Genomic DNA, 72,089 nt, shown 5'->3' with positions numbered 1-72,089 from the left:
GAGCGACTGCTAATGATGTAAAATACTCACCAAATCATTGATCGGTGACACGTCACCCATTTCCCAAATATCATTCCTTGTTCTTGACGCAGGTTGGTCGTCATTCCTGAGGCAGCACACATCACTACATGTGACACCCCAGGAACAACACCTTGCCTGCATCCTCCGGCAACGAGGTGGGCGTCACTTTCATGCGGCTGCTCTCCGCCCCTTTGCTTCAATTGGACGCCTGCCATGTGGTGTCGCTGTGACGCCACACGAACCGCCCCCTTAGAAAGGAGGCTGTTCGCTGGCCACAGTGACGTCATTAGGAAGGTAAGTATGTGTGACGGGTAGCAGCGAGTTTGTCCGCCACAGGCAACGATTTGCACATGACGCTCAAACGATGGGGCGGGTGCGAACGCTAGCGACATTGCTAGCGATGTCGCAGCGTGTAAAGACCCCTTTAGTTTTGGGTAAATCTTCCTTTATTTATTCAATAGATCAAATGAAGCAGCCAGAAAATGACTTGCAATGCATTGCATTTAATGTCCAATACCCTGAAATATAAAATTTTATAGGAGTAAAATATTTACTGCAATTACTTAAAGAATACAAGTAGCACAATCTGGTTGAACAGAGATGTACATCAGGATTCTGCAGAAGTGTGTGTCTCATTAATCTCCCAGAGCTCAGAAAGGCATTTAATGGGAAACAACTTTTTAAATCTGTCAATCCCATCAGTCATTGACTGGCAAACCACATTCTTGACAAGATAATGAAATGTGTCTGATGTCAATAACCAACAATCTGTCTATTCAATTGTACTATTCTGCACAATGGCTTTCATGAGGAGGAAGTCATGCAGCAAAACTGCTAAGTAGACAAACATAAGGGCAGAGGACTGCATTGATACAAGTCTACATTAATAATTACCATGTGAATTTAATGGGAAAATCATAACATTTTAAAAAGAAGGGTATTTTGTTATACAATCAGATAAATTATCTGTCCCAGCAGTTAATATGAAAGCAACTATTACGTGTTGCCTTTTTATATCTGGAGCTTTTGCTATTCTACCTAATTAGATACTTAAATTCTTTTCACTGTGTATTTGCATAGTAATTAAAGGATTTTATAGCTATGCTTTACATATGAACAGTCGACTTGCTTTATGTATATTGAACAATTATTTGTAAATTCTATCATACGCTGCACTTCTCATAAAGGTGTTAAAGAGAACTTGACCAGTAATTTATGCTGCCTGAACCATGGACAGCATAAATTAGATATGTATTATTATTATTATTATTTAATATTATAGCGCCATTTATTCCATGGCGCTTTACAAGTGAAAGAGGGTATACGTACAACAATCATTAACAGTACAAAACAGACTGGTATAGGAGGAGAGAAGACCCTGCCCGCGAGGGCTCACAGTCTACAGGGAATGGGTGATGGTACAATAGGGGAGGACAATGTATGACAAAAATTACAGATATCTATGTGTTACTCTGAAATGTTGTGGTATTATATAAAGTACATGATTTAGATAGGAACCTAGAATACTCCCCACCTTTCCCTCCAATTGTTCTTCTTTGTTGACAGGTCTCTACCTATGTACAGGTTCATCTCAATAAATTAGAATATCATATCAATCACAAAATATTATATAGAGTCATTACACAAAGAGTGATCTATTCCTATCTAATACATAAAGCTGAATGTGTGTGTGTTTGTGTGTGTGTGTGTGTATGTCCGGGATTGGCATCTGCACCGTTGCAGCTACAGCCACAAAATTTTGCACACTCACACGTCTGGACCCTGAGAGCGTCATAGGCTATGTTTTGAGGGGAAATTTTAACCCCACTCTTTACAGTTATTCACCAAAAAACCTGCCTCCATTAACCCCTTCAGCCCCCAGCCTGTTTTCACCTTAAAGACCGGGTCATTTTTTACATTTCTGACCAGTGTCACTTTGACAGGTTATAACTCTGGAACGCTTCAACGGATCCTGGCGATTCTGAGATTGTTTTTTCGTGACATATTGTACTTCATGTCAATGGTAAATTTAGGCCGATATTTTTTGCGTTTATGTGTGAAAAGTTTGGAAATTTGGCGAACATTTTGAAAATTTCGCAATTTTCAAAATTTGAAATTTTATGCCCATAAATCTGTGAGATATGTCACACAAAATAGTTACTATATAACATTTCCCACTTGTCTACTTTACACCAGCGCAATTTTCGAAACAAAATTTTTTTCCGTTAGGAAGTTAGAAGGGGTCAAAGTTCATCAGCAATTTTTCATTTTTCCAACAAAATTTACAAAAAAAATTTTTTAGGTACCACATCACATTTGGAGTGACTTTGAGAGGCCGAGGTGACAGAAAATACCCAAAAGTGACCCCATTCTAAAATCTGCACTCCTCACACTGCTCAAAACCACATCTAAGAAGTTTATTAACCCTTTAGGAGCTTTACAGCAACCAAAGCAATGTGGAAGGAAAAAATGAAAATTTTACTTTTTTACACAAAAATGTTACTTTAGCCATAAAATTTAGCATTTTCACAAGGGTATCAGGAAAAATGCACCATAAAATTAATTGTGCAATTTCTCCTGAGTACACCGATATCTCATATGTGGGGGAAATCAATTGTTTTGGCGCACGGCAAGGCTCGGAAGAGAAGGAGCATCATTTGAATTTTTGAAAGCAAAATTGTCTGGAATAATTAGCAGATGTGATGTTGCGTTTGGAGAGCCCCTGAGGTTCCTAAACAATGGAGCTCCCCCACAAGTGACCCCATTTTGGAAACTAGACCCCTCATGGAATTTATCTAGATGTTTATTGAGCACTTTGAACCTCTGGGGGCTTTACAAAAGTTAATAACTTTGAGCAATGAAAATAAAAAAAAAAAGAAATTACCACGAAATTGTTACTTCAACCAGGTAGCTTTTTTTTTCACAAGGGTATCAGTCAAAATTGCAACATAAAATGTATTGTGCATTTTCTCCTGAGTACACAGGTACCTCATATGTGGTGGAAATCAAATGTTTGGGCGCACAGCAGGGCTCGGAAGGCAAGGTGCGACAATTGACTTTTCAAACGCAAAATTGTCTGGAATCGTTAGTGGATGCCATGTTGTGTTTGGAGACCCCCTGAGGTGACTAAACAATGGAGCTCCCCCACAAGTGACCCCATTTTGGAAACTAGACCCCTCATTGAATTTATCTAGATGTTTACTGAACACTTTGAACCCCTGGAGGCTTCACAAAAGTTAAGAATGTTTAGCCGTGAAAATATATATATTTTTTTTTACCATGAAATTGTTATTTCAACCAGGTAGCTTTTTTTTCCACAAGGGTATCAGGAAAAAATGCACCATACAATGTATTGTGCAATTTCTCCTGAGTACACAGATACCTCATATGTGGTGGAAAGTAATTGTCTGGGCACACAGCGGGGCTCAGAAGAGAAGGAGCGCCATTTCACAGCAAAATTGGTTGGAATTATTAGCGTACGCCATGTTGCGTTTGGAGACCCCCTGAGGTGCCTAAACAATGGAGCTCCCCCACAAGTGACCTCATTTTGGAAACTAAACCCCCATAGCATAAATCTACATGGGTAATGAGCACTTTGAACCCTCACGTGCTTCATACATTGAGGCATAAAAACAAAAAAGTACTTTTTTTTTCCACAAAATGTTATTTTAGGCTCCATTTTTTAATTTGTACAGGTTTAACAGGATAAAGTGGACCGCAAAATTTGTTGGGCAATTTATTCTGAGTACGCTGATACCTCATATGTGGCAGAAAAACACAGTTTGGGCGCACGGCAGAGCTCCAGAGGGAAGGAGCGTCATTTGACTTTTTAAATGGAAAATTAGCTGGAATCGTTAGCCGCACCATGTCGCGTTTGGAGATCCCCCTGATATGCCCAAACAGTGGAGCTCCCCCACATGTGACCCCATGTTGGAAACTAGACCCCCCCCCAATACAAAGAAATATTAGTTTGGCATAATAAAAAATACAGACGTCAGTAAAAAAAAAAAAATATATGCACCTGCAACTGACACTAAGGCAAGTGCCACACGTGAGAGCAATGCACAAATCTCGCATCGCATCACCCGCCACAGCCGCACACTCCTGTCTGGAAGAGAGCGACCGTGCCGGATGATGCGGTGTGAGACTCGAGCATCGCTCTCATGTGTGGCACTGGGCTGACCCTTACAATATTCAGTAAAAAATACTGTAGTTGATGATTACTACAGTATAATTTTACTGGCCCTAAACTAAGTTTATTTGTATTTCTTTCTTAGTTTACAGATAAAAAAATTAGGACGAACGCACGGATGTACTGCAAAAAGGGGGGGGACTAGGTGGGATGGAAAAAAGATGGATGGAGGATAGAAGAGGGCGCAACGGATGCAGGAGCGGCGGAGGATGGGTGAGGGGCCACGGCGGAGGATGGGAGGGCGTGGCGGATGGAGGAGCGGTTGAGGATGGGTGAGGGCACAACGGATGCAGGAGTGGCGGAGGAAGGGGGGGCGAGGGTAAGGGTGGAAGGGGAGTGGGAGGTGAGATTGGGGATAGCTACCTTACAGAATGCATCTAGGCAGCAGGATTGCAGCAGATCCGGGAGGGGGGAAGGGGGCAGAGGATTAAGGGGATGAGAGAGAGCAGGCAGCAGATAAGGGAGGGGGCAGAGGCTGATGGGGGAGTGAGGTGGCAGATGCAGGGGCGCAGAGGCTGATTGGGGAGTGAGGTAGCAGATGCAGGGGCGCAGAGGCTGATGGGGGAGTGAGGTGGCAGATGCAGGGGCACAGAGGCTGATGGGGAAGTGAGGTGGCTGATGCAGGGGCGCAGCAGCAGATGGGGAGAGAACTGTGGCTGATTGGAAGAGTGCGGCGGCAGATGCAGGGGCAGTGGAGCGGCTGATGGGGAGAGTGTGGCGGCTGATGCAGGGGCGGTGGAGCGGCTGATGGGGAGAGTGGAGCGGCAGATGTTGGGGAGAGTGGAGCGGCAGATGCTGTGGAGTGCAGCGGCAGATGCTGGGGAGTGCGCAGCGGCAGATGCTGGGGAGTGCAGCGGCAGATGCTGGGGAGTGCAGCGGCAGATGCTGGGGAGTGCAGCGGCAGATGCTGGGGAGTGCAGCGGCAGATGCAGGGGAAAGTGGAGCGGCAGATGCAGGGGAGAGTGGAGCGGCAGATGCAGGGGAGAGTGGAGCGGCAGATGCAGGGGAGAGTGGAGCGGCAGATGCAGGGGAGAGTGGAGCGGCAGATGCAGGGGAGAGTGGAGCGGCAGATGCAGGGGAGTGCGCAGCGGCAGATGCTGGGGAGATGCTGGGGAGTGCAGCGGCAGATGCTGGGGCGGTGGAGCGGCAGATGCAGGGGCGGTGGAGCGGCAGATGGGGAGAGAGCAGTGGCTGATGGGGAGAGGGGAGCGGCAGATGCTGGGGCGGTGGAGCGGCAGATGCTGGGGCGGTGGAGTGGCAGATGGGGAGAGAGCAGTGACTAATGGGGAAAGGGGAGCGGCAGATGCTGGGGCGGTGGAGCGGCAGATGGGGAGAGAGCAGTGACTGATGGGGAGAGGGGAGCGGCAGATGCTGGGTGGTGGAGCAGCAGATGGGGCGAGAGCAGTGACTGATGGGGAGAGGGGAGCGGCAGATGCTGGGGCGGTGGAGCAGCAGATGGGGCGAGAGCAGTGACTGATGGGGAGAGGGGAGCGGCAGATGCTGGGCGGTGGAGCAGCAGATGGGGCGAGAGCAGTGACTGATGGGGAGAGGGGAGCGGCAGATGCTGGGGTGGTGGAGCAGCAGATGGGGCGAGAGCAGTGACTGATGGGGAGAGGGGAGCGGCAGATGCTGGGCGGTGGAGCAGCAGATGGGGCGAGAGCAGTGACTGATGGGGAGAGGGGAGCGGCAGATGCTGGGGTGGTGGAGCAGCAGATGGGGCGAGAGCAGTGACTGATGGGGAGAGGGGAGCGGCAGATGCTGGGCGGTGGAGCAGCAGATGGGGCGAGAGCAGTGACTGATGGGGAGAGGGGAGCGGCAGATGCTGGGGCGGTGGAGCAGCAGATGGGGTGACAGCAGTGACTGATGGGGAGAGGGGAGCGGCAGATGCTGGGGCGGTGGAGCAGCAGATGGGGGGCGACAGCAGTGACTGATGGGGAGAGGGGACGGCAGATGCTGGGCGGTGGAGCAGCAGATGGGGCGACAGCAGTGACTGATGGGGAGAGGGGACGGCAGATGCTGGGCGGTGGAGCAGCAGATGGGGCGACAGCAGTGACTGATGGGGAGAGGGGAGCGGCAGATGCTGGGCGGTGGAGCAGCAGATGGGGCGACAGCAGTGACTGATGGGGAGAGGGGACGGCAGATGCTGAGCGGTGGAGCAGCAGATGGGGCGACAGCAGTGACTGATGGGGAGAGGGGACGGCAGATGCTGGGCGGTGGAGCAGCAGATGGGGCGACAGCAGTGACTGATGGGGAGAGGGGACGGCAGATGCTGGGGCGGTGGAGCGGCTGATGGGGAGAGTGCAGCGGCCGCCGTGACGCTCTCCTCCCGCTGCGCCACCCCCTGCATCTGACGCCGCTTGCTCTTACTGCTGAGTAGCGGCGTCACATGCAGGGGCGCAGTGGGAGAGCAGGGGCGAAGCACATGGAGCAGGGCAGCGGTGGATCGGGGGCTGTGACTCACAGATGGGCGCCTGCAGGGATCGCTCTCCTCAGATTCCACGGAGGGAGAAGCTAAGGAGAGCGATCTCCTACAGCGAGCTCACCCGGTTCCAGAGGCACGGTGCTGCTTGGAGAAATCGGTCACAAGGCCGATCTCTCCAATCAGAGCTGGGGGCGGGTGCAGTAAAGCTCACTGAGCTCCAGCCAATGGCCAGTGCTGCAGCTGCACTGACATGGCTGGATTTCAATGCTTCAGCCATTTTCAATGGCTGAAACATAACACTGGCTGTGATTGGCTGACGAACGCCGTTCAGCCAATCACAGCCTCCGTAGGTCCGGGAAGGAGACACCACCCCTCCTGAGGTCAGGTACAAGTCCTCTCCTTCCCGAATCTACAGTTTTTTAAAACCGATCGCGGTGCCCGGTGCTCTGGTGCCGCGATTCCGCCATGACGGATCTAGCCGTCATGGGTCTTTAAGTACCAGGGCACCATGACGGCTAGATCCGTCAAAGGTCGTGAAGGGGTTAAAGCGAATGGAGCTGGGAGCCACAGTGCAACCAGAACTTCAGAAGAATGCGCAGCCACACCCTTAAATGGAATGTTGGCGTGTCACAATGGAGCCAGGGAAAGAGACAGACACAGACAGGGAAAGAGGCAGACACAGACAGGGTAAGAAACAGACATAGACAGGGTAAGAGACAGACACAAAGAGACAGACTGACAGGGAAAGAGACAGACAGGAAAAGAGAGGGAAAGAGAGAGGCAGGTTAAGAGACAGACACAGACAGGTAAAGAGACAGACAAAGAGACAGACACAGGGAAACAGACAGACAGGGAAAGAGAGGGAAAGAGACAGACAGGATAAGAGACAGACAAAGACAGGTAAAGAGACAGACAAAGAGACAGACACAGAGAAAGAGACAGAGGGAAAGAAACAGACAGTGAAAGAGACAGACAGGAAAAGAGAGGGAAAGAGAGGGAAAGAGAGGATAAGAGACAGACAGGGAAAGTGACAGAGATAGATAGACATACAGGGAAAGAGATAGATAGGCAGACAGGGAAAGAGATTGAGACAGACGGAGAAAGAGACACAGACAGTCAGAGACAGACAGGGAAAGAGACAGACAGACAAAGATATATATAGAGAGAGACAGAGAGATATATACAGAGGGAGAGACAGACATTATTATTATATTTATATCTATTTGTTTTGTGTTTTTTGTGTGCAGAATACATTTTTCTTAATACATTCTATTTTGTTAACAGCAGTTATAACCCGGGCAAAGCCGGGTAGTACAGCTAGTATATTATATAGAGGTATTACACACAGATGAATCTATTCCTAAATATTATATAGAGTCATTACACACAGAGGGATCTATTCCTATATATTATATAGAGCCATTACACACAGAGGGATCTATTTATACATATTATATAGAGTCATTGCACACAGAGTGATCTATTCCTATATATTATATAGAGTCATTACACACAGAGTGAATTATTTAAAGTGTTTATTTCTGTTAATGTGGATTGTTATGGCTTTGGTCTTGATAAAACACAGTGAACCTACACCAGCAGATGACATGGCTCCCCAAACCATCACTGATTGTGGAGGCTTCGCACTAGACCTCAGCAGCTTGGATTGTGGCCTCTCCACTCTTCCTCTTGACTCTGGGACCTTGATTTCCAAATTAAATGCAAAATTTACTTTCATATGAAAACAACACCTTGGACCACTGAGCAACAGTCCAGTCCTGTGTCTCCTTGGCCCAGGTAAGACGCTTCTGGCATTGTCTATTGGTCATGAGTAGCTTGAAACAAGGAATGCAATATTTGTAGCCCATGTCCTGCATATGTCTGTGTGTGGTGGCTCTTGAAGCACTGACTCCAGTAGCAGTCTTCTCCTTGTGAATCTCACCCAAATTTTTGAATGGCCCTTTCTTAACAATCCTATCAAGGGTGGAGTTATCCCGGTTGCTTGTGCAGCTTTTTTTGCCACACTTTTTCCTTCCACTCTACTTTCCATTAATATGCTTGGGTACAGCACTCTGTGAACAGCCAGTTTCTTCAGCAATGGCCTTTTGTGGCTTGCCCTCCTTGAGGAGTTTGTCAATGACTACCCTTTTGATACCTGTCAAGTCAGCAGTCTTCCCCATGATTTTGTAGCATACTGAACAAGACTAAGGGACCATTTTAAACACTTAGGAACCCTTTGCAGGCATTTTGTTGTAATTATTCTAATTTTCTGAGATAATAACTTTTGGGTTTTCATTGGCTGTAAGGCATAGACATCAACATTAACAGAAATAAACACTTGAAATTGATCACTCTGCTTGTATTGACTCTATATAATATATGCGTTTCTCTTTATGTATTGAATTACTGAAATAAATTTACTGTTTGATGGTGTACTAATTTATTGAGATGCACCTATATAGAGAGAAGCCTGTCAATTTAGTGGGACATGCTAAAAAAAATTGCCTCAAATTTTTCATTTTAACAAAGGTAACTGGAAAAAATGGACTACACATTTTGTTGTAAAATTTCTCCTGAGCTCACCAATACCACATACATGGTGTGAAACTATTGCTTGGGTGCGTGGCAGGGGTCAGAAGGGAAGGATCACCATTTGAGTTTTGGAGTGCAAATTTGGCTGAAGGATATAGCAGATGCCATGTCACATTTGCAAAGCCCTTGATGTGCATAAACAGTGGAAACCCCCACAACTGAACCCCTTTTCGAAACTACACAGTTCAAGGAAATTATTTAGAGGTACAATAAGCACCTTACAGGTTCTTCACAGAAGCTTATAACATTGAACCAAGAAAATTAAAAAACAAATAATTTTTCCCACAATAATGTACCTTTAGCCCACATTATTCATTCTTACAAGAGCAACTGGAGAGAATGGACCATATATTTGTTTGTAGAATTTTTCTGAGTATGACAATACTGCATATGTTGTTGAAAACTACTTTTGAGGCACAGTGCAAGGCTAATGAGGGAAGGAGAGCCACATTGAAGTTCAGAAATTGTTGGAATGGTTTGGGGTGCCATGTCACAATGGCAAAGCCCCTAAGTTGCAGGAACAACAGAGCCCCACCCATAAGTCATGCCATTTTACTAACTACACCCCTAAATTAATGAATCTAGGGGTGCACTGAGTAAATTAACACTACACTTGCTTCACATAATTTTGTACCATTGGGTGGTGAAGAAAAGAAAATACATTATTTTCACTAAAATGTTGTTTTAGCACCAAATTTTCATTTTTAAAAGACCTAATAGGAATAAATGGACCATTCAGTTTATTTTGCAATAACTCCTGAGCACACCATTATCTCATATGTGATCAGAAACTAAATTTCCGACAAGGTGCAAAGCTCAGAAGGGAAGAAGCATCATATTATAGCGCAGATTTTGCTGTTGTGGTTTGCAGGTGCCATGTAATATTAGCAGAGCCTCTGAGGTGAAAAAAACGCAGGATCCCCCCACAAGTGACCTGATTTTACAAACGACACCTCTCAGTGAATTAATTTAGGGCTTCAGTGATCATATTGACACCACAGGTTTGTTAAATAATTTTGTACCATTGGGTGGTGAAAAAAAACCTGATTACATTCTTACTACCAAAATTTTGATTTTGCCCAAGATTCTACATTATTACATAGGAAAATGTGTAAAAGTGACACCAAAATTCATCACATAATTTCAGCTAAATGTGGCAATACCCCACTTGTGCTGTACACTAATGCTTATCCACACTGTGAGACTCAAGAGAAAAGTAGCACCATTTGACTCATGGAACAAAGATTTTTCTAGAATAGTTTTCAGGCTCCATATACAGAGCCCCTACCTGCTAGAACAGCAAAATCCCCCCTCAAGTGACCCCATTTTGGAAACTACACCTCTCTGGGAAATTATGTACAGGTTTTATGACAACTTTGCCTATATGTGTATTTTCCAGGATGAAACAGTGGAAGTTACAGAGGGAAAATTTCAAATTTACTGTATTTTTCGGACTTTTTTCCCCCCAAATGTTGGGGGAAAGTGGGGGGTGCGTCTTATGGTCTGACTATAGGGCTGCGGCCGGGAATGAGGGTGCTGCCGTGGAACGGGCCATCGGGGGCACGAGCAGGCTGCAGCAGCGCCTGCCGTGATCACGTGGGCCCGCACATTACACTTGCACACCCATCCTCCCGCCCATCATCTCTCAGCGAAACCGACGCTGACAGGTGGGCGGGGTGATGGGCGGTGGGTGCGCGCATAATTAACAGCCGGCCATGATCACCCCTGGCAACTATAGCCTGGAGTGATTATGTGCGGCTGTATTCACTGCCCCCCATGCATCATTATCAGCGCAGGGAGCAGTGAATCAGTACACTCACCCATCACCGTGTGTGGAGCCGTCCCCCTGCAGCATCGCGCGATGTCTTCCTGTCTGTGCCGGTCAGCTGATCTGGCACTAGCGGCGTCAACAGCGATGACGTCATCGCTGAGCGCCGCTAGTGTCCACCAGATCAGCTGACCGGGCTCAGACAGGAAGACATCGATTCGCGATGCTGCAGACAATGGTGACGGCTCCACACAGCGGCGCTGCAGCTGAGACAGAGATCGGTGCTTCAGGTAGTGAGGAAAGGTGAGTATAAATGTTTGTTTATTTTTTTTTCTGTGCCACAGGATACAGGCCATATACCAGGATGGGGGTATATCATGAGCAGGATGGATGAGGGTATTTCATGAGCAGGATGGATGAGGGTATTTCATGAGCAGGATGGATGGGGGTATATCATGAGCAGGATGGATGGGGGTATATCATGAGCAGGATGGATGGGGGTATATCATGAGCAGGGTGGATGGGGGTATATCATGAGCAGGGTGGATGGGGGCATATCATGAGCAGGATGGATGGGGGTATATCATGAGCAGGATGGATGGGGGTATATCATGAGCAGGATGGATGGGGGTATATCATGAGCAGGATGGATGGGGGTATATCATGAGCAAGATGGATGGGGGTATATCATGAGCAGGATGGATCGGGGTATATCATGGGCAGGATGGATGGGGGTATATTATGAGCAGGATGGATGGGGGTATATTATGAGCAGGATGGATGGGGGTATATTATGAGTAGGATGGATGGGGGTATATTATGCGCAGGATGGATGGGGGGTATATTATGAGCAGGATGGATGGGGGGTATATTATGAGCTGGATGGATGGGGGGCATATTATGAGCAGGATGGGGGTATATGAGCAGGATCATATACAAGGCAGGAGGATCCTTACCAGAATGGGGTACCTTAGTAGAGAATTTGGGGACATTACCCCCATAACAGTGTCAGCAGCAGATCCTCGCCCCATAACAGTGTGTCATGACCATATCTTTTGGTTAAAATTTTATTTCCTATTTTCCTCCTCTAAAACCAGGGTGGGTCTTATGGTCAGGTGCATCTTATAGTCCGAAAAATACGGTACATTTTTATGTCCATACATTGTTGTGCTCAATACATTGTGTCCAGCTTGTGCTTCTGGAGACACACACCAGGTAAATTAAACGGGCTCTCCTCACTACAGCAATTCCAAATATGGAAGCTAAATGAGGTTTATGCACACTGGTTTATGCACACTTTTGGAATTAGAAGGTGGGGAATTTGAATTTAGGTGCTCAGGTATTGCGGGATTTCTTTTGGGGAAGCCAAAGTGCTTTTCCAGAGCCTTTGTGTTACGAATAACATGATAACCTTCTGCATTTCCATTGACAGATGACAGAGTTGAGTGGGGACTTGTTTTTTTTTTATTTTTGTGTAGATTGAGTTTAAGCTTTTGTTGGGAACATTTTACATAACATTTTGGATCACATCTATCCGGTGCTTTATGCTGAGCACTTACATCTCGGTTTCCATCTAAGGGCTCTTCTCCACTAGCGTTTATTTCCTCCAAATTCCATCGCATTGAGAAACGGATTGCAATCTTGCATATGGTTTCTAATGATGCTGTCTCCATTTCCCTGTTTTTCTCAGACGATACACGGGCTCTCCTTGAAATCGCAGCATGCTGCGATTTGATGCGATTCTCAGCTCTCTCACCCCCATGCAAGTCAGAATCCGGGTGGCATGCGCATGTCACACGGATCCTGACACTTGCATACCGCGTCAGACTGGCTACCAGAGGAATCTCCTGTAAAACCAGGCCTGGCAGCGGTTACATGCACTGAACCCCAGAGCTGTCACCTGAGCTCCAGAGTGCAGCCTGAACAGCGAGCGCCGAGTGATGGATTCCCCGGCGATTGCTGTTCAGGTCAGCACAGCTGCAGACAGATCAGGCAGAACGCTAGAGCTCAGATTACAGCTCTGGAGCTCAGTACAGGTAACCGCGGCCAGGACTGGTTTTACAGGAGATTTCTCCCGTAGCCAGTCCTACGCTGCTTACCTAAAAACCCACATAGTTCTCGAATGACGCTCACATGTCATACGGATGCTATGTGAGGAAAAAAACACACACTGTACGCATATCACACGCAGGACACACGCAGGATACTCGACTCACATTTTGAGCCAAGTATCACTGTGATTTATAAAACGCCAGTGGAGAAGAGGCCTTAATCTCATAATAACATGATTCAGATAACACCCCAGATGGATGCATTCCCTATAATGAGCAGAGAAGTTACTTAAGGCTGGGGCCACACGGGGACTACTGCAATCCCCTTGCATGACACTCGGCTCATGCTGGCAGTACAGCAGAGCCGAGTGTCATGCGTGTGTCCTTGCTACTGAGGTCCGTTCATGCGAGCAGAACTTCGGCTGAGGGGGGCGGGCCGGCACTCAGGAGGGGAGGGAGGGATTTCTCTCCCTCTCTCCTACATAGCCGGCTATTGCCATTCTCGCACTGCACTAGCGGTACACCGGTGTACCGCGAGTGCAGTGCGATTTTTCTCTCCCCATTCACTTGAATGGGTGCGAGAGAAAGAGTCTTGCATTACAATCGCAGCATGCTGCGATTGTTTTCTCAGTCCGATTAGGGCTGAGAAAATAATCGCTCATGTGTGCTCACACACAGGCTAGAATTGGTCCGAGTGGAATGCGATGTTTTATAGCACTCCACTCGCACTGTTTTTCTCACCGTGTGGCTTAGGCCTTACACTCTGTCTGGCCTTCATTCAATGGTGTTCTTTTCAGAAGTGCACAAAACTAGTTAACTTCACTTTATGCACCACATAAAAGACAAACATTACCAGATCATAGACAGGCACAGTCCCAAATGATTACACCTACCTCATTATAGGAAATCTTCTGTCAGGGGATTTCTCTCAATCACATAATAGAGATTTACATGTAAACCCAATTTAAGCATTCAATGTAAAGCGCAGGATAAATGTAAACCAAGTTTTACTGTGATCTTTGGGAGGAAGAATGAATAATTGAACAACAGGTATAAGTGCGGTATAAGTAATTAGACAGTTCTATTTTTTGGAGTGGTGCGATTGCAGTGATACCAGATTTATATAGTTTTTTTATGTTTGGCTGCTATCACACACAAAGGGGTACTTTGCACACTATGACATCACAAGCCGATGGTAGCAATGCCGAGTGCGATAGTCCCCGCCCCCGTCACAGCTGCGATATCTTATGATAGCTGCCATAGCGAACATTATCGCTACGGCAGCTTCACATGCACTTACCTGCCCTGCGACATCACTGTGACTGGTGAACCGCCTCCTTCCTAAGGGGGCGGGTCGTGCGGCGTCACAGCGACGCCACACGGCAGGCAGCCAATAGAAGCATGGGGGCGGAGATGAGCGGGACTTAAACATCCCGCCCACCTCCTTCCTTCCTCATTGCAGCTGGGACACAGGTAAGGTGATGTTCCTCGCTCCTGCAGCTTCACACACAGCGATGTGTGCTGCCGCAGGAACAAGGAACAACATCGTAACATCGGTCCTTCCGAAATTATTGAAATGACCGATGCTATACCAATCATACGATTTCGACGCTTTTGCGCTCGTTAATCATAGTAAAAAGGATTCACATACTCCGATGTCGACAGCGACGCCGGATGTGCATCACTTTCGATTCGACCCCACCAACATCGCACCTGCGATGTCGTAGTGTGCAAAGTACCCCTAAAACTTTTTTTTTTGGATTTCTGCCAATTGAGGCAAATGAGGGCTTGATATTTGCTTGACGCATTGACTTTTCTAAAGGCATTATTTTTGGGCACATAACATTTTTGGATTGTTTTTGTTCCGATTTTAATAAGGCAAAATGAACATGAAACAGCAATGAAAGAATTTTTTTTGTATTTTTACACTGTTTACTTTTTAGTAAAAATAATAACATAGGTTTATGCAACTGATCAGTACGATTACAGCGATACTATATTTATATAATTTGTTTATGTTTTGACGTTTTTACACAATAAAAATATTTTTTTTAGAAAAAACAACAACTAAAATTGTTCTCCATAAGTTGAATAGTTCTCCCTCCTTTCTGAGCTCTTCTATTTACCCAAAAAGTGGTTATGGACCATAAAAGGAAAATCTATATTTTTAGATGAAATTTCACAATCTTGTTACAGTTGTGAAAATAGAAACAGTTGTGACTAAAGCAACATATTATTTTAAAAAATTGAATTTTACCTTTTTTTCAATTTTTGTGAGACACCTGAATGCTTAACAAACTTACTAAAAGTAGGTTTAAACACATTGATGTGTGCAGTGTAATTTGGGGATTTCCTTACTTTTTGACTCCCCAAAGTAATTTACAATTTTAAAGGGGTTGGCCGGGACTTTATCTTTGATGAACTCTATGTAAGATAAGTCATCATTGTCTGATTTGTGGGGGATGTGACACCCAGCACCCCCGCCGATCAGAGGTTCCATGTGTTGCTGCCAACCAAAAGTACTTAGTTCCAAAGCTGTACGGCACAGCTCTGTTGATGGAATTATGGCTGCAGCCAGGAATTTCCCAAAAGCCCCCTATCATTTTGAATAGGGGGCAGATGTACAGTACTTGGCCTTCACCACTTTAAAGTTAAAAGAGCTGGGCTGTGCAACCAACTGCATTGGGAACACCTCATTATCAGGGGTGTTGGTGTTTGAGTCAATAGCGGGGAGATGTGCAGTAACCAGATGTGACTACTATACAGTTAACAAAGCTGGTTATCTTGACAACTGAGTAGTTCGGGAAGCCAGCAAACATTGGGAACAACTGATCGGCGGGGGTTCCAGGTGTCGCACTGCCACTGATCAGACAATAATGACCTATTTATAAGGATATTTCATTAATGTTAAAGTCCCAGAAACCCCCCTTAAATTATTTGTTTCTTATGGGTCTTTTTCTATAGCTAAGGCATCCACATGCTTTGGCATGGCCAGGTCATATATACACACAATGGAGCTTAGTTACTGCATGTAGAAGACATCTCTTGTCACATGCTGATATAGGAAAACCTCTCCTCTGTGAAGTACACATCTCGTAGTGCTGTAATGACCTAGGACTGGCATCTGAAGATCAGGACACTGTTGGAAATGTAGATATATTCAAAATAAGTATTTTATGGAGACACTTTTTTTTCTTAACATGAGCGCTAGATATTTTTTTCCCAAAAAATCCCATAAAGCAGTAATAAAATAGTCCTACTATAAAGCATGTGGGATAATTAAGCTGGAAAGCCTGACATATTATACTTTTCTCACAGGTCATTAAATATTAATAGGCCTGTAGTGATCTTCATGATTTACATTTGTTTGAACTAAACCTGCAAATGGGTCATACAACCAGCAATGTGTTGCTGAGGTATCTGCTGTCAGTGCTACACTCAATGGTTATGAACAAAGCTAAACCATATTTAATACAGTCATCTTCCATTTCAAAGTGCCCTTAATTATTAATGTACAGTACAAAAGTTGCTCCTGGCTGAGCTTAGAATGTCTGACTGTGATCAATTGATGTAAACAGAATTCCTAGAAATATTCAATTACATTTCATTCTTAAGATAAGCTCCACTTTCGAATCCCATGTTCTATCACGTATCTCCAACAAGAGCAGCCGAACCTGCTTGAATTCAAATTCCTCGAATTAGGACTGGAATTTTTTTATGCACAAAGCTCTTGTCACACTAACAGCGTGGCACACGTGTTTGGACCAACAGATGTCTGACACACAACAAAAACACATCACAACAACACTAAAATCTAAAGGGGACACAATGAATACAATAACAATGGTGAGCCCTGGCACTAGTGAGAGGGTAAATGAGACACGGCCTGTCCTTATGTGATGTACCCTGTACTCCTAACAAGACCCTATACAGGTTCCTCACCTGTCGCCAAGTAAGAACCTGAAGCCCTGAGAGGACATATAATAAGCCCTGGCTAGAGAGTGGGAAGGTAAGGTACACTAGACCCTCCCCTGCAATAATATAACATTAAGGAAGGTGAGACAAAAAAGGGAATTATAACCAAAATGGAGAAGATATGACTTCAGGATGAATGCTCAGCAGCTCCTTCCACCAAGTCGGACAGAATACAAATGGTTTTACTTAATCAACAAATATTGATAAGAAACCCTACTACTTAAACACAGAGGGGCGTGCTACAGAGCAGTTGTAGCTGACATGCACTGCTGGGAAGCTACTAGCAGCAAAACTGTTTAAGCACCAAGAGAAATTAAACATCATTAAAATGCAGAGTCCCAGATAGTAATGAGACACGACCATGACGGTTCTTTTCTACCAGAGCTTAATAAATATAGATCCAAACCCAAAAAATCTGACAGCATATATCAGGAGTTTGCTTGAAACAACCAAACCAATGAAAAAACTCCACTTTTTTATACAAAATATATATAATTTTATTATTTAGTAGAAACAGTAAAAAAAACACTAAAAACACATAGGATAAGTACAGAGAAAAAAAAATCCCAGATGGTAATTGAAGTACATAGAAAAATCATATCCTAGAGTGTCCAATTTAAATAAAGTATTCAAGCCATAAAAACATTTAACATGTAAGGTCAATTTTGGACACAAGGTGGCAACAAGAGAAAGTTTTAATTGACTACCATGTAAGAGGGAAAATTTAGTAAACAGAAAGTTCAGAGTAATATCGATAATTAAATATTATGTTATTTTCCTCTCCCACATTCAAGTAATATGCTTTATCAACCACAATTTTTTTTGGAAGTTCAATATTAATTGCCAGAATATATAATTCAAACATAATACTATGCCCCAAATACACTCAATTTCTCTTTCCCAGTGGAAAAAACAGGAGGGGGTCACAGAGCAGAAAAATAAACAATTGAACCCAAATCAGACCTGAAATAATCCTTGATCTAATCCAATTATGAAGTGTGAGTCATATAAGCCAAGATAAACATGTACACCTCCTGCCACCAAATAAAAAGGACAAAGAGTAGATAATTACCTCAGGGAACACCCTTGACGCACGTTTCGCTATCTGCTTCTTCAGATCTTCAGAAACTACCTGACATTTTTTGCCCTTTAACTTCACCTACTACCCTTGATGTTAAGTGTTAACCCTATTATTTCCATCTACGGCCTGCTACAGCTGTCAGTGGAATCTAAACCTAAACTAAAAGGAAACCAGTGACATCTTGTGGCCAATGGTAGTACTGCAGGCAACAGCAGATAGAACACATAAAACATAGAACTCATACTTAACCGACCGAACTTTCAGCGTCTCCCACTCTCACACCACTTCCTAATCTCGCCCCCTATCTGTCGGTGTTCCCCAAGGTTAATTTCTAACACGCCTTCTGTTCTCCATCTACACCTTCAGCCTGGGACAGCTCATAGAGTCCCATGGCTTTCAGTATCACCTCTATGATAATGATACGCAGATCTACCTCTCTGGACCTGACATCACCTCCTTACTGACCAGAATCCCCCAATGTCTGTCTGATATTTCTTTCATTTCCTCTGCTCAATTCCTAAAACTGACCATGGAGAAAACAGAATTCATTGTCTTTCCTCCTCCTCAATCAACCCCTCCCACCTGACATATCCATCAATGTCAATGGCTGCTCACTTTCTCCAGTCCCACGTGCTCCCTGCCTGGGAGTAATTCTAGACTCTGATCTCTCTTTCAAGCCACACATCCAAGCCCTCTTCACCTCCTGCCGCCTCCAACTCAAAAATATTTCCCGGATCCGTACATTCCTTTCCCAAGGAGCTGCAAAAACCCTAGTACATGTCCTTGTAATCTCCTGCCTGGACTATAGCAACCTCCACCTCTGAATCTTCCCTTTAAACAGTCTCGCACCCCTACAATCTATTCTAAACTATCCTGCCCGACTAATCCACCTGTCCCCCCGCTACTCACCGACCACTCCTCTCTGCCAATCCCTTCACTGGCTTCCCAGTGCCCAACGACTCCAATTCAAAACCCTAACCATTCACTACCTATAATGCTTACATACTAACGTGATAAAGGTTAATAAGATGTGCAGAGCAAATGAGGAACAACTTACTTGTTTGGAGGATGAGCTAGATTACGTGAAAAAATGCCAATAGTTTTGGTCTAGAGTTTACCTCTACCATTAGCGATTCACAGGTCAATTTTTAGACCTCACTATTTTTATGGATGGGTCACAGCTGTCTACTAAAAGCTACAGAAAACCAGTAGACGCTAATAGCTTTATTCATATCTCTAGTTACCACCATCCTTCATGGCTCCTAAATATCCATAAGGGTCAGTTCCTCCATTTGTGCCATAACTGCACCCATTCATGAGATTTTAAATCAGAAGCCACACACGAGGAAACAGTTTTTGGAAAAGGGGTATCCTGAGGAAACCATTCAGGATGCCCTAATGTTAGCAGGGGCAACCCAAAGAGCTTCTCTTATTTCCTCTAAATTTAAGCAGATATTATCACCTAATGTTTCACAACAACTTCCACATTTACCATTCATCATGCAGTATCATGATAATAACAAGGCCATTAGGAAAATTTACAAAAACACTGGCATATTCTAGGTCAGGATAAATGTATAGGGGGGTATTTGCCAGCTAAACCGCGGTTCATCTTTCGTAGAGCCCCTACACTAGTCAATTTAGTGGCTCCAACAGTAAGTGTCAGGTTTCCGGGATTTCCAGTTCTCTTTTGAAAGAGCTTGCCCTCGGTTAACATGGAGTTTACTGTTCTGTTGCCCTACTTCCTGTCCAGCTGCTTAAAAGGCCGCCTCTAAGCCTAGTCCAGTGCCTGAGTATACTGCTTGCTGTGTGCTCCTGCTTTGCTGCTCCTAATTCCTGATTGCCTTTAGATCCTCCTGAAAGACTACCGACACCGACTCTGGACCGTACCCGGTTTCTTCAAGCTGTGCCCGGACTCCGTCTGCCGTCTTTGGTCAGCACTTCTGCCCGGTTCCTTCTGGTTCGTAACCACTCTGGACTATCATCCCGTACGGACACTTCTGGACTTTACCACTTGCCCCTTGTGTCCCGGCTGCTGCGCATTTAGGCCTTCCGGGGTGATTGCCAGACAGTCCCTGTATAGGGGTTCGCTCTTGGTGGTCTCCCTGGGGGAGTCCGGTGCGTGGCCCCGGGAATTCCCTTCGCTCCGTTTCGGGAAGGTATTTCGTGTGTTATTGTTCCACTGTGTTTGTTCCGTTGTGTACCTATCGTGGTTACATATTATAAACATCTTTGTACCAAGAACTCGTCTCTGGTTGTCATTGCCCTAACGCTATCGAAATCCTCAGAACATACAATAGTATTACATTATACTCAGGCCCCAAAAGGATTTCGCTGGGGCAATGACTGAGACACGAGTAGATCAGCTCTTTTCCATGATTAACTCCTTGCAGCAGGAGATGGAGGCGGTACAAACTAAACTTAGAGATGTGGAGGCACAGCTGGGCCATGATCACCAGGTACTGGGTCCGGCTATTCAGGATTTGCAAGTCAGAATGGAGGCTCAGGAAGCCGTCCCCACTACGTCCGTATCAGCTGCCGGTATGCCTAGGTTACCCCCATTCCGTTTCAATGGTGATCGTAGTCAGTTTCGTGGATTTGTTAACCAATGTATACTGTTTTTTGATGTACATGCTGATTATTACCGTTCTGACCGGTCAAAAGTGTTATGTATAATCATGTTATTAACCTCACGAGCACTGGCTTGGGCTAATCCTATGATAGAGAATCGGGATATCCGTTTAAATCACCTGGATGACTTTCTGACCGCAATGGCGCAAATGTTTGATGATCCGAATCGCCGTGCTACCGCTGAATCGGCTCTCCTTTCCTTACGTCAGGGAAAGCGTTCTGTCGTTGAATACGCCACTGAGTTCAAGAGGTTAGTGGTAGACACCGACTGGGGAAACAATGCATTATTGTCTGTTTTCAGAAAAGGTTTGTCCGGTACCATCAAGGACGAGTTAGCTCGTTCCGAATCTCCAGGGGATTTTGAACTGTTTCTCCAGCACTGTGTGCGTATTGATACCCGCTTGACGGAACGTAGACAGGAAAAATGGGCAGCTGTAAACCGGGTAACCAACTTTGCGTTTCCTTCCAGAGAACCCGCTCTCAGGACGCCACGGGAGGCCGAGGACGTTCCTATGCAAGTGGACTCTCTGCAAAAGCGAGAGACCAACGAACGTCGTGAACACCGGCTCCGTGAGCGTTTGTGTTTCTATTGCGGTCAATCGGACCATTTCTTGATCGACTGCCCGAAACGTCCAAATCGCCCAAATAAGGTATTGGCAGCCATGGCAGAGTGTGACAACACGGACGCAGAGTCCGATATCTCTGAGGCAAGTGGACACCTGGATGCGGTATTTCCCTTGACTGTAATGTCAACATCACCGAAGGACTCAGAAGGGAAATATACCCATTGCTCACTTCCTATTCAGATCCGGTGGGAGGGACAGCTAATACCTACATCTGCAATGATAGACTCTGGGGCAGGGCGAAATTTCATGGACTCTTCTTTTGCCAGGAAACACGGTATCCGGACTCAGCAAAGATCCTCACCGGTTACCATGGAGACGGTAGACGGATCTCCGTTAGTTTCTGGACCAGTTGATCGGGAAACAGTACCCCTAGAATGCGTGATGAAGCCAGGTCAGCAGGAGACCCTTGTTTTCATGTTGATTTCTTCTCCTCATTTTCCGATTATTTTAGGAATTCCGTGGCTACGGTCTACAAATCCAGTCATCGATTGGGAGACTAAGGAAATATCCTTCCCACCGCAGAGTGGTCCGACCATTAGTCCAACTGTACCGGTTCCAGTAACACCGAATGCGGAGGGCACTGTACAGGTACCTGTTTTACCCCCGGTTTATCATGACTTCGCTGATATATGCGACAAAAGAAAAGCCGATCGGCTTCCCCCGCATAGACCGTATGATTGCCACATAGACTTACTCCCAGGGGCGGAGATCCCGTTTGGTCATGTCTACCCGTTGGCGGCACCTGAGCTAGAAGCACTAAAAGAGTACATTGATGAAAGTCTAGCCAAGGGATTTATTCGCCCGTCTACCTCACCAGCAGGGGCACCCATCTTTTTCGTGAAAAAGAAAGAGGGGACTCTGAGACCCTGTATTGACTACCGGGAACTGAATAAAATAACCATCCGGAACCGGTATCCGTTACCGTTGATTCCTGAGCTATTGGAGAGAGTCCAACAGGCAAAAATATTCACTAAATTGGATCTCCGTGGGGCATATAATCTACTTCGCATATGTCCCGGAGACGAGTGGAAGACCGCGTTCCGATGTCGGTATGGACATTATGAGTACCTAGTGATGCCTTTTGGACTTTGTAACGCTCCCGCGGCTTTCCAACATCTAGTTAACGATATTTTTAGGGATATAATGGACCAATTCATGGTGATTTATCTGGATGATATCCTGATCTTTTCTGATTCCCTACAGGAACACCAGGAGCACGTCAAGACCGTACTTACCCGTCTGAGGGATAACCACCTGTACATTAAACTGGAGAAATGCGAATTCCATTGCTCCCAAATACAATTCTTAGGTTATGTCATCTCTCCTCAGGGACTGAACATGGAGTCTGGCAAGATACAAGCAATTCTAGACTGGCCGGAACCGGGAAACATCAAAGAGGTACAACGCTTTGTCGGTTTTGCCAACTTTTACCGACGCTTTATCCGTAACTTTTCAGAGATCGTCCGTCCCATCACTCTGTTAACCAAGAAAGGACAGAAGTTTGTGTGGTCCGCCCAGGCCCAGGAAGCTTTCCATCGTCTCAAGGTTTGTTTTACCTCAGCGCCAATATTAGTACATCCGAATCCCGCACTTCCCTTTATCGTGGAAGTCAACGCTTCCGACTATGCATTAGGGGCAATCCTTTCTCAAAGGACTGGGGACAAGAGTCTCTTGCATCTGTGTGCTTTCTTTTCTCGCCGGTTGTCCCCTGCAGAAAGGAACTATGACATTGCGGACAAGGAATTGTTGGCGATTATTTCAGCTTTTAAGGAATGGAGACACCACTTACAGGGAGCTGCGCAGCAAGTGATAGTACTCACAGATCATCGTAACCTGGAATTTCTTAAGTCTGCCAGGTGCCTGTCTCCACGGCAAGCCCGTTGGAGCCTATTCCTTAACCAGTTCAATTTTATCGTTACATACCGTCCAGGTTCACGTAATGGGAAAGCCGATGCCTTGTCCCGAATCCACGCCGTGGACTCCGTGCCTGGAACCCCGTCTCAGACCGTGTTATCGGATGCCAATTTCGTTGGAGTAATCCAGGACCAGGACTTGTGGAAGGACATCAAGCTGGCCTATGATGGTGACGTATTTCTTGCTGCCCCCCCGAATGATGTAACTCTTGTTCTTCGGAATGGTGTGTGGTTGAGAGAGCGACGCATTTATGTCCCGGAGGCCGTAAGACTTCGGGTTCTCAAGTTGGTCCATGACTCCGTGTTGGCTGGTCATAGGGGGGTACAGAAGACGCAGGAATTTCTGAGCCGTTTTTTCTGGTGGCCTACCTGTTTAAAGGATGTAAAGGACTATGTCCACTCATGTGTGGTTTGTGCCCGGTGCAAGGTCCCTCGTGTGGCTCCTACGGGACTTCTCCAACCGTTACCCGTTCCATCTCGCCCTTGGGGATCTATCTCAATGGATTTTATTGTGGAGTTGCCAGTCTCAGGCGGTCACAATACCATTTAAGTGGTGGTGGATCGGTTGACAAAAGCGGCTCACTTTATTCCGTGTACCGGTCTTCCCTCAGCCGCAGAGACAGTGGATTTGGTTATCCAGAACGTATTCCGATTGCATGGGGTACCAGACGAGATCATCTCTGACCGGGGCGTGCAGTTCACGTCTAGGTTCTGGAAGGGGTTTTGTACGGCACTCCAGATTGATGTCTGTTTGTCTTCTGCATACCATCCTCAGACAAATGGGCAAACCGAACGGACTAATCAAACCCTGGAACAATACCTTCGATGTTATGTCAGCCATCTGCAGGACGATTGGTTGAAGATGCTTCCGTTGGCAGAGTTCTCGTATAACAACACTCAGAGCAGCTCCACTAAGGTAACGCCCTTTTTCGCTAACTTGGGTTACCATCCGAATGTTTTGCCTAGGTCACCGGTTGCGGTTTCGGTGCTAGCGGTGGAGGACAGATTGACAGAGCTACGACAAAATCTGGAGGTTCTAAAGGACACTGTGGCTACGGCTCAGGAGCGTTACAAGAGGTCGGCAGACACTCACCGGAAACCGGCACCCATGTATAAGGTAGGGGACTCTGTATGGTTATCCACCAAAAACCTGAGATTGGGTGTTCCTTCGCAGAAGCTGGGACAAAAATTCATCAGTCCGTTTAAGATCACCGGGATCGTGAGCCCTGTGGCCTGTCGGCTGCGGTTACCGCACCATCTAAAGGTACACCCGGTCTTTCATGTTTCTCTCCTCAAACCCGTTTCTCCTAATACGTTTCATGGTCGTGTCGTGCCTCCTCCTCCGCCTGTGATGGTTGACGGCGAGGAGCAGTTCGTGGTTGAGGACATTATTGACTCCCGGCTCCATCGTCGTCGGCTTCAGTATCTGGTACGTTGGCAGGGGTACGCCCCCGAGGACGATTCCTGGGAACCGGTGGGTAACATTCGGGCACCCCGGAAGATTGCTCAGTTTCATCGGCGGTACCCGGACAAGCCAGGCCCTGATCCGTCCTGAGGCCGTTTCTGGGGGGGGGAGTAATGTCAGGTTGCCGGGATTTCCAGTTCTCTTTTGAAAGAGCTTGCCCTCGGTTAACATGGAGTTTACTGTTCTGTTGCCCTACTTCCTGTCCAGCTGCTTAAAAGGCCGCCTCTAAGCCTAGTCCAGTGCCTGAGTATACTGCTTGCTGTGTGCTCCTGCTTTGCTGCTCCTAATTCCTGATTGCCTTTGGATCCTCCTGAAAGACTACCGACACCGACTCTGGACCGTACCCGGTTTCTTCAAGCTGTGCCCGGACTCCGTCTGCCGTCTTTGGTCAGCACTTCTGCCCGGTTCCTTCTGGTTCGTAACCACTCTGGACTATCATCCCGTACGGACACTTCTGGACTTTACCACTTGCCCCTTGTGTCCCGGCTGCTGCGCATTTAGGCCTTCCGGGGTGATTGCCAGACAGTCCCTGTATAGGGGTTCGCTCTTGGTGGTCTCCCTGGGGGAGTCCGGTGCGTGGCCCCGGGAATTCCCTTCGCTCCGTTTCGGGAAGGTATTTCGTGTGTTATTGTTCCACTGTGTTTGTTCAGTTGTGTACCTATCGTGGTTACATATTATAAACATCTTTGTACCAAGAACTCGTCTCTGGTTGTCATTGGCCTAACGCTATCGAAATCCTCAGAACATACAATAGTATTACAGTAAGTAGTATGAACACCAGTCACAAACAAGCAAACATTATTACTTGGTTGGGCCATATCCCATTATCCAAAGGCTTCAAGACTTGCGGCACTTGCATTATTTGCCGCAAAACAAGGTCTCGCAGATCCCTCATAACACACTTTAGTAATACATCCAATAATAACTCCTTTTCTATACACCAACACATCACATGTTCGTCAACAGGGGTAATTTATGTCATCATATGCCCTTGTGGTAAACAATATGTTGAACATACCAAAAGACCCCTTGTCTATCAGAATCAATGAACATTACAATAACATCAAAAAAGGTTTCTTGGGGCATCCTCTATCCCGACACTATTTTGAACTTCACAAGAAATCCTGGACAGGATCTACTTTTTTGGGCATAGAATTGGTGGTCTAAAATTGGCGGGGGGTAACTTCATTAAGCAGATGTCACGGGCAGAGTTCAAATGGATCTTCTCTCTAGACACATTAACCCCCGGGGCTTGAATGCAGAATTTGAATTGTATGCTTTTAGCTAACATTCTTCCCCTTTTATGTACATACACATATATTTATGTTTTTACATACATATATTTATATACATATATTTATATTTTTGTTAACATTTTTTAAACAAAATTACACACATAAATATATATTTTTTTTCATATATCTTTATATATCCCCCCTTTTTTCCCCCAGTATTTTCATTTTCATTTTTATTTTTCATTTTTGTTTTGCATTTTTTCATTTTTATTTAACAATAAAATATTAATAGTTTCTGTCCTTGCTTGTATTCAAGGCACTTTTTTATTGAAGTTTAATAGATTAACATTCAAATCCCTCCATATTCTATTTATTTTTAATCAAATGGAAAAAATATACACATTAATGGTTAATACATATATGCCATCCCTTGTACACTACTACGTGCACTGACTAATATGATTGTAAATCATACTATTCAGTCATAAACATGTTACTCTAGCTTTAACACCCAAAAAAATGTTCTTTTAGTGGTGAGTGACACATTCTGGCCCACACAGCATTACCCCATCAATTGGGAATTACAGTCTAACTGGTAGCCTTAGTGGTTCAATCTGGTTTTCGGCCGGTCTCTATTGCGGTAACGAGTATTAATATGTAGCGTGATCATGGGCGGGCATCCCCTCATGAAGGAGGCACTTTTTGAACCTCTGAAATGCGTTGGGACACTTTTTGCCATCCACAGGCTTACGTAGTATGTTCTGAGTCCTGTGACTTCACACGCTCCTCTTACATGGGCGTGTCCTAGTATCCAGGGAAGTCGCCGGCCGGGGCTCCTGGATACAGATGCAAGCTCTGATCCGCATTTCTTTCCTCCCACGGGGTTAACATTCACCCCTTGAAGTCCGCCCGTAGAACATCGCCGCACTCTGCACCTACTGTGAGGAAAAGCCTTCTATCCACAACAAAGTCACCCATGCTACTCGCTACTTCTGCAGTCCATTACGAAGGTTGATGAGGACACAATATCATTTTTTCACCTAATCTAGCTCATTCTCCAAACAAGTAAGTTGTTCCTCAATTGCTCTGCACATCTTATTAATCTTTATCACGTTAGTATGTGAGCGCTATAGTTTTTTTGACCTTGTTACACTTGTTACTTGATTCACTCTCACACGGAGTGTATTCACTATTAGCAGCTCCAACACTTTCCTCAGTTACATGTTAATCACAGCTCCCGACATTACCAGCCCACAGATCCTTGTTCCCTAGCATTAGTCATTTATCCACTGGTTTTTGAGTGCTGGTATTTTTCATTTTCATGCCATTCACAACCTGTCTCCTCCCTACAACTATGACCTAGTCTCACGGTACTTACCTGCACGTAACCTTCGATCCTCACAAGATCTCCTTCTCTACTCCCCTCTCATCTCCTCTTCCCACCATTGCATCCAAGATTTCAACCGTGCCTCCCCCATACTCTGGAATGCTCTGCCACAACACATCAGACTCTGGCCTACCTTGACAAGCTTCAAAAGGAGCCTGAAGACCCATCTATTCCAAGAAGCCTACAACCTGCCGTAACCCTCAGTCTGATAGCGCCACATTAAAGTATAGAAGCACTGTCTAATAGAGCGCTAAGGAGGCCACAGTATTAGATTAATTTTTTTTAGAATTTATTGTTTTCTCAGCCACAACGCGTTTCGATATACACAATATCTTCATCAGGTGGATATGCCACCTGATGAAGATATTGTGTATATCGAAACGCGTTGTGGCCGAGAAAACAATAAATCCTAAAAAAAATTAATCTAATACTGTGGCCTCCTTAGCGCTCTATTAGACCGTGCTTCTATACTTTACTGCTGATCTTCCCCCCTGTGGGTTCACGGCAAGAGCTGCTTGATACGGAGGTCAGATTACCAGAGACGCCCAGTGATCTGTCATGTGACCAGATCCTCAGGAATTTGCTTCCCTGGATGGACATCGTGGGCTAACAGGTCAGAAGATCACTGACTCCACACTCCTGCCTTATACCGTAGTTGTGCGAGGGCTGCACAACCACATCAGGTGAGCAGATTCCTTTTCTTCTCCTCACCGCTATCTCCCAGAACCTTCACATGCGCTCCCTTGTTTAATTTTTATCCTGATAGCGCCACATGACCAGCTCTACCCTCACCTAATGTATCCTCACCTATCCCTTGTAGACGGTGAGCCCTCGCGGGAAGGGTCCTCTCTCTCCTCCTGTACCTGTCTGTGTCTTGCATTGTTTATGATTATTGTACTTGTCCATATTATGTATATGTCGCGCGCGGAGGAGGGGACGCCGCGCTCTCTCACTGCTGCTCGGGTCCAGCTGCTGCGGCCTGCTGCTGCTCGGTGGCTCGAGCGATGGGCCGGATCCCGGGGACTCGAGTGGCGCTCCTCGCCCGTGAGTGAAAGGGGGGTTTTTGAGTGTGGGGATTGTTTATTGTCCGTGACGCCACCCACGGTTGTGGTGATTTGTTGACACCACCGCTGCTCTGTATGGGGATCCCGGGAAGGATGATATGGAGCAGCCAGTTGTTGTGTTGCCCCTCCGTGGGTAGGGGTTGGTGATCCCGGGGCCCAGTGATGAGGTGGGTGATGCAGGGCTTGGTGGGGTGCAGGGACGCGGGGGCAGCGCTGTGCCTTGCGGCACTGTGGTACTCACTCAGCCTGAGACGTTGACACAGTTTTCGGTAAAACACACGGCTGGAAAGACGGTTCCCACGGACGGCTGCACTTGCCTTCCCCAGTAGGTGACGGTGATGTCCCTTTTCCTGCACCTAATGTTTCTGTGTTGGTAGCGATGGGTTCCCACTGGTAACCCGCTCCCCGGCTTGGATATGGGCCGGAGGAGCCCTACTTTGCCCGCAGGCGCTGGCCCTGAGAAACTGGTGCCCTGGCGGTGGCGGTGTCTCTCCTCAATGGTTGGACTGTTGCCTTCAATCGGGACTTGGTTGTTTGGAGACAGACGTCCCCTTCACTGATGGATGTGGCAAATTCACGGCGACTCCTAGCCTTGCCGGGGTCCGAGAGGCCCCTGCCCTGGTGCTGACTGTTCTTCGTATACTGCTCCAGACCGCCGGGCCACTACCCGTCCGCGGTCCTTCCAGCAACCTCCGAGCAGTCACCCCTGCGGACTATCACCGCCGTCTGCTGATCTTGCTGTCACTGTCCGGGCACACAGCCGGACCAACTTCAGGCTTTACAACTGTCACTTTTCTCTCACTACAACTCCACTGTTTACTCCTCCACTCTAGCACTCAGCTAGACTCTGTTCTTCTTCCTGTCCAAACTCTAACTTCGCTCCACACTCAAGCTCTCCCTGAGCTAACTGCCTGGTTCCTCCTGCCTCCAGGGCTGTGTACTCCTCGGTGGGCGGAGCCAACCGCCTGGCCCACCCCCTGGTGTGAACATCAGCCCATGGAGCAAGGCAACAAGGATTTTGGTAGCTTGGGTGTTCCTAACTGTGGTGTAGGGTGTGGTGGTGTGATGACCTGTGACCCCTGGCTTGCCCAGGGCGTCACATTCCCCCTTAGCAAAATGCAGACCGCCCGCGGGCTGCCCGTCCAACACCGGTTTTTTTTTCTAAAAAATGTATGAAAAGGTAAACGGTAACATATAAATCATAACATCATCCCACAACGGGAGGCACATTTCTTAAACGTTGCAAAACGGTTTACGGTTACGGTTTCCGCTCTCTCCCACCCAAGCAACCTGGCCCTGATGCTGCCCCTAAAACCCAGGCAGCACCCTGTGAGGTAAATCCGGAGATATGACGATAAATCATGATATTCAAGTTATGTCAGGAAGCCCTCTCCTGGTGTCACCCCCCCTTTCCTTCACACAACTTGTTTAGCAACCCATCCCATGGCCATCTCCTGTGATATGGAAATTAGGTGATGTGGGAACAAAGGACACAGGATGACTCCCTGCCGTCACCCTGTAACAAGAGTTGTATCTCATTATAAGGCTGTGGAACTAGCCAGACAGAACGACTCCAGTAAAAAATGGTTCATATCTCGCAAGCCATATTTCCGATAAATACGGCAACCATAAAAATGGTGTTTTCGCATGCGGACGATGCTGGCACACCTTTTTTATGGGAGCGGGAGCTTGGGAAATACCCCAGGCGTGATATCAGCCAATGTGGAACTAGTAGACAAGTCATGAAACCTCTCATTCTGTAGCTAAATTCATAACTGTCACAATGAGAGCATTGGCGTCCGCCTACGACGCTCCCAGGCCAAGTTATGGCCATATTCCATGTTGTGGATTTTGTCCATAACTCCAGCCAGGGGTGGAGCAGTGCTCCCTCTGAGGTCACGAAGGTAGGAGGGGACCTGGATTTGTCCAGGTTGATAACCCTACTTCGGCCATTTTCCAGTGTTCTTTCGCTGGGGGTCACGTGCAGGAAACATCTGTGGGAGTTCCTGGAAACCTGGTCTACAGCGCCCCCCTGTGGCCAGACGCACAAGGTAACTGATTGAATTGCATACCTGTCTGTAAACCATGCTTTATCTGTAACTGTACTCTGACATATGTATATTCTGTAGATTCCCTATTGTATATATTGTAGTTTCTAGTGTGCTTTAGGCTGATTAAATTATATAATTAATCTTGGGCTGTTCTGTTATCTCGATCTTGAATCCCACGTCTGTGTGTTCGGCTAATAGTTACCGTGAAGCGGTTGGTGGCAGCGAGTTGTGCCAAGGATTATTGTGGGGAGGCCAGTGAGATCCAGGGAGGTTTTATATATTCCGCCCGCGGAGGTCGGGGGAATATATACCCTACTCTCACTGGGGACCCTTCAATAATCGGCATAAGTAGTATAGCGGCCTCCTTGCTTATTGTCGGGCAATTCCATAATTGGCCTGACTATAAGAGGGGCGCTAGAGAGCGCGTCACGTGCTCTGTCTGTCGGTCGGGAGGTATAAAGGAGGGGTGACCCCCACTTGTTACCCCCCGATTGTGACGTACTGGTAGCCAGCGCGGGGGATTTCTGAGTGACCCCCCCGGTGGTTTGTGACATATTGGTGGCATAGCGGTGGGATCGAGATAATAGTGTGTGTGAGTGTGAGACCCATACTCCCAGACACTAAAGACTGCCTGCAGCAGCTGTGGCTGCTGGGGTCTTCAGACTAGCTCAACACTAGAGTGTCAGAGTGCAGATACTGTAAGGTGTGTGGAGGCATCAGGTGTCAGTTCTGTGTCAGTGACCAAAGTCTGCAAGAATGGCTGAGAGCACCAGGAGCAAAGCCAAAGGAATGGCCGATGCTCAGGCCAGAGACGATGAGGAGGTTGTCCACGAGCCCTCCAAGAGCCCGACGCCAGAGAACAGCTCTGCAGAGGACATCGCACAACCTGGCACTGCTGGACAAAATGAGGAGGAGCTCGCCCAAGGGTCCTCAACGAGCCAGATGCCAGCCCTCCGCTCTGCAATGGACAGTGAATCACCAGGCTCCGCAGCGGGCCGCAGATCACCACGTGCCATTCCACCGAGCCTGGGAGGCTCGGATAGCCTTCTTCAAATGGCTATGGCCCTTCTCCAGGCTGGAGACCAGGAGGGCTACAAGGAACTCCTGGCAGAGCGCAGGGCAGAGCGGCAGGCAGCGCGTGAAGAGCGCCAGGCAGAGCGTGAGGCTGCGGAGCGACGGCAACAGGCAGACCGTGACCACCAGCTGCAGCTAGCTCAGCTCCGGCCCTCATCAGCCACACGTGACCTTCAAGACACCAAACTTCCAAAGGTCCGTGTTGAGGACTTCCCAGTGCTGGAGAAGGATGGAGACTTGGACTCTTTCTTGACTGCTTTTGAACGGACTTGCTTGCAGCACCATCTGGACAAGGAGCAGTGGGCCAAATACCTGACCCCCCGTTTAAGGGGTAAGGCCCTGGATATCCTTGGGGACTTGCCTGCTGAGGCAGATCAGGGCTGCGACACCATCAAGCGGGCCCTGATCCAACAGTACAACCTCACCCCAGAGTCCTACCGCAAGAAGTTCCGGAGCCTACAGAAGGGACCAAAGGACTCCTGGGCTGACCACAGGCGGGCACTTGCCCGAGCTGCCGACCACTGGACCCAAGGCCTGCAGCTTTCCACCGGACCGGAGATCCTGGACTTGTTCATCACGGAGCAACTCTTGTGGAACTGCCCTGAGGATCTCCGCCAGTTCATCCGAGACCAGAAGCCAAAGGGGTCCACGGCTACAGCTGCCCTGGCCGATGACTACACCAACAATCGGGCTCCTGAAGCCAGGAGAGCAGCCACCAGCAGCACCTGGAGAGGGGGTAAGATGAATTCTGCGACTGCCCCACCTGCCCCTAGACTGCAGGGGGTGTCCCCCTCAACTCCCCTCTCCAGGCCCGTGGCAGAACCAAGACGGTGCCACCAGTGCAACCTACCTGGACACTTCAAGGCCATGTGCCCTCAGCGTCCCAAGGCCCCGGCTCCGTCCCCGTCCCAAGGGCCGCCCAAGGTGTATTGTGTGGGTGGGGGTGGTGGTAGGTCCCTGGACAGCTTCCAACCTGTCACCGTCGGCCGGTCTGTGACCATAGGACTGCGAGACAGCGCCTCGGAGGTGACTCTGGTGCGGCCTGAGATGGTGTCCCCCCAAGACTTGATCCCTGGAAAAACCCTCGCTGTCTCCGGGATTGGAGGCATTGACCCGGCGCTGCCTGTTGCTGACATTTATGTGGACTGGGGCGCAGGGCGAGGGGTGAGGGAGGTGGGGGTAACTGATCGGATCCCCGCAAACGTGCTACTTGGGACAGATTTGGGGCAGATAACCTCCCAGTTTGGGCCCCAACCAAGGGCTGAACCTTCAGCCAGTACTGACATGCCTCCGGACAATGTTAATGTGTTATCTATGAATGATGTAAGGGAGGAGGGAGTGAACTCTGATATTTCTGCTTGCATAGACACCATAGACACACACACAGCTGCAGCTGTGACAGGGGAGGGGGTCAGAGAAAGGTGTGACAATGCCTCTACAAGTAATCAGCCTGTGAGCTGGGATCTGCTGCCCTCTGCAGGGATAAGCAGAGAGCAGGGTGCTGCAGGGGGAGGACCAGTGTGTGGGGTGGGGGCTACCGCAGCAAATGTGGGGTCCCCAGAGATTTCACAGCGGGGTTCTGTTGCTGCAGGAGGGGAACAGGCAGGTGAGATTGGGGCCGGTCCAGGAGCGGAAGTGCTCCCAGGTAAGATCTCGGTGCATGGTTCCCCCACAACCGGGGTGTCAGGAAGCCAGGTCGGTCTGCCTGAACCGGCGACTTGGTCAGGAACGGAGGAGGAGCAGGCACGACCCACGGTCGCAGCGGCTGTGGCCGCTGTCACCCGCAGTGGGAGTGCTGGAAGCCAAGGGGCCTCCCGGAGGTCCGATAGCTCTTCCCCTTCTGACCAAGTGGCAGCCGAGTCAGGTGGAGGCCAGGACACAGGTCCCGGGGTACTGACCGAAGATGTGACAGTCTCGTCGATTCTGGCCACATCTAGTCAGGGGTTTCAGGCAGCGTTAGAAGCTGACGACAGCCTGAAAGCTCTTAAGGAGCAGGCGGCACAGCCTCCCTCGGACTCGGACCCGGAGCGAGTGGTCTGGGACCAAGGACGGCTGTACCGGGCCACGGTCCAGCAGGGTTCACCAGAGGCGTGGCCCAGGGACCGACAGTTGGTGGTACCCTATCCGTTCCGGACGGAGTTGTTGCGGATCGCACATGAGATTCCGATGGCCGGACACCTAGGGATCGCTAAGACCAAGGCCAGGTTAAACCAGCATTTCTACTGGCCAAAAATGGGGGCCGATGTGGCTGCCTACTGCCGTTCGTGTGAAACCTGTCAGAGAGTGGGGAAGGCGGGGCCACGCCCCAAAGCCCCACTGGTATCTCTGCCCATCATCGATGAGCCTTTCAGGAGGGTGGCTGTGGATCTGGTCGGCCCGCTGGCCATCCCCAGCAGCTCCGGGAAACGCTTCATACTGACGGTAGTGGACTATGCCACCCGGTACCCAGAAGCAGTGGCCTTGTCGTCCATTCGGGCTGACAAGGTGGCCACCGCATTGCTGGAGATTTTCTCCCGAGTGGGTTTTCCCCAGGAAATGCTCACTGACCGGGGGACCCAATTCATGTCCCAGCTGATGGAGGCCCTCTGTAAGCAAGTCCAGGTGCGACATCTGGTGGCCAGCCCGTACCATCCACAGACTAATGGCCTGTGCGAGCGGTTCAATGGCACCTTAAAGCAGATGCTTAAGATGTTGGTCGACTCCCATGGGCGTGACTGGGAGCGGTATCTCCCACACCTGTTATTTGCTTACCGGGAGGTTCCACAGGCCTCAACAGGATTCTCACCGTTTGAGCTCCTGTACGGGCGACGTGTGCGGGGCCCCCTGGCTCTGGTGAAAGAGGCTTGGGAAGGGGATTTGGCCACCCCTGGAGTGTCGGTTATCGAGTATGTCATGCGCTTCCGGGACAAAATGCAGGCCTTGACGCAACTGGTACACGACAATATGGCTCAAGCCCAGGCCGATCAGAAGCGTTGGTACGACCAGAACGCTTGTGAGAGGACCTACCAAGTGGGTCAAAAGGTGTGGGTACTGGTCCCCGTACCACAGGACAAGCTTCAGGCAGCCTGGGAAGGCCCATACCTCGTGTACCAGCAGCTCAACCCTGTGACGTACCTGGTCACCCTGGACCCTGCCCGTGGAAGGCGGAAGCCCTTCCATGTGAACATGATGAAGGCACATCATGAGCGGGAGGCATGTGCGCTCCCCGTGTGCAACCTGCCCGAGGAGGGAGAAGCGGAAACCCTCTTGGATATGCTAGCCCAGGTTAGGGCAGGCGGATCCATTGAGGATGTGGAGGTTGGCCACCAGCTCTTGGAGGACCAACGGTCCCAGCTGTGGGCCACCCTACACCCCTTCCGGGGGTTGTTTACCAACCAGCCCGGAAGGACTGACTTGGCTGTCCATCACGTGGACACTGGGGATCATCCCCCGATCCGGCGTTCAGCATATCGGGTCTCCCTGGAGGTGCAGCAACACATGCGCCAGGAGATTGACGAGATGCTGAAGCTGGGGGTGATCCAGGCATCCAACAGCGCTTGGGCCTCGCCTGTAGTCCTCGTCCCTAAGAAGGACCGAACCACTCGGTTCTGCGTGGACTACAGGGGGCTCAATGCTGTCACGGTCGCCGATGCGTACCCAATGCCACGCATCGATGACCTGCTCGATCAGTTGGCCGGGGCTCAGTACCTGACCATCATGGACCTGAGCCGGGGATATTGGCAGATCCCCCTGACTCGCAAGGCCAGGGAACGCTCTGCCTTTATTACCCCATTTGGACTGTACGAGTCCACGGTGATGCCATTCGGGATGAGGAATGCCCCTGCCACTTTCCAGCGGATGGTCAACACCCTGCTCAAGGGACTTGAAGGGTACGCGGCCGCGTACCTGGATGACATTGCCGTCTTCAGTCCCACCTGGGAAGATCACCTAGAGCATCTAGCACAGGTGCTCAGGCGGGTCCACCGGGCAGGTTTGACCATCAAGCCGGGCAAGTGTCAGCTGGCCATGAGCGAGGTCCAGTACCTCGGTCACCGGGTAGGCGGGGGAACACTGAAGCCCGAGCCTGAGAAAGTGGAGGCCATCGCATCCTGGCCCACCCCCAGGACCAAGAAGCAGGTGATGTCCTTCTTGGGGACCGCTGGGTACTATAGGAGGTTTGTTCCATGCTATAGTAGCCTGGCAAAGCCCCTGACGGACCTCACCAAGAAGAAGCTGCCCTCTGCAGTCGATTGGACAATGGACTGCGAGACAGCCTTCCGGGCCCTAAAGGACGCCCTGTCCAGCCCGCCCGTGCTACAGGCAGCCGACTTCACGCGGCCGTTTGTAGTACAGACCGACGCCAGTGACTTCGGCCTCGGTGCGGTGCTCAGCCAGGTGGACTCTGCGAGCCAAGAGCACCCAGTCTTGTACCTGAGCAGGAAGCTGTTACCGAGGGAAGTGGCCTATTCCACAATGGAGAAGGAGTGCCTGGCCATAGTGTGGGCCCTGCAGCGTCTGCAACCCTATCTATACGGGCGCCACTTCATCGTGGAGACGGACCACAACCCCCTCAGCTGGTTGCACACCGTCTCTGGGACGAATGGGCGACTGTTGCGATGGAGCCTTGCGCTCCAGCAATACAACTTCACCATTCGCCACAAAAGGGGCCGTGACCACGGTAACGCAGACGGGCTGTCCCGACAAGGAGAGGTCGCGGACGGGCGCACGGGGGAACACCGGAGTGTGCTGCCCCCTAGCGCCCTCAAAAGGGGGGAGGTGTGAGGTAAATCCGGAGATATGACGATAAATCATGATATTCAAGTTATGTCAGGAAGCCCTCTCCTGGTGTCACCCCCCCTTTCCTTCACACAACTTGTTTAGCAACCCATCCCATGGCCATCTCCTGTGATATGGAAATTAGGTGATGTGGGAACAAAGGACACAGGATGACTCCCTGCCGTCACCCTGTAACAAGAGTTGTATCTCATTATAAGGCTCTGGAACTAGCCAGACAGAACGACTCCAGTAAAAAATGGTTCATATCTCGCAAGCCATATTTCCGATAAATACGGCAACCATAAAAATGGTGTTTTCGCATGCGGACGATGCTGGCACACCTTTTTTATGGGAGCGGGAGCTTGGGAAATACCCCAGGCGTGATATCAGCCAATGTGGAACTAGTAGACAAGTCATGAAACCTCTCATTCTGTAGCTAAATTCATAACTGTCACAATGAGAGCATTGGCGTCCGCCTACGACGCTCCCAGGCCAAGTTATGGCCATATTCCATGTTGTGGATTTTGTCCATAACTCCAGCCAGGGGTGGAGCAGTGCTCCCTCTGAGGTCACGAAGGTAGGAGGGGACCTGGATTTGTCCAGGTTGATAACCCTACTTCGGCCATTTTCCAGTGTTCTTTCGCTGGGGGTCACGTGCAGGAAACATCTGTGGGAGTTCCTGGAAACCTGGTCTACAGCGCCCCCCTGTGGCCAGACGCACAAGGTAACTGATTGAATTGCATACCTGTCTGTAAACCATGCTTTATCTGTAACTGTACTCTGACATATGTATATTCTGTAGATTCCCTATTGTATATATTGTAGTTTCTAGTGTGCTTTAGGCTGATTAAATTATATAATTAATCTTGGGCTGTTCTGTTATCTCGATCTTGAATCCCACGTCTGTGTGTTCGGCTAATAGTTACCGTGAAGCGGTTGGTGGCAGCGAGTTGTGCCAAGGATTATTGTGGGGAGGCCAGTGAGATCCGGGGAGGTTTTATATATTCCGCCCGCGGAGGTCGGGGGAATATATACCCTACTCTCACTGGGGACCCTTCAATAATCGGCATAAGTAGTATAGCGGCCTCCTTGCTTATTGTCGGGCAATTCCATAATTGGCCTGACTATAAGAGGGGCGCTAGAGAGCGCGTCACGTGCTCTGTCTGTCGGTCGGGAGGTATAAAGGAGGGGTGACCCCCACTTGTTACCCCCCGATTGTGACGTACTGGTAGCCAGCGCGGGGGATTTCTGAGTGACCCCCCCGGTGGTTTGTGACATATTACCCAAGTCCAGCACAAGTCACCCGAGCGGGATCTGTCCTTCCCCTCCAGAGGGTAGCCACCGGTTCCTGTGGTGGCTGGGCCCAACCTGCTCTGCTGAGGGCCCTCCCTCCAACCTGCCTCTCCGGAGGCGGCAATGCGGAAACGGTAACGGTAAAACAACTTATTTACAAGCCACTAACGTCTGTGGTTGCCCTGCAAGTTCACGGGCTTGTCCATGGAAAGTCCTCCATGCCAAACTTTCAAACGGTCCCCACGGGGACTACGGTGCCGGCAACGGCCGGTTTTCTCTCAATCACGGTTGTAGACAATCTGATAAAACTTCGGTAATTATTTTTGCTTATCATTCTTTTTCAACAAACTTTTTCAAACATACACACAGGGGGTCCCAACGGGGACTGCTGCAGCGGGCATCCGCTGCCCTACTCCGGACTTTCAGCTTCATCTGAGGGAGAGGGTACAGGACTCACTCAGCTCTCCTGGCTGCCCCGCAGTTTGGCATCTAGGACGAACCACCCCCTCTCTCCACAGTGCCGGGTATACTGCACTATGTCACCCGGCATCAGGTTACGGCCGGGGTCCTCCTCGGGCAGGTGGGCATTCACATCCCGCCAGGCTATAAACACTTCGGCCTCCAGGCCCGGTTCGTATATAAACCCATAGCCCCGGCGGACATCGAACCGCCTCACCTGTCCTTCATACAGCGGTCCCTGGACACAGAATGTTGCCTGCCGGAGGTTCTCCTTTTCTCTAATTGCTCGGGCCACCAGCTCCGCCTTTTTCCTCTCTCTCTCACCGATCTCCAGGCCCAGCGGTACCGGCTCCCTGTCCCAATATGGTGCTGCTGCGAGCTCCGGCGCACGGGTCGGGCCCCGCGGGACATTCTGGACGTTGCCCACTGTCAGGGATCTGGGCGACAAGTCCCGCGGTGTCTTGGCCTTGGGCGCCACCTTGCAGCGACAACCCGGCGCTACCTCAGCCGAGGTGTGGGGGATGGGCACAGGGGCTTTCCGCAGCTGGGCCTCCGGCTTGGAGCGGGTCATCGGTTCCGGCTCGGGGACTTTCTCTGGAGACGCCTCCGGTGCGGTTTTCAGAGCCTTCCAAGGCAGCACCTCCGGTCGACTACGGGCTCCGGCTGCAGGTCGGCCCGCCTGGGCGGGCATGCTGGGTGATGCTACCGGTTGCGGTGGTAGCAGGCCTAGTGGCGGGGTCACAGCTTCCGAGATGGGTGGCGAGGGAGGCAGCGGGGGGAGAGGGCTTGGACCGGGTCCCGCAGCTGCGATGACCAACCCTTCAAGGGCATCGGGGCGTGGGTCACTCACCCTCCCTTTCTCCGCCTCCTCCTCGCGTCTCCGCACAGTCGCTATAACGTCCGCCAGGTCGGTCTCCCACTCCTCCATGAGGAGCTGCATCTTAACCTGCAGCCGTTGGTAGACCTGCGCGGTCCGGATCTCCACCCACGCCGCGGTTCCAGGCGCGGGGGCTACGGTATTGCGGGACGGCATCCACATGGTGACTTCTTCCAGGAACAGGGTGACTGCAGAGTCCTGGCATCCCTGCTTTTATAGCTGCTCTCACATGCAGCCAGCCGCCATCGCGTCCCCCTTAACTTCTTTCCGGCCCCTCCTCTATTGGGGCGGAGTTTTGGCCTTCGCGCCTCTGCTACTCAAGAAGACGATCGAGCGGGAACTTTTCGCGCCAAAGATGGTGACTTCCGAAATTTTTCAGCTGGACACCTCCGGCGGTTACAAGGCGCACCTCTACCCAACGGCAGAGCGGTAAGATCCTGTTCGTGACACCAAGTTGTCGCGGGCGGAGGAGGGGACGCCGCGCTCTCCCACTGCTGCTCGGGTCCGGCTGCCGCGTCTGCTGCGGCCTGCTGCTGCTCGGTGGCTCGAGCGATGGGCCGGATCCCGGGGACTCGAGTGGCGCTCCTCGCCCGTGAGTGAAAGGGGGGTTTTTGGGTGTGGTGATTGTTTATTGTCCGTGACGCCACCCACGGTTGTGGTGATTTGTTGACACCACCGCTGCTTTGTATGGGGATCCCGGGAAGGATGGTATGGAGCAGCCAGTTGTTGTGTTGCCCCTCCGTGGGTAGGGGTTGGTGATCCCGGGGCCCAGTGATGAGGTGGGTGATGCAGGGCTTGGTGGGGTGCAGGGACGCGGGGGCAGCGCTGTGCCTTGCGGCACTGTGGTACTCACTCAGCCTGAGACGTTGACACAGTTTTTGGTAAAACACACGGCTGGAAAGACGGTTCCCTCGGACGGCTGCACTTGCCTTCCCCAGTAGGTGACGGTGATGTCCCTTTTCCTGCACCTAATGTTTCTGTGTTGGTAGCGATGGGTTCCCACCGGTAACCCGCTCCCCGGCTTGGATATGGGCCGGAGGAGCCCTACTTTGCCCGCAGGCACTGGCCCTGAGAAACTGGTGCCCTGGCGGTGGCGGTGTCTCTCCTCAATGGTTGGACTGTGGCCTTCAATCGGGACTTGGTTGTTTGGAGACAGACGTCCCCTTCACTGACGGATTTGGCAAATTCACGGCGACTCCTAGCCTTGCCGGGGTCCGAGAGGCCCCTGCCCTGGTGCTGACTGTTCTTCGTATACTGCTCCAGACCGCCGGGCCATTACCCCTCCGCGGTCCTTCCAGCAACCTCCGAGCAGTCACCCCTGCGGACTATCACCGCCGTCTGCTGACCTTGCTGTCACTGTCCGGGCACACAGCCGGACCAACTTCAGGCTTTACAACTGTCACTTTTCTCTCACTACAACTCCACTGTTTACTCCTCCACTCTAGCACTCAGCTAGACTCTGTTCTTCTTCCTGTCCAAACTCTAACTTCGCTCCACACTCAAGCTCTCCCTGAGCTAACTGCCTGGTTCCTCCTGCCTCCAGGGCTGTGTACTCCTCGGTGGGCGTCACATATACCTCTTTCACATGTAAAGAGCCATGGAACAAATGGCTCTATAGTAATAAATAATAATAATAATGTTTGGGTACTGCAAGTCTGCCTCCTGTTTATTCCAATCAATAGGGAGCGATTATACACTAACCAGGCACGGTCACTATACAGTTGATGGAGCTGTGCTATGTAGCTTCACAACTAAAGCTGGGTTCACACTAAGCGACAGCGACAACGACGTCGCTGTTACGTCACCATTGTCTGTGACGTAACAGCGACCTTGAAAGTCGCTGTTATGATCGCTGTTTAGCTGTCAAACACAGCAGAAGCAGCGATCATAACGTCACGCGTCGCTGTGCTGCAACATGTGCAGAGAGCAGGGAGCCGCACACACTGAGCGCTGGCTCCCTGCTCTCCTAGCTACAGTACACATTGGGTTAATTACCCAATGTGTACTGCAGCTACATGTGCAGAGAGCTGGGAGCCGCGCACACTGCTTAGCGCTGGCTCCCTGCTCTCCTAGCTACAGTACACATCGGGTTAATTACCCAATGTGTACTGCAGCTACATGTGCAGAGAGCTGGGAGCCGCGCACACTGCTTAGCGCTGGCTCCTTGCTCTCCTAGCTACAGTACACATCGGGTTAATTACCCGATGTGTACTGCAGCTACATGTGCAGAGAGCTGGGAGCCGGCGCTGGCAGTGTGAGAGCTGCGGAGGCTGGTGACGAAGGTAAATATCGGGTAACCACCTTGGTTACCCGATGTTTACCTTGGTTTCAGCTTACTGCAGGCTGTCAGACGCCGGCTCCTGCTCCCTGCACATTCAGGATTGTTGCTCTCTCGCTGTCACACACAGCGATGTGTGCTTATCAGCGGGAGAGCAACAATAAAAAAATGAACCAGGGCTGTGTGTAACGAGCAGCGATCTCACAGCAGGGGCCAGATCGCTGCTCAGTGTCACACAAAGCAATATCGCTAATGAGGTCACTGCTGCGTCACAAAAACCGTCACTCAGCAGCGATCTCAGCAGCGATTTCGCTGTGTGTGAAGCACCCCTTAGATCAAGCTGCTAAATTTCCCAGGAACAGCTGATAAGATAGGGCGCCAGATCTCGCACTCCCAGGGATCAGACATTGATGAACTATCCTGAAGATAGCCCATCAATGTTATAGTATCAGACCACCCCCTTTAAGTTTTACACACTTGTAGCTAATAACCTGCTGTGAATTCTAATTGGTAAATAACATTCATACTGCTTTTCCAAGGCAATTGCATTTTCAGTATTAGAGAGCAGGATCATCCATGAGGAACGAAGATGCTTTGTCAATATACAAAGTCATCAGTTCTGCAGTCGTTTAAAACTGTTAGATAAATGAACCTACTGTAAATGGATTTTACTTTTTACCAAAGAGGACCAGATGGCACTAAATGAATGTTTGCATTTTTTTTCCAAGATACTTGTATTTAGTTTACAAATCTCATTCTCTACCTTCAACATAAGAGCATAGTTAAATGCTTTAAATATTTTATCATCTGCACAATCAAGCACATAAATAAATACAATGTGGTTTTATAACACATGTTAAAAGAAGAATTGTAATGAGAATCTATTCTGTGTTACTCAATTACAATGATGAAAACCATAATGACTTGTAGATTTCTGTGTGCAATAAACAGTAGTGTCCTATAAAGAAGATTTTTTTTATACTAAAGGACCGAATGTTTAGTTAGCAGGGGAGGACAGTGTATAAAGTCCAAAACTGAGGAAAACCATTGAAAAGTCAATAATTGTATTTTCCACTTTACAAATAGAATTAGTTGGTTGGGATTGTTCTATAGAGAAAGTTGCCAAGATTAAAGGCTGCTTTACATGCTAGCGATAGCACCCGCCCCCGTTGTTTGTGTGTTATGGGCAAATCGCTGCCCATGGTGAACAATATCGCCGGTACGCGTCACACAAACTTACCTTCCTAACGATGTCGCTGTGGCCGGCGAACAACCTCTTTTTTAACGGGGTGGTTAGTGCGGCATCACAGCAACGTCAAACAGCAGCCCGCCAATAGAAGCGGAGGAGAGCAGCCGCATGAAAGTCACTCCCACCTCGTTGCCGGAGGACGCAGGAACGCTGTTATTTGTCGTTCCCGGGGTGTCACACGTAGCGTTGTGTGCTGCCTCAGGAACGACGAACAACCTGCTTCCCAAACGAGCAACGATATTTTGAAAATGAACGACATGTCAACAATCAACGATTTGGTGAGTATTTGGGATCGTTAGTGGTCGCTCGTAAGTGTCACACGCAACAACGTCACTAATAAGGCCGGATGTGCGTCACGAATTTCGTTACCCCAGCGATATCTCGTTAGTGATGTCGTTGCATGTAACGGGGCCTTAAGAGTTGGTATAGCATAAGAGAGCAAATTGGGGACCCATGCAGCAAATTGATGCAGGAACCAATGGAATTGTTTACCACAACAATAGACAACTGTGAAACAAATGCAAATTAATGAATCATCAGGCTGTGTGCTGTTGTTTACTTACTATTAAGGTTTTATCACCAAGTGATTATTTTTTGCCTGGACAAGGTCTTATGTGCTTACTAAAACAACCATAAACCCTCCTATCATAAGCAGCTCACTGTCAATAGACAATGTACACAGAGTGCTGTGGTGTCGATTTTTGAGCTCCGCAAAATTTTACATCTAATAACTCTGTTACAGCTCTTTCACCCAGTAAACTAAGTGATACATCATTAGAATCAGGGTCTCTTTTCCTACTTTATGCTTCCTTTCAATGAATAAGCAAAAAGCTGGTTACAGATTCCCTTAAACCACCATTGATCAATAAATTGTTACTGACTGATGGACATTTAAGGGTACTTTACACACTGCGACATCGCTAACGATTTATCGTCGGGTCACGGTGTTTGTGACGCACATCCAGCGTCATTAGCGACATTGCAGGGTGTGACACATACGAGCGATCTTCAACAATCGCTAAAGTGGTAAAAATCGTTGGTTTTGGAAAGGTTGTTCAAACATCAAATATTGTTGTATGTGCAGTAACAAAGTCGTTCCTCGTTCCTGCGGCAGCACACATCGCTATGTGTGACACCGCAGGAATGAGTAACATCTCCTTACCTGCGGCCGCCGGCAATGAGGAAGGAAGGAGGTGGGCAGGATGTTACGTCCCACTCATCTCCGCCCCTCCGCTGCTATTGGGCGGCCGCTTAGTGACGTCGCTATGACCCCAAATGAACCTCCCCCTTAGAAAGGAAGCGGTTCGCTGGTCACACAGACATCGCTAGGCAGGTAAGTATGTGTGACTGTTCCTAGTGATGTTGTGCTCCACGGGCAGCGATGTGCCCGTGACGCACAACCGACGGGGGCGGGTACGCTCGCTAGCGAGATCGCAGCGTGAAAAGTACCCTTTAGTGTTTCTGATTGGCCCACCTAAAAGGAACCTAAGTGTTTAAGAGTCAATTGTTACAGTGTTTCATATTCAGTTTGCACCTGTTAACATTAGAATGATAGGATGTTCCATCAGTATTTTTCTTAGATTAATAGTCAATGCACAGTTAAAAGATAAAGGACATATACTATCAAGAAAATGGTGGAGAAGACCATGGTGGACCTATCTAGACTTGAACAAGATCTTCCTACAGAGCGTTCATCTATCAAGTCACAATGGCTCGAGATTGAGCTGAAGTTCAATAAAAGAAAGAAGATTTGTACGGATGAGGAAAATATTGAATAGAGCTGAGCAGACTCGCAAAAACACCGGGACAGGCGGATCCCTGCTCATTTTCTTAAAAAATCTGTATCCGTCCAGCATCTGGTATTATTATTATTATTATTATTATTATTATTATTATTTATTATTATAGCGCCATTTATTCCATGGCGCTTTACAAGTGAAAGAGGGTATATGTACAACAATCATTTACAGTACAAGACAGACTGGTATAGGAGGAGAGAGGACCCTGCCCGCGAGGACTCACAGTCTACAGGGAATGGGTGATGGTACAATAGGTGAGGACAGAGCTGGTTGCGCAGTGGTCTACTGGGCTGAGGGCTATTGTAGGTTGTAGGCTTGTTGGAAGAGGTGGGTCTTGAGGTTCCTCTTGAAGCTTTCCACGGTAGTGGAGAGTCTGATGTGCTGAGGTAGAGCGTTCCAGAGTATGGGGGATGCACGGGAGAAATCTTGTACACGATTGTGGGAAGAGAAGATAAGAGAGGAGCAGAGAAGGAGATCTTGTGAGGATCTAAGGTTACGTGCAGGTAGGTACCGGGAGACTAGGTCACAGATGTAGGGAGGAGACAGGTTGCGCATGGCTTTGTATGTCATGGTTAATGTTTTGAACTGGAGTCGTTGGGCGATGGGAAGCCAGTGAAGGGATTGGCAGAGTGGCGAGGCTGGGGAGTAGCGAGGGGAGAGGTGGATTAAGCCGGCTGCAGAGTTTAGGATAGATTGGAGGGGTGCAAGGGGTGGTATCCATTTAAGTCTAAGGGAATCAGAATCCGGGGATTAAAAATGTTGGTGAAAGGGATAGGGGAATAGGAGCACGTGTGGTGTACTCACCCATGCTCCGAGTCATGGCGGCAAGTTGCTTCCAGGTCGTGCATTCACTTCCGAAGCTGCGTGGGTCTAGATTGTGCACTGAAAGTAAAGGTAGATGCTAGAATGTATGGGCTCCTTTTAGGTATGATGTAATTTGTCACGTTATAGTGGGGAATGTGTTTAAAATGCAGCCCGTGATGTGTCCTGCTCTGCTCAGCCTGAGGGGCCTGCTTCATAAAGCAGGCAGTCCAGGATGAGCTGCGCCCGTGAAGTGTACTCCTCTGTTCAGCATAAGCAGCCTGCTTCATGAAGCAGGCAGCTCAAAATGAGCCGTGCCGACGATGTTTCCTCCTCTGCTCAGCCTGCCCCTCCCTGTGAATGAATCATACACCGGGAGGGCTAGGATGAGCCGCGTCGGTGATGTTTTTCCCTCTGCTCAGCCTGGACGTCTCAGTGCATGAATCGTGCACCGGGTGGCAAAGAATGAGCCGCGCTGACAGCGTCTGTGAGCGGAAGCAGTCAGATGCTTTCACAAAGGCTGGGGGCATGTCTGTCTGCACCAATCACTGATACCAGGCTGGCCGCTGGGCAGGGAAAGCCGTGCACATGAAATGAGCGGCACAGGGAGGCAGCAGGAGCAGCGTACAACCGGGCCGGAGCCTGGGTAAGTATGAGGTGCTTGCTTCATTCTTATTTTCTTTATTTTTCCTTTATTTTTTTTATTTTTTTGAGTGCCGGATCTGGATCAAAGCGGCACCCAGGCAACTTTGAAACCGCGCGGATCTGGACTTTTACAGTCTGGGTCTGTTCAGCCCTAATATTGAATCTACCAGTAGGAAAAACGTGGAGCAGGCATAGAAGTGATAGAACTTATATATGTTGCATTAGATGGTTCATGGACACTTAGCAAAAAAAGTGTATGTGAACTGTACATGAGTGAACATGGGGAGACAATTTGAGTTTTTTGTTGGAGTAGCTTTATTTTTAAAGTGTCTTTATCTTTTTAACCACCATCCACATTATCCGGTAAAATTTTAGTACAAGCTTGTAACATTTTTAGGACCTAAAAAGGGCAAGTACATGGCAATGTGTATATTGAGCATGAAGGAAATCATTACCTTCTTGAGGAAGTTAGTGGTACAGTATCATTGATTGACAAGTTTGTTAGGTTCTTTTTGCTTTGTTCTCGCAATCTGAGCTTTTTCATCTTCTTTCTCTCCCGGTTACTGCCATCATTGCGAGACTGGTGTCCTTGCAAAGTTAAAACACTATAAAGCTTATTCTAATGCTGTATAATATTATATTATATAGCGTTCATATTATGAACTCTACTTCTTATCTCATGTTTTCTGTTTTTATTCTCAGCATTTCTAATTCTTTTGAAGTCACCTTTTCAAACATCCTAGAATATTAATATCAAAATGTTTTATAATTTTAGATGAAAGAATAAAACAATTTGCTAACATGAAAAGAGAAATTTGGCAAGCTTTCTAAAGGGAAAGTTTAACTATGCCTAGAACATGTTGCCGAGAAGGTAATGTTCTCAGTAATTCCATTTTCAATAAATGCAATTATGGAAGAAAAAAATGTATTTTTCCCCCCAATTTCTCACTGGTCCAAAAATAACTATACAATTTTAATGGCAGAAGATGACTGTTTGGAGTTTTACCTGAAGATCATATGCAATTACATAACTATAATTCGCCCCCTAAAAGTGTTTTACCTATAAATCATGAAAAGTAACTGCATTGTTTTATGTTTTTTAAATATGCTGTAGCTGTTTGTCAAAGGGATACATAAAGGGATTCCAAGAATTATGGTCACTAATGTCGTCATGAAAAATAAAAGACTAAACTTTAAGTATCTTAAAAATACTTAGCATTGGACAAGGAAACGGGAGAAAGAAATAGAGAAAAAATGTAGGTTATCATTAGAGATTAGAGGATTGATCCTCGAAATGTTGAGTGTAAGGCTGAGGCCACACGGGGTTATGTGCGATCCTTGCATGACACTCGGCTCACGCTCGCAGCACAGTGGGAGCCGAGTGTCATGCGAGAGTCATGTGACTGTGGTCCTATAGTGCGATCAGACCACAGCTGCAGAGGGGAGGGCCAGTGTTGCGGAGGAAAGGGAGAGATTTATCTCCCTATCTCCTATGTTGCCGGCTGATGTGAGAATCGCACTGCTTTCACATTACATCGGTGTAACGTGAGAGTAGTGCGAGGTTTCTCTCACCTAATAGACTTGCATGGGTGCGAGTGGAACAGGATCACATTCCACTCGCAGCATGCTGAGACTGTTTTCTCGGTCTGATTAGGGCTAAGAAAATAATCGTTCATGGGAGCAGGCACAAAGAGTCATATTGGTCTGAGTGGAATGCGATTTTTTTTATTGCATTCCACTCGCACCGTTTTTCTCGCTGTGTGTCCTAGGTCTAAGTCTAATTTTCAGAAATTTGCAGTTACACATGAATTCAAACACTCTTGCTCCATTTCTAAAACTGCTGAAGACTTAAGGGCACTTTACACGCAGAGACATCGTGAAAGCACCCGCGTTTGTGCGGCATGGGCAAATTGCTGCCCGCGGTGCACAGTAATGCTAGGACGCATCACACAGACTCACTTTCCTAGAGATGTCGCTGTGGGTGGCGAACAACCTCTTTTTTAAGGGGGAGGTTCGTGCGCCGTCACAGCGACGTCACATAGCAGTCTGCCAATAGAAGCGGAGGGGCGGATACCAGCCGCATTATTGACACGCCCGCCTCGTTGCCAGCAGGACGCAGGTACGTTGTTGTTCGTCGTTTCCGTGGTGTCACACGTAGCGATGTGTACTGCCTCAGGAACGACGAACAACCTGCGTCCAGCACCAGCAACGATATTTGGGAAACGAACGACCTGTCAACGATCAACGATTAGGTGAGTAATTTTGATCAGTAGCGGTCGCTCATAGGTGTCATACTCAACGACGTCAATAACGAGGCCAGATATGCACCCCTAATTCCGTGAACCCAACGATATCTCGATAGCGATGTCGTTGCGTGTAAAGCGCCCTTTAGAAAGGATACCAATGGCGTCAGGAGCAGTCCCACAAGCTTTCCCATAATGTCCTACAGGAAGCGGATCATAAGGTCTATACCAGCCAGGTACAGCCTAATTTAAAAAAAAAAAAAAAAAAAACTAAGCCCGGCTAGGGAAAGCCTTTTTATTCTTGAACTGTGCTGTGAAGAGAAAAGACTCAGAGCACACCTCATAGGCATAGAAAAATCAGAATGTGATTGTAGGGTACTGCTACAGACCTGATGTACAAAATTGAACATTGGTGTGGTAGACTCATTCTTTACATACTTAAGCGGGCTTTACACGCTACGACATCGCTAATGCGGAGTCGTTGGGGTCACGGAATTCGTGACGCACATCCGGCCGCATTAGCGATGCCGTTGCGTGTGACATCGATTAGCGATTTTGCATCGTTGCAAAACAGTGAAAAATCGCTAATCGGCGACACGGGGGTCCATTCCCAATTATCGTTACTTCAGCAGTAACGAGGTTGTTCCTCGTTCCTGCGGCGTCACACATCGCTGCGTGTGACGCCGCAGGAGCGAGGAACGTCTCCCTACCTGCATCCCGGCCGCTATGCGGAAGGAAGGAGGTGGGCGGGATGTTACGTCCCGCTCAGCTCCGCCCCTCCGCTGCGATTGGGCGGCGGTTCAGTGACGTCGCTGTGACGCCGCACGGACCGCCCCCTTAGAAAGGAGGTGGTTCGCCGGTCACAGCGACGTCGCCGGACAGGTAAGTATGTGTGACGGCTCTGGGCGATGTTGTGCGCCACGGGCAGCGATATGCCCGTGTCGCGCAACAGATGGGGGCGGGTACGCACACTAGCGATATCGGGACCGATATCGCAGTGTGTAAAGTAGCCTTAAGCCAAAGATTCACTCAGGGTGACTATGCAGCTGCAGCAGCACATTAGTAGCTGAATTTGTTTCCATACATTGCAAGCAAGAATGGTCAGTATTACCCTTCATTGATATTTGTGCAAGAAAATACATATTCTGAATTCAAAGATTGTGTGTCACTAAAATTCTGATTCGTGTGCTTTCACATGGACACTTTTCATCTTTTTTTTCTTTTAACCTAATTGCATTATGCAACCTATAGTGATACATCATATTTTGCAGTACCTTTAGGTAATTGGAAGTAGTGGTACGTCCTGATGATCCTGTGGCCACCATAATAATAATAATAATAATAATCTTTATTTCTATAGCGCCAACATATTCCGCAGCGCTTTACAATTCAGGAGGCTCATATACATATACATATCATATACATAAACATATACAAACAAGTAACAATTATATAAGATACAATATTTAAAGGGAAAAATGGCAACCCTGCTCCTGAGAGCTTACAATCTACAATGAGATGGGGGGAGGGGCAATGTACAAGTGCTTATTTACAATGACAATCCTGCCATCTCATGGGGGATAGAATGGCTTCCTGGACCAGTTGGCCAGAGCCTTGAGATACATTTGGGTGCCATGGAGTTTGACGTGGGGTTATGTTCTGAGAAGTTGTAGAGGGATGAGGTGAAATTAGTTTGACTAGGGAGTGTGATAGGCCGCCCTAAAAAGATGCCACCATGACTGAAAGCATAGCGGTGCTTGTTTTTTCTCATAGCAAGACACTTGAGCTCGGCATCAAGATTGCAGTGATTCGATGTTCAATTCTGATCAGCCTATCACAGCAATTTCAATGTTTAGGCAAATTTTCAATGCTGGACAAAGGAAAAATCAACAATCGATTGTTGATTTTTTTCTTCATCCTGATGAAGGAGGCTCTGACTTCGGAAACTCATAGATCTGTAAAATAAAGAAGAATTGATTAAATCAACAGTCTATTACTTTGGCAGCAGCGAGCGCATTAACCCTATTTCTCCTCTCCAGCATTGAAGTTTAACCCATGTGGGGCTGTGGCAGCTGCCATTACTAGAGATGAGCGAACCGGTTGTGGTTCGGCTCGAGTTCGGTTCGGCGAACCGGTTCGGCAAACCACTCGAACCGCATAGGAAACAATGGGAGACAATCACAAACACATAAAAAAAAAGAAAACACCCTCAAAGGTATCCAAAAGGTAACAAACAACTCACAACATAACACAAACACATAGGAAAGTGACAAGGACATATACTCATGCGAAACCAAAACAGCTGGACAAGGTTAAGTTTGACTAGGGAGAGTCCTTGTCCAGCTGTTTTGGTTTCACACAGATATAGGCATGGCATGCCCTTCTAAAATCATGCAAAATACCGCAAGGTTACTCCAAGCGGAGTCTCCCTTTTTTCCAAAAATTGGGCCACACACACCCACCCCTTCAGTGGCAGCACTTGTGCCCCAGTTGTACACTTCACAGCTAGATTTGCATCAAGCACATTCAACAATACGCCATCCTTAACCGTCCCCAGGATGACATCGGGGTAGGTAGCAAAGTCTTTCCTGAACCATGACTTGTTCATCTTGGCTCCTTTTAAAAAACACAGCAAGCAAGGGTTACTCCAAGCGGAGTCTCCCTTTTTTCCAAAAATTGGGCCACACACACACCCACCCCTTCAGTGGCAGCATTTGTGCCCCAGTTGTACACTTCACAGGTAGATTTGCATCAAGCACATTCAAAATCCACAAGCATTTATTCTCCCCAGGATGACACAGGGGTAGTAAATTCCTTGTGGATCCATGACTTGTTCATTTTGATGAACGTTAGTCTGTCCACATTGTCACTGGACAGACGCGTGCGCTTATCTGTCAACACACACCCAGCATCACTGAAGACACGTTCAGAGACAACGCTGGCAGCTGGACATGACAAGATCTCCAAGGCGTAAGTGGAGAGCTTCTGGCCATTTTTCAAGATTTGAAGCCCAAAATGAGCAAGGCTCCATTTGCAAAGTAATGGCATCGATGTTCATTTGGAGATACTCCTGTATCATGCTCTCCAGCCGTTGACTATGTGTCAGACTTGTTGTCTCTGGTGGCCTTGCAAAGGATGGTCTAAAAAAATGATGAAAAGATTCAATAAAATTGCTGTTACCAGCACCAGATACGGTGCTACTGGTACGGGTAGACTGTTGAAGATGACGAGACCGTCCCATGTTTGTCAAGTTACAACTGGCAGATTCACTCCCTGCACCTGCACGGTTGTTTGGTGGAAAAGCCAAGCTAAGATCGAGTAACAGCTTCTGCTGATACTCCTGCATACGTGTGTCCCTTTCTATGGCTGGAATTATGTCACAAAATTTGGACTTGTACCAGGGATCTAATAGTGTGGCAAGCCAGTACTCATCATCACTTCTAATTTTTACAATACGAGGGTCATGTTGGGGGTAGTGCAGCAAGAAGGCGCTCATGTGTCTTGCGCAGCCATGGGACCAAGTCCACGCTGTGTTTGTGGCATAGAGGTGCTAACCGTTATTTCTTCCTCTGACATCTCCCCCCAACCTCTTTCAACAGAAATTTTTACCAAGGTCTCCCTCATCTGCTGAGTCTTAAATGTCCATGGACAGTTCGTCCTCCATTTCTTCATGTTCTCCTGCACCTTCCTTAACATTTCGCCTGCTACTATGCGCCCTTGTTGATCCCTGTCCCCCATGGTCCCATGCCTGCCGCGTTGGTGATGATGAACGTCTGGACCTTGCTGATGTTGTTCTGTCTTGCGCATATGAATCATCCTGTAGTTCCTCCCCATCCTGTTGTCCCACCCCCTGACTCCGAATAGTGTTTAGCGTGTGCGCCAGCATGTAAATGACTGGAATTGTCATGCTGATAATAGCATTATCAGCGCTAAACATATTCGTCGCCATGTCGAAACTGTGCAGAAGGGTGCATAGGTCCTTGATCTGAGACCACTCCATCAGGGTAATCTGCCTCACCTCTGCATCTCGTTGGCCCAGGCTATACGTCATGACGTATTGCACCAGGGCTCAATGATACTGCCACAGTCACTGTAACATGTGGAGAGTCGAATTCCAGCGTGTCGGCACATCGCATTTCAGGCGATGAACCAGCAGGCCGAAAGACTTCTGGAGCGATGCAAGTCGCTCAGTAGCGGTGTTTGAACGGAGGAAGTGAGCAGACAGTTTTCGTGCCCTGTTCAGAAGGCCATCTAGGCCGAGATAGTGTGTTAAAAATTGCTGGACAACAAGGTTCAACACATGAGCCATACACATGTCACCTTGCCCAGGAGAAGGGCCGCACCCAGGTTTGCAGCATTGTCAAACACGGCCTTACCAGGCTGCAGGTTGAGTGGAGACAACCATTTATTAAACTCAGTCTCCAGAGCTGCCCACTACTCAGTCGCTGTGTGACTCTTAGTTACAAGACATTTCAAGCTAAAGACTGCCTAATGCCATTGCGCTCTGCTGCCAGCATAGTAATGAAGGGTGCGTGATTCCTTCTGCGCAGTTACAACGCTGGTGGCCTGACCAGGCAGGCTTGGGGCGGAGGTGGAGGACCCAGACGAGGTGGAGGAGGCAGAAGCATTGGCGCAACTTGGACAGACAGAGGATTGACACACAAGTCGTGGGGACGGTAGACTTGTGCAGCAGACCCTTCACCATCTATCACCATAGTTACCCAGTGCCCAGTCAGCAACATGTAACGTCCCTGTCCATGCTTACTGGTCCAAGTATCGGAGGTGAAATGCACCCGTTCACACACAGAGTTTCTCAAGGAAGCGGTGATGTTGTGTGCGACATGCTGGTGTAGCGCAGGCACATCTTTCTTAGAGAAGTAGTGGAGACTGGGCATCTGGTACTGAGGCACAGCGACAGACATAAGGTCTCTAAAATCTTGTGTGTCCACCAGGCGGAAAGGCAGCATTTCGGTAGCCAAGAGCTTACAGAGGGATAAAGTCAACCCCTTAGCTTTGTCATGGGTCGCAGGAAATGGCCTTTTATTTGTCCACATCTGAGGGACAGAGATCTGGCTGCTGTGTGTAGACGGTGGTGAGTAGGGTGTCCGTGAAAAATGCAGGTTTGTGAGGAAAGTGCAGACGTAGACATGATGTTGCCTTCATCCAACGCTGATGCTATCGATGTCTGAGAGAGCTGTACACACGCACTTGTTTCCCCTTCCAAACCAAATGATGACATACCAAGCAAACTGCCTGTTGCGGTTACAGTGGTGGAAGTTGTGCGTGGAAAACCAGGTGTGACAGCTGTCCCCACAGTCCTAGAAGATGAAGAGCGCGCGGACGCACTTGAAGGGGCAGGCGGTGGATGGTTTGCTCCGCTAGACCGCATTGCAGCACGGTGAGCTTCCCACTGGGACATATGATATTTATTCATGTGACGATTCATGGAAGAAGTTGTCAAACTCCTGAGGTTTTGCCCTCTACTAACAGAATCACGACAAGTTTTACATATCACATGATTTGGGCGATCTTTTTCTATGTCAAAAAAGGTCCAGGCTAGGCAAGGCTTAGAGGGCATGCGACCTGCTGAGCCCCCCCGACTAGTGCTCAGAGGCAGAGTGATGGCTGAGGATGCAGTTGTAGACGTGCTACCAGTACTACTCCTCTGTCCAGGAAGGCGCAAGGTAACTTCGTCGTCAGTAGCATCCTCCTCCACCGCCTCTGTTGACCTCCTCGAGTGCCTGACTGTGGGTTGACAGTAGGTGGGATCTAGAACTTCCTCATCAAGCGTTGTGTTTGCACTCCCCTCACCCTCAGACCGAGCCTCTTCCTGATGTGAACCAATATTTAAGTTGTCATCCCAATCTGGTATCTGCGTCTCATCGTCATCAGTATGTTTCTCATTTTCTATAACAACAGGTATTACAGTTTGTGAATAAGGGTCAACATTATGCTCAGAAACTTGATCCTCACGGCCTGAATCAGAGTCGCAAAGGTTCTAGGCATCACTGCAGACTATTTCCTTGTCTGTACTCACTGTAGCTTGGGAGAAGACCTCTGATTCCAAGGCTATAGTGTGACTGAACAGATCTGCAGACTCAGCCATCTCAGTTCCACCATACTGTGCAGGGCGGATATAGACTTCAGAGCTGGGAGAAAGCTAGTGTGATTGGGATGACAACCTAGGGGACTGGTGTTTTTTTGGATGCGGTAGTTAAGGTGGCGGAGAGGGCACTTGTTGGACAACTTGAGATCCATTCTAACATTTTCTTTTTTTGGCCATCATCTACCTTTGTTCCAGTTGTTCGTGTCCTTAAAAAAGGGAGCACATCGGATTGTTCACGGTAAGTAGTAGACATCTTACTTTTGCTGGAAGATGGTCTATCTTCAGCAGATGTTAATGGAGCTTTGCCACCTTCTCTATGGACAAACCCTTTTTTTCCTTTTCCAACATGCCTCTTCCCCTTTCCACCAGCATCTGTCATTTTGCCACTCATTTTGATTGCGACAAGATTGTGCACTTAAAATGTGGTAGTAAAAATTGAGAGGTGGTGTAGATTGCATCGGTGGTCTAGCTTTATTAATAAACACAGAAATTTGATCAATGAAAATGACCGTGCACCACACTAAATAGTTAAGGTGTAAAGAAATTGGTACATATTGTCACGCTCCCCGGGTCCCCTGCTCTGTTCCCCGGCTCACCTGCCACGCTCCCCGGCTTCCCTGCTTCGCTTCCCGGTTCTTCTGTCCGGTCTCCGCCGCTCCCCGGTCTCCAGCCTCCATTGCCTGCGGTTCCCAGGCGTCCTGGTCCCCGCTCCCGGCGCCCGTCGGCTTCTCAGCCCCAGCCCGGCTCTGCTGCTTCCTCCTCACCGCTCCCTGCCCTGGCTTCTGGCACCCGGGCCTCGCGCATGCGCATTAGGGCGCGCGCGCGGTCATTGACCCTTTCTTAAAGGGCCAGCGTCCACTAACAGGAAATTGGGCACACAGGTACAGGGTATAAAGGGGTTAAGTGTCCAAGTGGGCGGGGCCTGTTCTTCGTGTTTCCCAAGCTAGGAGTCAGGTCTCCTTGTGTTCCTGTGAGATACTCACCTCTCTCTCTTCTAGAGCCGATCCTACTTCGCCATCCGGTTCTGCCGAATCCCGAACCCCGAACGCTGCCTATCTGCCATCCTGACAGTCCGTTCCATCTCTGATCCCTGCGGTGACCCGTCTTTTCGCTCCATCGGTTCCGGACTCCGCCTGACAACATCTTGGCCTCCGAACCTGAGCTCCGTCACCCGGACTACCATCAGTGACTCCGTGGTCCCAGGGACTTCTGCATTCTCCTCTTGTACACGGACTGTCCTGCTACCTGTAGTGCTCCAGCTACCGGACCCCTTACCATCATCAAGGAGTTCGGCCCAGTGGATCCACCTCCTGGGTCTGCCCGTCCACCTGGCCATAACAGTAAGAACAGGCCATGGATCCCGCTGAAGCACTAGCAGCCCTGCAGGAGGAACTCACATGCCAGTGTGAGACTCAGACCCGCATGCTGCAATTCATGTCTTCTGTGGACGCCCGCCTGAACACGCTACAAGCGTCAGTTACATCTTCAGCATCTCGGGCTTCCACTAGACAATCCACGGCTCCAGCCCCCGTGGCAGCCTCTTCGGATGCTTCCAGACTTTGTTTGGCCTCACCACCCCGGTACGCCGGAGATCCCAAGACCTGCAGGGGATTCATAAACCAATGCTCCCTCCATTTCACGCAGCTGCCGCATTTGTTTGCCTCCGACCAAGCCAAGGTCGCGTTCATCATGTCCCATCTAGAGGGTGAGGCACTGGCGTGGATGAACCCCTTGTGGGAAAAGGAGGATCCTGTGACCACGAACATCCAGGAGTTCCTGCAGGCATTTCGTGACACCTTTGACAAGCCCGGACGCGCCTCCGCGTCTGCCTCATCTCTTCTCCGGTTACGTCAGGGGACTCTGACGGTGTGTCAATACGCCATACGTTTTCGCACCTTGGCTTCGGAACTCGGGTGGAACAACGAGGCTCTACCCGCCGCCTTCTGGGAAGGACTCTCGGGTCGAATTAAAGATGAGCTGGCTGGTCTTGACGTACCGTCCACCCTGGATGCCCTGATTACCCTAGCGACTCGAGTGGACATTCGCTTTCAGGAGCGATCCAAAGAGGTGTCCCGTGAGAGACGTCCGGTACGGCATTCCTCTCCTCCGCAGAAGCCCGCCGTACTTCAGTCAACGGCATCTGGTGTCTCCGTCCACGAGCCCATGCAGATCGACCGTGTGCAGCAGTCTGAACAACGCCGAGCAGAGCGGCTCGCCAAGGGCCTCTGCTTCTACTGCGGAGAGGGCACACACCTGCTACGCTCCTGTCCAGAGAGGCCGGGAAACTCCAAAGCCTAGGGTTGGTAAGAGAGGCCACCCTAGGTGCTGGGACTCTCTCAGACCCGGTTACCTGGACTGTGCAAGTGACAACGGGAGAGACGCGGTTCACGACTGAGGCGTACCTCGATTCTGGGGCAGCAGGCAATTTCATCCAGCAGGCCACGGTGGACAAGTACCAGGTGCCTGTTACTCCACTCGACAAACCCCTCGTGATTGCCTCTGTGGATGGGAGACCCCTCTCTGACACCATCTCCTGGATCACCAGGCCGGTCGAACTGCGTATCGGTGCCCTGCACACCGAGAACATCGCTCTCTACATCCTTCCACACATGTCCCATCAAATCCTGCTGGGACTTCCCTGGTTACGGACACACGAACCATCAGTCAGCTGGGGCACCGGTGAAATCACCCGATGGGGCTCTTCTTGCCATGAGAACTGTCTGAAGACCATACAACCCATCCGACGACCTCCGGTTCCAGAGTCCCTACCGGGACTGCCCTCGGCCTATTGGTCTTTTGCGGATGTCTTCGACAAAAAGGAATCAGAGGTACTTCCGCCACATCGTCCTTACGATTGTGCCATCAACCTGCTCCCGGGAACTACACCACCTCGCGGACGGATATATCCGCTGTCTCCAGCCGAAACAAGGGCCATGTCTACTTACATCACAGAGAGCCTGGCAAGGGGATTCATTCGGAGATCCTCCTCTCCTGCTGGAGCAGGCTTCTTCGTTAAGAAGAAAGAAGGTGACCTACGCCCATGCATAGACTACCGGGGATTAAACCAAATCACCGTGAAAAACAAGTACCCTCTGCCGCTCATCCCCGAATTGTTTGATCGGCTTAGAGGAGCTCGTGTGTTCACCAAGTTGGATCTTCGGGGTGCCTACAACCTGGTCCGCATCCGCTCTGGGGACGAATGGAAGACCGCGTTCAATACTCGCGATGGGCACTATGAATACTGTGTGATGCCCTTCGGCCTGTGTAACGCACCAGCAGTCTTTCAGGAATTGGTGAACGACGTGTTCCGGGACCTTCTTTACATCTGTGTGGTGGTGTATCTTGATGACATCCTGGTCTTTTCTCCGGACCTCCAGACCCACAGAGAGAACGTGCAGCTGGTACTACAACGACTGAGGGAGAATCGTCTGTACGCCAAGTACGAGAAGTGTGTCTTCGAGCAGTCTTCTCTTCCCTTCCTGGGTTACGTCATCTCCGATACCGGACTGCAGATAGATCCGAAGAAGGTCTCTTCCATTCTCGACTGGCCCCCTCCTTCTGGACTGAAGGCAATCCAACGCTTTCTGGGATTCGCCAACTATTACCGCCAGTTCATCCCTCACTTCTCTGCTCTGACTGCTCCTATCTCCGCCTTGACCAAGAAAGGGGCTAATCCAAAGGACTGGTCACCTGCGGCCGACGCCGCGTTTGGCTCTCTGAAGCGGGCATTTGCCTCCTCTCCTGTGCTCCACCGTCCGGAGTTAAACCGACAGTTCACCTTGGAGGTGGATGCCTCCTCCTCGGGAGCCGGAGCAGTGCTCATGCAGAAGTCCTCCTCCGGGAAGATGGTGACTTTCAGTTTCTTCTCCAAGAGCTTCTCAGTGCCTGAACGCAACTACACCATCGGTGACCGAGAACTATTGGCAGTCAAACTGGCTCTGGAGGAATGGCGCTACCTTCTGGAAGGAGCAGTGTACCCCGTTATTATTTACACGGACCACAAGAACCTGGAATACCTGCGGTCTGCTCAGCAACTGAACCCACGGCAAGCCAGGTGGTCCTTGTTCTTTGCCAGATTTGATTTCCAGCTCCATTTCCAACCCGCGGACAAGAATGTACGCGCAGATGCCTTGTCCAGGTCTTTCATGCCCATGGAGCAGGAGGAGGAGACATCCCAGCCCATCATCTGCCCTAGTTAGATCATTCCGGTGACTCCTGTCACTCTGGCCCAAATACCGCCCGGGAAGACCTATGTCTCTGAGACTGACAGGCAAAAAGTATTACACTGGGGCCATGCCTCGAAAATAGCCGGTCATGCTGGTCAGAAGAGAACATGGAGTACGATTGTACGTCATTACTGGTGGCCATCCCTTCGCACGGATGTCGCTTCTTTTGTCTCAGCCTGCTCCTCTTGTGCCAGGAATAAGACGCCCAAACATCTGCCATATGGCCGTCTTCTGCCTCTGCCTATACCCTCAGTACCGTGGCAACACATTGCGATGGACTTTATTACGGACTTGCCATTGTCCTCCGGACACACAGTCATATGGGTCGTGGTGGATCGGTTCTCTAAAATGGCTCATTTCGTCCCTATGGCTGGACTGCCCTCTGCCCAGGAACTCGCTGACGCCTATGTACAACACATCTTCCGCTTGCATGGCTTTCCATCACACATTGTGTCCGACAGAGGAACTCAGTTCACCTCCCGCTTCTGGAGGGCTCTCTGCAAACATATGGGAGTGACTCTGGACTTTTCTTCAGCCTACCATCCTCAGTCGAATAGCCAAGTGGAACGGGTCAATCAGATCTTGACCTCCTTCTTACGTCACTACGTAAACGCCCATCATGACGACTGGTCCACGCTTCTTCCTTGGGCTGAATTCTCCCATAACCACCACGTCAGTGAGTCCTCCTCCAGCTCTCCCTTCCATGTCGTTTACGGACTTCAGCCTTCCGTCCCATTGCCTGTATCCTCTTCCTCGGATGTCCCTGCTGCTGATGCTGTAGCCCGTGACTTTGCAACCATTTGGGACTCTGTTAAGGCGTCCCTTGGACGTGCTTCCCTGCGGATGAAGAGACACGCAGACAAGAGGCGTCTGGACCCTCCGTGTTTCTCTCCAGGAGATCTCGTCTGGCTTGCTTCCAAGTACGTCCGATTGAAGCTACCATCCTACAAACTGGGACCTCGCTACATCGGGCCATTTAAAGTCCTTAGCAAGATCAATGAGGTCTCCTACAAGCTGCAGCTCCCGGCCACGATGAAGATACCCAACTCCTTCCACGTCTCCCTGCTCAAGCCGGTTGTCCTTGGTCCCTTCTTCGCTGCTGCCAGTTCGGCTCCTCCTCCTATTGCCGATGACGACATCTATGCGGTAAGGGATATCGTGGCCATGAAAACTGTACGGGGCCAACAGTTCTTCCTGGTGGACTGGGCAGGCTATGGTCCTGAGGATAGGTCCTGGGAACCCCGGGAGAATGTGGGTACTCCTTTGATCCGTGCCTTCCTGTCCCGGTTGCGGGGAGGGGGGCGTGGGGGGGGGATACTGTCACGCTCCCCGGGTCCCCTGCTCTGTTCCCCGGCTCACCTGCCACGCTCCCCGGCTTCCCTGCGTCGCTTCCCGGTTCTTCTGTCCGGTCTCCGCCGCTCCCCGGTCTCCAGCCTCCATTGCCTGCGGTTCCCAGGCGTCCTGGTCCCCGCTCCCGGCGCCCGTCGGCTTCTCAGCCCCAGCCCGGCTCTGCTGCTTCCTCCTCACCGCTCCCTGCCCTGGCTTCTGGCACCCGGGCCTCGCGCATGCGCATTAGGGCGCGCGCGCGGTCATTGACCCTTTCTTAAAGGGCCAGCGTCCACTAACAGGAAATTGGGCACACAGGTACAGGGTATAAAGGGGTTAAGTGTCCAAGTGGGCGGGGCCTGTTCTTCGTGTTTCCCAAGCTAGGAGTCAGGTCTCCTTGTGTTCCTGTGAGATACTCACCTCTCTCTCTTCTAGAGCCGATCCTGCTTCGCCATCCGGTCCTGCTGAATCCCGAATACCGAACGCTGCCATCCTGACAGTCCGTTCCATCTCTGATCCCTGCGGTGATCCATCTTTTCGCTCCATCGGTTCCGGACTCCGCCTGACAACATCTTGGCCTCCGAACCTGAGCTCCGTCACCCGGACTACCATCAGTGACTCCGTGGTCCCAGGGACTTCTGCATTCTCCTCTTGTACACGGACTGTCCTGCTACCTGTAGTGCTCCAGCTACCGGACCCCTTACCATCATCAAGGAGTTCGGCCCAGTGGATCCACCTCCTGGGTCTGCCCGTCCACCTGGCCCTAACACATATTCAGAATAATAGTGTGTGGGTCATATGGATGTGATTCACCTACGGTAACATAACTAGGCACCGAACACAGAACAAAAAATTCAAAAGGAAACCGATTAGGTCAAAAAACAACTTTATTATTAAAAATGATTGCCAACTGGAAGAAAACCTAAAAACAGTGGCATCACATGTATTAATATTGTGTGAAGTGAGAGCAGGTATCAAAGTACAGGTATTACAATATTAGTGTTGAGGCCGATTAAAGGCATACAAAAATGTAAAACCAATTCATAATACTATAGCTGAAAGTTGTTAGAAAAATTCAAAAGGGTTGGAATATCATATCAATTTACCATCAATAGTATAACCATACAGAGAAAAACCCGCAGTTATCAGCCTGCACGTATACAGTGATATTGACAGTGGTATATAAGGTAAAAGTTTACATGTAAAAGTGGGGGAAGGGGGGGGGTTACAAAGTGTGTATACACATGTATAAGTGGAGGTTGGAGAAGTGTATACAGAAAACAATTTTTATGAAGCAAGTATAGGAGTTGAAAGAACTATAGTGCAGGGAGTATCTGTGGCAAAAATTCAGCCAAGATTTAGGTATAAGAAAGAGACATATAGAGAGGTTTTTTACCTGGACACGGAGATACCAATGCTCACATGTGATGCCAGCCCCGACGCGCACGTTTCGGCGTCACCTTTGTCAGGGGGTGGAGTCATCATGGTCAGGGTCCCGATATATATATTAGAAAGACAGGCTGAAGAACCAATGGAAGGAAATAGTGTGGGGGTGTGTGCATCATGTGACCGACATAGCAAAGACCATGAGTGGCTGCAGTGTATGTCACTCACCGAAAAACGGAAGTGTGTAGCCGGAAGTAACTTTCATTGGGGCGCACACACGTCACACCACCCTGCCCTTCCAGGAGGCGGTCACGAATCGTGACGACATCTAGGGGAATACAGGGGGGCTTGGGTATAGTGACGCGCGGCCAGAAAACATAATCAGAGAGTGCAGGCCAACACCCTGCCCCATGATTGGCTGCAGTATATGTCACTCACAGGAAAACGAAAGTGTATGGCCAGGAGTAACCCTCGGTGGGGCGCGTGCACATCACACTACCCCGCCCTCCAAGGAAAAGGTCACGGATCGTGACGACACCCGGGGGAATACAGGGGGGCTCGAATGTAGTGACGCGCAGCCAGAAAACACATTTAAGGAATGCAGGCCAACATCCCGCCCCATGAGTGGCTACCGTATATGTCACTCACAAAGAGGCGGAAGTGTGTAGCCGGGAATAACCCTCAGTGGGGCGCGCGCACATCACACCGCCCTGCCCTCCCCGGAGACGGTCACCAATCGTGACGACATCTGAGGAAATACAGGGGGGGGCGTCGGTATAGTAATGCGCGGCCGAAAAACTCACTCATAGAGTGCAGACCAGCACCCCGCCCCCGCACCTCCCACAGAAGCGCCAACCGTAAATATGGCACCACTCAAGGGGGAGGTGCGGGGAACGGGATGGTGCCGACGCGCACCCCAGGAGTGAAGCCGGGATTTCAGGCTAACAGCTTTATTAATAGCAGAATAAACAACAATAACTATCCCTGACAATGCAACTACTGCCCTTAAACTGGCAGCATAGTTTGCTGGTATAATGGCTTAGTAACAATGAGTTTGAGTGTGCAATGCAGTAGTGCTGCAAATAGCTTTGCACCAGTGGGACAATAATGGAAGTCCAACAGCCACTTTTAGGATGCCACTAAGTTTACTCAGTGTTTGCTAGTATAATGGCTTAGTAACAATGAGTTTGTGTGTGCAATGCATTGGTGCTGCAAATAGCTTTGCACCAGTGGGACAATAATGGAAGTCCAACAGCCACTTTTAAGATGCCACTAAGTTTACTCAGTGTTTGCTGTATAATGGCTTAGTAACAATGAGTTTGAGTGTGCAATGCAGAGGTGCTGCAAATAGATTTGCACTAGTGGTACACTAATGGAAGTCCAACAGCCACTTTTAGGATGCCACTAAGTTTCCTCAGTGTTTGCAAGTATAATGGCTTAGTAACAATGAGCTTGAGTGTGCAATGCAGAGGTGCTGAAAAAAGATTTGCACTAGTGGGACACTAATGGAAGTCCAACAGCCACTTTTAGGATGCCACTAAGTTTCCTCAGTGTTTGCTAGTATAATGGCTTAGTAGCAATGAGCTTGAGTGCGCAAAGGGCAGGAGAGTACAGTGACAGGGTTGTGGGTCAGTGTACAGGAAAAGAAGCCTCACTTTCTTTCCCTCCTAATGGGGAAATGCAGCGAGGAAGTCCCTGACCTTAGCTACACAGATGCTGTTATCTGTAGCTGTTAAATCTGTTTCCACGAACCTGACTGTCACCTATGGCTCTGAGCCTGCTGTTATTAGCCCTTACAAGGGCTAATAGAAACTTCTATCCCTATTCTGTATAGCGCTGTGTGTAGAGTGTACACAGCAGTATCGGAAACAGGAGCTACACCAGCGGTGACTGACACCCAGATGCAGAAGAGATAATAGCGTCCGGACGGGCAGATACCCGTTTATATAATGCAGGGACATGTGACATGGACATCCTATCACACATGTCGTTGCTTCTCTGGCAAAAAGTCCACCTAGCTGTGTGTGTGTCTGGGATTGGCTGACATGCTGGCCCGCCCCACTACACGCGCGCGCTTAGGGAAGGAAGACAAGGAAAAAAAAAAAATGGCCATCTGAATGCGCTGTTCCCGCACACTATACGCTGAAATTTCATAATAGTGTGAGTCAGAGTGTGACTTACACTATTACAGCGGAAAGCCAGCTAGTAATTAGCTTGGCTTTTTGCTGCTAGAACCGTTCTCGAACGTAACTAGAACTATCGAGCTTTAGCAAAAAGCTTGAGTTCTAGTTCGATCTAGAACAGCCCCCAAAATCACTCGAACCGCGAACTGGAGAACCACGAACCGCGCTCAACTCTAGCCAATACCTTAGGCTTGCACAGGGGTTTTGACTTACACAACCTCTTTAGGTGAGTGTCTCTTTATGTACTTCTCCCAATAATATCTGGTAAGACCCTATTGGCACTCTTTTTCCTTCAGCTTTCAATGTTTAGACAAATGAAATTGACTGAAACATTGAAATCTAATTATGATTGGTGCAAGTAACAGCATTGATCATAGACTGGAGTCTGGCAATGGTAGCGTCGCCAGCTCCAGCACTTATTAGTGTTAACAAACAATGATGCCTGATCACACCAACCAGTGAGCAGAGATGCACTTTGATTTCACAGTGACCGCTTTGCACCTTCTCATACTAGCTTGGAGATGTGTGCAAAGCGGTCAGTGTGCTGTTCTGCTGCCGGATCTGCTGGGATAAGTGAAGCCAAAGACAATCTTAACCTGTGCCAGCACTTTTTGTGTTGTCATTGCTGCTGATTGAAGGAAGAAGATCTTCCTTTGCTTTTCCTGACCATTCCTATCCAGTGCTTTTTTCTAGCCCATGTCAATGCCTCTCTCCACCCACTACCCACTGAACACTGATCAGGGACATGCAACAGCGATCAATATCCTTGCCCACTTTTGGCTAAGAATTTTTTTTCTCCTGTCCATTTCTCTCCTCTTTGCACCACATCCATGCTTGTGCACTGCAGACAGTGAGCCACTGATCGGTGACGCACATTATGAATCCTCATCTGTACTCACTTTTGGACAGGTATTTCTTTATTCCTGTCCACTTCCCCCCTTTGTACACCACATCTGAGCATGTGTCCTGCAGCTATTGAGCACTTATCAGTGATGCATGTCTGTCACGGGAGTGTCACAGTCCTGTGGTGTCCGGCAATAGAAGGTCATAGTGTCGCGGGCGGGGAGGACGCCGCTGCACTCGCGCTCGCTAATGCTCGGGTCCGGCGCTGCTGCGGCTGCTGCTGCTCAGTGGCTAGAGCGGTGAGGCCGGATCCGGGGACTCGAGCGGCGCTCCTCGGCCGTGAGTGAAAAGGGTGGTTGGTTTGGGGGATTTAGTCCGTGACGCCACCCATGGGTTGTGGTGAAGATGGGCACCACCGCTGCTGGTGACGGGAATCCCGGGAGCGATGGTAGGGAGCAGCTGGAATGTTGTTTTCCCTCTCCGTGGGTAGGGGTCGGTGGTCCCGGGGCCCGGTGGTGTGACAGGGAGGCAGGGTTGGTGAGGTGCAGGGTTGCAAGGACAGCACGGCGCGGTGCCGGATGGCACGGGTGTACTCACTCAGTAAGAGATGCACAAAGTCCTCGGTGAACCAAACGGCTGGATGGACGGGTCTCGCAGCCGGCTGCAGTGTCTCTCCCTGGACAGGTGATGGCGGCTGTCTTTCCCTTTACCTTTGTGTACTTGTTTGACTATGATGGATCCCCAACGGTAGTCCGCTCCCCGGTGTATGAATGCCGGAGGAGCCTGTTTGCCCGAAAGCACTGGCACTTGGGTCTCTAGCCTTAGGCGGTAGCTGTATACCCTCACGGTGTGGGCGGTTGCCTTCTGATGGGTCTTTGGCTGTTAGGAAACCCCTGGGGTTCCTGTCACACTCGGATTTGACTGTTGACGGCGACTCCAAGCCTAGTCGGGGTCCGATGGCCCTGCCTGTCTGTGCTGGCTTCACTTCGCTCCCCGGTCGGTACCGGCGGGCCAACGCCCGACCCCGGTCCTACGGTTCCACGTTGATTCACCACTCCTGCAGACGGCCACCACCGTCTGCCAACCTTGTTGTCAGTGCCTGGGCCACAAACCCAGACACTTCTCACTTCAACCTCCTCCACTGAACTCCTGAACTCAACTATCACTTTTCCCGCCTCTAGGCCTGTGAACCCCTTGGTGGGTGGGGCCAACCGCTTGGCTCCACCCCACCTGGTGTGGACATCAGACCCTGGAGGGAGGCAGCAAGGGTTTTGTGTTTGGCTAATGTTACTGTCTGGTGGGGGTGGGTGTGTGTGAGTGTTACCTGTGACGACCTGGCTAGTCCAGGGCGCCACATTCCCCCTTGGTGAAATGCAGATCGTCCACGGGCTGCCCGTCCATCATTGGTTTTATTTTTTTTTTTCAAAAACTGTAAAAACATAAATAAAATGTCAACATATCAAAACACAAGCATTTTTGTCAGGTCACTTGAACGTCACACATATAAAAACATTTTTAATAATGGACGGATGTTTTCCGCTCTCCCACCCAAGCAACCTAGCCCTGTTGCTGCCCCTAAGAAGTGGGCAGCACCCTTTGACCCCAGTCCAGGTTCAGGCTGCCTGAGTGGGAACGGGTATGGTAACTCGCACCCGACTGTCACTTCAGGGGACCCCACGTCCAGGGGGACCCCTGACCCCCGGAGGATGGCCACTGGTCCTGGTGGTGGCCGGGCCTCAGCCTGCTCTGCTGCGGGCCCTTCCTCCAATCTGCCTCTCCGGAGGTGGCAACGGTTTCCATTCCTCAAAACTATTTATAAGCCCACCAGTTCGTGGGTGGCCTGCCAGTTCTCGGCCATGTCCATGAGCAGTTTCTCATGTGGGTGGTAAAAACACACAGAGTCCCTCTGGGGACAACTTGCCGGCAACGGCCGGCATAATCACTGTAGCTAATCAGATGATCTTTTCTGTTGATTTTTGTCATTCATTCACATATTTACACACTTAACATATGACACCCCTGAATGGTAGTTTCCCTGTACCTAAGTGGGGGTTGGCCTAGGTTGGAGCGTGTGGACCTTCTGGGCCAAATGCTATCAGTGGAGGGCAAGGGGACAGAAGAGACAGTCAGTTCATCTTCCCGTCTACCATGTGGGGCCGGCGGAGACTCACGGGGACTGGGTACAGGTGCAGCCCTGGGCACTGGTTCACTGGCGGTTACTTCCGTCTCCTTTTCCTCCACGGGTTGTGGGAACATTATTACCGGAATAAGCACCACGCCATTCGGTGAAGGCCAGTCCGCTGGGAAATCACCCATCACTGTATAGATCACCTCTTTTTCTTTCTCCCCGGTTGGTCTGGGGGCTGTAACTTCAGCTGCCACCTTCAACGGAGATGGGCACCTCTTCAGGTGACCCTGGAAACCGTGGCCGAAGTCTTCCCCTGGGAACGACTAATCTGTTAGGCCCTCTCATTCTCCCATTCAGTAGGTTGTATGACATACGGGGTCTTTTCCCAGTGGTCATCAAGCTTATGGGTTCTTCTTTTTCATTTTAGCACTACATCCCCAGGTTTAAAGGGGCCAGCTGGAGCCCGCTTGTTGAAGTACTGTTCCTGCTGTTCCCAACTCCGATACATGTTCCTTTCTACGTACTCCTGGACCTGTCGGTACTGCGCTCTCCGCCGAGTGTCCCATCCAGCAGTCGAAGGGAGGGCCTCTGGAGCTTCCAAGCCCATTTCTAGGTCCACCAGCAACCGGCCTGGCCGAGCTCTCATCAAATACGCTGGTGTACATTTGGTAGAGCTAGAGGGGATGTTATTGTACATATCGACCAGGTCCGGCAGCTTTTCTGGCCACAGGTTCCGCTCTTCTAACGGTAACGTCTTGAGGAGACCCAGAACCAGATGGTTCATCTTTTCACACATGCCATTAGTCTGGGCATGGTAAGGCGTGGTCCGAATCTTCTTGCAGCCGTACAACTGGCAGAATTCTTGAAACACCTCCGCTTCAAAAGCCGGACCCCGATCGATAAGCACCCTCTCCGGGTACCCGTGCGGTCGGCAAAAATAGGCCTGGAATGCTCTAGCGGCGGTACGGCCGGTCAGGTCCTTGACTGGGACAACCACCATTAATCTCGAATAGTGGTCTACGATGGTCAGGGCGTAGGTGTACCCACTTCGGCTAGGGGTGAGTTTAACGTGGTCCAGGGCGACCAACTCCAGCGGCTGATGAGTGATGATTGGGCATAGAGGGGCCTTCTGGCTGGACTCGTCCCTTCTTCTCAGTGCACAGGGACCACACTCTTGGCACCACGCCTCCACAGACTCCCGCATCCCACTCCAATAGAACCGCTCTCTCAACAGCATCTCCAGCTTCTTCCACCCAAAGTGCCTGGCACCGTCATGGTAAGCCCGTAGAACTGTGGGCACACTAGCCTGAGGAACCACCAGCTGACGAACCTTCTCATGGGTTTTCGGGTTGATCATTTCCCGATACAGTTTCCCCTGGTCCAGATGCAGCCGGGCTCGTTCTTTCCAAAGCCGTTGGGCTTCGGGGGGAGCAGAAGGGTCCATTCAAGCGAAACCTTGTTCAATCATGGTCTTGACCACTTGGACGGGAGGTGCTTGGTCTTGGGCTTCTTGCCATCCCTGACTGGGTAGCGGGTCCAGGCTCGCCTGTTGCTGCTTGACATGCAACTGCTTGACTGGTGGCCGGTGAAATACGGGCAGCTCGATTTCTTCGAGGTCATCGCCTTCCGGACCCTCATCCGATAGGTGGGGCATCCGGGATAGCGCGTCCGCATTGGTGTTCTTGCGGCTGGCTCGGTACTTGATCGTGAAGTTATAATTAGACAGCCTGGCCACCCACCGCTGCTCCAACGCACCCAGCTTGGCCGTGTCCAGATGGGTTAACGGATATTGTCCGTATAGGCGGTGAACTGCTGCGAGGTAATGGCGGAATCGCTCAGTAATGGCCCACACCAGGGCTAGGAACTCCAAGCTTGGAGGAGCTGTAATTCTCAGGGTTCCTCTCCGTGGGCCGGAGTTTTCTACTGGCGTAGGCGATCACTTTTTCCCTTCCGTTCTGGACCTGGGACAGGAAGGCTCCCAAACCTACATTACTGGCATCGGTGTAGAGGATGAATGGGAGATTATAGTCGGGGTACGCCAGGATTTCTTCCCCAGTCAAGGCCGTCTTCAGCTGGCGGAAGGACTCTTCGTGCTTCTCTTCCCATGCCAACGGGGTACCAGAGGGCCTGCCACCCTTGGTCTGTCCCACAAGGAGGTCTTGCATGGGGGCGGCCATCTTCGTATATCCCTTAATGAAGCGGCAATAGTAGCCCACCAGACCCAGGAACTGTCTCACTTCTCTCACCGTGGTCGGCCTCGGCCAGTCCTGAATGGCAGTGATCTTCTCGGGATCTGGAGCGATGCCTTCCGTGCCCACCACGTGTCCGAGGTACTGCAACCTGGGTTTCAGTAGGTGGCACTTAGATGGCTTCAATTTCATCCCATCTTGGCTAGGGACGCGAACACTTCAGCCAGATGTTCCAGATGGGTCTCGTACATCTGGGAATACACAATCACATGGTCCAGGTACAGTAGGACCGTTTCGAAGTTGAGATGTCCCAGGCAGCACTCCATGAGCCGTTGGAAGGTTCCAGGGGCATTGCACAGCCCGAACGGCATTCTGTTAAACTCGCAGAGTCCCATGAGCGTGGCGAATGCCGTCTTCTCACGGTCCTCTGGTGCGACCGCTACCTGCCAGTACCCGTTAGTAAGGTCAAGGGTAGAGAAGAATTTAGCAGTTCTCAGTGCAGCTAGCGACTCTTCGATACGGGGGAGAGGATAGGTATTTTTATGCGTGATCTGGTTGATCTTCCGGTAATCCACACACATTCTCATGGTGCCGTCCTTCTTCTTTACCAGCACCAGTGGGGCTGCCCAGTGACCACAACTATCCCGAATGACCCCTGCCTCCTTCCTGTTCCTCAACATGTCTTTGGCGCATTGATAGTGTGCTGTCGGAATAAGCCTATACCTCTCTTTGATAGGTGGGTATAGGCCTGTAGGGATATGGTGTTGAATCCCCTTAATCCTCCTGAAATCTAATGGGTGCTTGCTGAAAACCTGTTCATACTCTTGCACTACCATGTATACCCCCTCTTTGTGATGCGTGGGTGTGGCTTCAGTACCTACGTGTAATTCCTGGCACCACTCCTCTAACTGTTCAGGGGTGTATGGTTACTGGCAGGGGATGCTGAGGTAGGAGGGATGGCTTCGTGAATGGTGTGAGGGTCTAGGGTGAGCAACTTGGCGAGGGTAGTGTAACGGGGGAGCCTGACTTCCTCCTCTCCACAATTCAGCACTCTTACAGGCACTCTGCCCTTTTTAACGTCAACCACCCCTCTGGCCGCCATCACCGTGGGCCAGTGTTCAGAAGGCGTGGGTTCCACCATTGCCGGGTAGTCGCGCCCCTGGGGGCCTACTGCTTCCCTGCACCAAATCATCATCTCACTTCGGGGTGGCACTACTAAGGGGGCCACATCCATCACCCTCACTCCACCAATCTCTCCGCCAGTTGAGTTCACTTGCTGCCGACACAGAAGGGCCCGGATCTCACGCTGCACAGCCCTCTGTCGGCCCCCTCCTGCTGTGGCGGCCAACTGCTGCAACAGATTCAGCACCTCACTCATACAATGCTCCATCACATTGGTCCCCAAGATTACTTTCGGGGTATGATCACTGGGTTCATTCATTACCACAATCATCCCTTGATTCTTTAATTCTGCACGTCCCACAGTCAGGGTCACTTGCTTGTATCCCACATGGGTTAGCGGGAGTCCATTGGCTGCGACAAGGGTCAGGCTATCATCAGAGGGGGCAAGTTCGTCAGTGCCCCAATACTGCTGGTACAGTGCAAATGGTATAGTGGTTACCTGTGATTCTGTGTCCAAGAGGGCCATGAGCGGGATGCCGTCCACTGCCAGGGGGATGGGGAAAGCTCTGATGTACCGGTCTCGCCAATCGGGGGGCCGTACTCCTGAGGATTGGCCCTTGGCCCCAGGGGTTGCTCGTTTAACGGGCACCGCCTAGAGTAGTGGCCAGGCTTGCTGCACCTGTAACAAATAGGAGGGCCATACCGTGAGTCATTGGTCCTTCTCTGCTGCATCCAGGGGACGTCCTCCGGGCTGTCGGCAAGCTGGATCCCTCCTGGGGGCTTGACTCTTGTTGGAAGCTGGAGTGCGGTGAGGATCTTGGCTAGGTCTCCATCCATGCAGCGGACCTGGGCCGCTAGTTTCTCCATCATCTCGATGGGCGCTGCAGAGGCCGGTAGAGCCAGGGGTGGAGGTGCCACCATGATAAAAGTGGTCTCAGCCGGCCATGAAGCCGCCTCAGGAGCGTCTGGCGTTGGGGCCTGCAAGGCCTTGATGGCCTGCTCTTTCAGCACTGCAAAGTCCAGATTGGGGTGTTCTAAGGCCCACAGCCGCAGCTGCTTGCAGTCTTCCACGGACCCCAGCCCTTGCAGGAATTGTTCTACTAGCATCTTATTTCTGTCCACATCATTAATAGTGTCCACCCACTTCAGTGTATGGAGGGCTGTTTGCAGGCACAGGGCGTAGTCTCTTACATTGTCCGCAGGCCGTTGTCGGCACTGAAAAAACTGCATCTGCAGCTCCGCTTCGGTGCGGGTCACTAAAGCGATTTGTAGTTTCTCAAAAATGGTAGTCACCGAGGCCCGGTCCGCGTCGGTCCAGGTCTCTTCCTCCTGCTCAGCCATGCCGGTTAGCTGCCCTAACACTACCGCTGCCCGTTGCCTATCAGCCAAGGGATATAAATTGAGGACCGGGCTAATCTTTTTCCGGAACACCTGCAAAGCATCAGGCTTCCCATTGTACTGCGGTAGCCAGGTAGCACCGGGCACATAGGGCAGGGAGAATGGCATCACCTGGGCGACCGCTGGCCTGCGGCCTCCCCCGCTTCTGTGGCCGGAGCATGGGCTATCCCGTTTTCAACTACGGATGCGTCGGCAGCTGCAACCGCCACTCCTCCAATAGCTCCTTCGGGCGCAGACATCTTTTTCCCGTCCCTCCTTGATTCTCTTCAGCACTTCCGCTTGTTGGGAGCGAAGCTTCGCTTTCGCGCCTTCCCTGCTCGGAGAAGACGCTCGAGTGGGATATTTTCACGCCAAAGATGGCGGCGCTTCAACATTTTCGGCCGGACACCGCCGGCGGAGATCACAAAGCACACTTCTACTGGTAAGTAGATGGGTCAGAGCCTGTTCGTGACGCCAAGTTATCGCGGGCGGGGAGGACGCCGCTGCGCTCGCTTGTTAACGCTCGGGTCCGGCGCTGTTGCGGCTGCTGCTGCTCGGTGGCTCGAGCGGTGGGCCGGATCCGGGGACTCGAGCGGCGCTCTTCGCCCGTGAGTGAAAAGGGTGGTTGGTTTGGGGGATTTAGTCCGTGACGCCACCCACGGGTTGTGGTGAAGATGGACACCACCGCTGCTGGTGACGGGGATCCCGGGAGCGATGGTAAGGAGCAGCTGGGATGTTGTTTTCCCCCTCCGTGGGTAGGGGTCAGTGGTCCCGGGTCCCGGTTGTGTGACGGGGAGGCAGGGTTGGTGAGGTGCAGGGTTGCAGGGACAGCGCGGCGCAGTGCCAGATGGCATGGGTGTACTCTCTCAGTAAGAGATGCACAAAGTCCTCGGTGAACTAAACGGCTGGATGGATGGGTCCCGCAGCCGGCTGCAGTGTCTCTCCCCGGACAGGTGATTTTGGCTGTCTTTCCCTGCACCTTTGTGTACTTGTTTGACTACGTTGGATCCCCAAAGGTAGTCCGCTCCCCGGTGTATGGATTCCAGAGGAGCCCGTTTGCCCGCTGGCGCTGGCCCTTGGGTCTCTAGCCCTAGGCGGTAGCTGAATACCCTCACGGTGTGGGCCTGAGTTGCCTTCTGACGGTTCTTTGGCTGTTAGGAAACCCCTGGGGTTCCTGTCACACTCGGATTTGACTGTTAACGCGACTCCAAGCCTAGTCGGGGTCCGATGGCCCTGCCTGTGTGTGCTGGCTTCAC

The sequence above is a fragment of the Anomaloglossus baeobatrachus genome, chromosome 10 (genome assembly GCF_048569485.1).
Source record: "Anomaloglossus baeobatrachus isolate aAnoBae1 chromosome 10, aAnoBae1.hap1, whole genome shotgun sequence".
NCBI lineage: Eukaryota > Metazoa > Chordata > Amphibia > Anura > Aromobatidae > Anomaloglossus > Anomaloglossus baeobatrachus.
Note: the sequence above shows the minus strand (reverse complement) of the source record.